The 72,089-nt window shown below is 48.2% G+C and overlaps 1 protein-coding gene across 2 annotated transcripts; it reads left to right on the forward strand.

Moving 5' to 3' along the window:
• Positions 1-3,089: 3,089 nt before the first annotated feature.
• On the forward strand, positions 3,090-47,997 carry MAN1A2 (mannosidase alpha class 1A member 2). Of its 2 annotated transcripts, none has more exons than XM_069944841.1 (13): positions 3,090-4,767; positions 34,087-34,342; positions 37,517-37,613; positions 38,787-38,905; positions 39,015-39,095; positions 39,538-39,632; positions 39,830-39,953; positions 41,453-41,546; positions 42,082-42,197; positions 42,344-42,563; positions 42,702-42,874; positions 42,962-43,077; positions 47,289-47,997. In XM_069944841.1, the coding sequence occupies exons 1-13, from the start codon at positions 4,460-4,462 to the stop codon at positions 47,419-47,421; spliced, it is 1,932 nt and encodes a 643-aa protein (XP_069800942.1). In that variant the 5' UTR covers positions 3,090-4,459; the 3' UTR covers positions 47,422-47,997. The 2 variants fall into 2 exon arrangements, with proteins under 2 accessions (XP_069800942.1, XP_069800943.1); XM_069944842.1 differs by having other exon boundaries at positions 3,091-3,230.
• The last annotated feature ends 24,092 nt before the right edge of the window (positions 47,998-72,089 follow it).

Consider the following 72,089-nt stretch of genomic DNA (forward strand, 5'->3'; position numbering starts at 1 on the left):
AGTAAGTGTGAGCGCTCTACTATGTGTGTGAGAAAGTGCAGTCAGTGTGAGCGCTCCGCTATGTGTGTGACAAAGTGCAGTAAGTGTGAGCGCTCCGCTATGTGTGTGACAAAGTGCAGTAAGTGTGAGCGCTCCGCTATGTGTGTGTGAGAAAGTGCAGTCAGTGTGAGCGCTCCACTATGTGTGTGACAAAGTGCAGTCAGTGCGAGCGCTCTGCTATATGTGTGTGTGACAAAGTGCAGTCAGTGTGAGCGCTCCGCTATTTGTGTGACAAAGTGCAGTAAGTGTGAGCGCTCCGCTATGTGTGTGTGACAAAGTGCAGTCAGTGCAATTGTCCGCTATGTGTGTGTGACAAAGTGCAGTCAGTGTGAGCGCTCCGCTATGTGTGTGACAAAGTGCAGTCAGTGTGAGCGCTCCACTATGTGTGTGACAAAGTGCAGTCAGTGTGAGCGCTCCACTATGTGTGTGACAAAGTGCAGTCAGTGTGAGCGCTCCACTATGTGTGTGTGACAAAGTGCAGTCAGTGTGAGCGCTCTACTATGTGTGTGTGACAAAGTGCAGTCAGTGTGAGCGCTCTACTATATGTGTGACAAAGTGCAGTCAGTGTGAGCGCTCTACTATGTGTGAGAAAGTGCAGTCAGTGTGAGCGCTCTACTATGTGTGTGACAAAGTCAGTCAGTGTGAGCGCTCTACTATGTGTGAAAAAGTGCAGTCAGTGTGAGCGCTCCGCTATGTGTATGACAAAGTGCAGTCAGTGTGAGCGCTCCGCTATGTGTGTGACAAAGTGCAGTCAGTGTGAGCGCTCCACTATGTGTGTGACAAAGTGCAGTCAGTGTGAGCGCTCCACTATGTGTGTGACAAAGTGCAGTCAGTGTGAGCGCTCCACTATGTGTGTGTGTGACAAAGTGCAGTCAGTGTGAGCGCTCCACTATGTGTGTGTGACAAAGTGCAGTCAGTGTGAGCGCTCTACTATGTGTGTGACAAAGTGCAGTCAGTGTGAGCGCTCTACTATGTGTGAGAAAGTGCAGTCAGTGTGAGCGCTCTGCTATGTGTGTGTGACAAAGTGCAGTCAGTGTGAGCGCTCCACTATGTGTGTGACAAAGTGCAGTCAGTGTGAGCGCTCCGCTATGTGTGTGACAAAGTGCAGTCAGTGTGAGCGCTCCGCTATGTGTGTGACAAAGTGCAGTCAGTGTGAGCGCTCCACTATGTGTGTGACAAAGTGCAGTCAGTGTGAGCGCTCTGCTATGTGTGTGTGACAAAGTGCAGTCAGTGTGAGCGCTCCACTATGTGTGTGACAAAGTGCAGTCAGTGCGATTGTCCGCTATGTGTGTGTGACAAAGTGCAGTCAGTGTGAGCGCTCCGCTATGTGTGTGAGAAATTGCAGTCATTGTGAGCGCTCTACTATGTGTGTGACAAAGTGCAGTCAGTGTGAGCGCTCCGCTATGTGTGTGAGAAAGTGCAGTCAGTGTGAGCGCTCCGCTATGTGTGTGACAAAGTGCAGTCAGTGTGAGCGCTCCGCTATGTGTGTGACAAAGTGCAGTCAGTGTGAGCGCTCCACTATGTGTGTGACAAAGTGCAGTCAGTGTGAGCGCTCTGCTATGTGTGTGTGACAAAGTGCAGTCAGTGTGAGCGCTCCACTATGTGTGTGACAAAGTGCAGTCAGTGCGATTGTCCGCTATGTGTGTGTGACAAAGTGCAGTCAGTGTGAGCGCTCCGCTATGTGTGTGAGAAAGTGCAGTCATTGTGAGCGCTCTACTATGTGTGTGAGAAAGTGCAGTCAGTGTGAGCGCTCCGCTATGTGTGTGACAAAGTGCAGTCAGTGTGAGCGCTCCGCTATGTGTGTGTGACAAAGTGCAGTCAGTGTGAGCGCTCCGCTATGTGTGTGACAAAGTGCAGTCAGTGTGAGCGATCTGCTATGTGTGTGACAAAGTGCAGTCAGTGTGAGCGCTCTACTATGTGTGAGAAAGTGCAGTCAGTGTGAGCGCTCCACTATGTGTGTGACAAAGTGCAGTCAGTGTGAGCGCTCCACTATGTGTGTGACAAAGTGCAGTCAGTGTGAGCGCTCCACTATGTGTGTGTGACAAAGTGCAGTCAGTGCGATTGTCCGCTATGTGTGTGTGACAAAGTGCAGTCAGTGTGAGCGCTCCGCTATGTGTGTGAGAAAGTGCAGTCAGTGTGAGCGCTCTACTATGTGTGTGATAAAGTGCAGTCAGTGTGAGCGCTCCGCTATGTGTGTGTGACAAAGTGCAGTCAGTGTGAGCGCTCCGCTATGTGTGTGACACTTCAGGTCACTGTATCTAATCCTATGATATGTGATTTACACTTCTGTTAGTTGTATCTAATCCTATGATATGTGATACACACTTCTGATCACTGTATCTAATCCTATGATATGTGATACACACTTCTGATCACTGTATCTAATCCTATGATATGTGATACACACTTCTGATCACTGTATCTAATCCTATGATATGTGATACACACTTCTGGTCACTGTATCTAATCCTGGTCACTGTATCTAATCCTATCACATGTGATACTGTCTGCTGAGTCGCTGAACGAGATACTATGTGTGATACGGGGACGGGAACGCCTCAAACGGTCTTACCGGATTACTAGCACGGGAACGGGGAGGTGACAGACAGTTGGGGCCCCATAGTGACATAGCAGCCGGGCAGACACGTGTACCCTGCTAATAGATCCTCTAAAAAGCCATTGTATCTAATCCTATTTGGTGTGATACAGTGTGATGAGGTGTTGTATCTAATCCTGCCACGTGTGATACTGTATCTAATCATGTTGCTGAGACACTGTTTCTGAGTTTATTACGTGTGATCCTGTCTGTGAAGCCGCTGGCTTCTGAGCCATTGTATCTAAGCCTGTCATTTGTGTCAAAATATGCTAAGCCCCTGTATCTAATGCTATCGTGTGATACTTCCTACCGGAGTAGCATGACACCGCTACTATCAGATACGAGGTGTGATACAGACCCTGCCCGGGTCAAAGATGGCGGCCGCGGAACACGCAGCACCCCACCTGACCACACACGCCGGATGTGACGTAGCTGTCCACTCTCGTCCACCGCAGGTTTAGGAGGCTGTGATTGGCTGCTCGGGACTCGGCGTCTCCATGGCAGCCCCTCCTCGCTCCGCCTGCCAGGCCAAGATGGCGAAAGGACCGATTAACGTATGAGACAGAGGAGGAGCCGCGGGGAGACGCCGGCCGAGGTCTGAGCCAAGAGCGGGAGACTGACTGACACTCCGGGGCCCTCCGTCCTCGGTGTTTATACAGCCATATCCCGTCCCGCCGGGAACCGACCCTCGTTACCTCAGCCGGGAGCCATTACAGGCCGTGCCCGGGGCACCGGATACCGGGAGGGGCAGCACTGAGGGGCGCTGCTGTACCGGATACCGGGAGGTCCAGCACTGAGGGGCGCTGCTGTACCGGATACCGGGAGGTGCAGCACTGAGGGGCGCTGCTGTACCGGATACCGGGAGGTCCAGCACTGAGGGGCGCTGCTGTACCGGATACCGGGAGGTCCAGCTCTGAGGGGCGCTGCTGGTGCTGGTTATTTGGGGTACCCGGGAGTGAAGGGGCACAGCTGGTATCAGTTACCTGGCACTGTATTGTGGACTTATCTACCAGTGAGGCGGCACAGCTGGCACTGCATACTGGATACAGCTGGCATTGGATACCTGGGACACCTGTAAGAGGGCACAGCTGGCATCAGTTACCTGGGACACCTGTAAGAGGGCACAGCTGGCATCAGTTACCTGGGACACCTGTAAGAAGGCACAGCTGGCATCAGTTACCTGGGACACCTGTAAGAGGGCACAGCTGGCATCAGTTACCTGGGACACCTGTAAGAGGGCACAGCTGGCATCAGTTACCTGGGACACCTGTAAGAAGGCACAGCTGGCATCAGTTACCTGGGACACCTGTAAGAGGGCACAGCTGGCATCAGTTACCTGGGACACCTGTAAGAAGGCACAGCTGGCATCAGTTACCTGGGACACCTGTAAGAGGGCACAGCTGGCATCAGTTACCTGGGACACCTGTAAGAGGGCACAGCTGGCATCAGTTACCTGGGACACCTGTAAGAAGGCACAGCTGGCATCAGTTACCTGGGACACCTGTAAGAGGGCACAGCTGGCATCAGTTACCTGGGACACCTGTATGGGCACAGCTGGCATTGGTTACCTGGGACACCTGTAAGAAGGCACAGCTGGCATCGATTACCTGGGACACCTGTATGGGCACAGCTGGCATTGGATATATACAACACCTGTCACTGAGTGGGCACCTGTCACTGGGCACTGCCAGGTTCGGCGGGCATCACTTGGACTGACTTTCCCATCAGGTGTGACAGGACCTCTGACAGCCCCCGCAGGACTCTCCCTCAATGCATTGTACATTTGGCATCACCTGATACCCGCTGTTGACGGCTGCAACAGACATGACCACCCCGGCTCTACTCCCCCTATCTGGGCGCAGGATACCCCCCCTCAGCCTGGGCACCTCCTCCATCCCTCACCACCGCGCCACCCTGAGGCTGTCTGAGAAGTTCATCCTGCTCCTCATCCTCAGTGCCTTCATCACCCTCTGCTTCGGGGCCTTCTTCTTCCTGCCCGACTCCTCCAAGCACAAGCGCTTCGACCTGGGCCTGGAGGACGTTCTCATCCCTCACATCGACGCTGACAAGGGCGACAAGAACACAGGCGGCTTTCTGATCCATGGCCTGGGCCACGACCAGCACCGCCACAGGTAGGAGCGGCATCTGCCCCCGCACATGGGGTATATCTATTATACATCAGGGAGAGGAGACATAGCTGTGCCACTATACAGCCGGGCACATGGGGTATATCTATTATACATCAGGGAGAGGAGACATAGCTGTGCCACTATACAGCCGGGCACATGGGGTATATCTGTATTATACATCAGGGAGAGGAGACATAGCTGTGCCACTATACAGCCGGGCACATGGGGTATATCTGTATTATACATCAGGGAGAGGAGCCATAGCTGTGCCACTATACAGCCGGGCACATGGGGTATATCTATTATACATCAGGGAGAGGAGCCATAGCTATGCCACTATACAGCCGGGCACATGGGGTATATCTGTATTATACATCAGGGAGAGGAGCCATAGCTGTGCCACTATACAGCCGGGCACATGGGGTATATCTGTATTATACATCAGGGAGAGGAGCCATAGCTGTGCCACTATACAGCCGGGCACATGGGGTATATCTATTATACATCAGGGAGAGGAGACATAGCTGTGCCACTATACAGCCGGGCACATGGGGTATATCTGTATTATACATCAGGGAGAGGAGCCATAGCTGTGCCACTATACAGCCGGGCACATGGGGTATATCTGTATTATACATCAGGGAGAGGAGCCATAGCTGTGCCACTATACAGCCGGGCACATGGGGTATATCTATTATACATCAGGGAGAGGAGACATAGCTGTGCCACTATACAGCCGGGCACATGGGGTATATCTGTATTATACATCAGGGAGAGGAGCCATAGCTGTGCCAATATACAGCCGGGCACATGGGGTATATCTATTATACATCAGGAGAGGATCCATAGCTGTGCCACTATACAGGTGGGCACATGGGGTATATCTATTATACATCAGGGAGAGGAGCCATCGCTGTGCCACTATACAGCTGGGCACATGGGGTATATCTATTATACATCAGGGAGAGGAGCCATAGCTGTGCCACTATACAGCCGGGCACATGGGGTATATCTATTATACATCAGGGAGAGGAGCCATAGCTGTGCCACTATACAGCTGGGCACATGGGGTATATCTGTTATACATCAGGGAGAGGAGCCATAGCTGTGCCACTATACAGCCGGGCACATGGGGTATATCTATTATACATCAGGGAGAGGAGCCATCGCTGTGCCACTATACAGCCGGGCACATGGGGTATATCTATTATACATCAGGGAGAGGAGCCATCGCTGTGCCACTATACAGCCGGGCACATGGGGTATATCTGTTATACATCAGGGAGAGGAGCCATAGCTTTGCCACTATACAGCCGGGCACATGGGGTATATCTATTATACATCAGGGAGAGGAGCCATCGCTGTGCCACTATACAGCCGGGCACATGGGGTATATCTATTATACATCAGGGAGAGGAGCCATAGCTGTGCCACTATACAGCCGGGCACATGGGGTATATCTATTATACATCAGGGAGAGGAGCCATCGCTGTGCCACTATACAGCCGGGCACATGGGGTATATCTATTATACATCAGGGAGAGGAGCCATCGCTGTGCCACTATACAGCCGGGCACATGGGGTATATCTATTATACATCAGGGAGAGGAGCCATCGCTGTGCCACTATACAGCCGGGCACATGGGGTATATCTATTATACATCAGGGAGAGGAGCCATCGCTGTGCCACTATACAGCCGGGCACATGGGGTATATCTATTATACATCAGGGAGAGGAGCCATCGCTGTGCCACTATACAGCCGGGCACATGGGGTATATCTATTATACATCAGGGAGAGGAGCCATCGCTGTGCCACTATACAGCCGGGCACATGGGGTATATATATTATACATCAGGGAGAGGAGCCATAGCTGTGCCACTATACAGCCGGGCACATGGGGTATATCTATATTATACATCAGGGAGAGGAGCCATAGCTGTGCCACTATACAGCCGGGCACATGGGGTATATCTGTTATACATCAGGGAGAGGAGCCATAGCTGTGCCACTATACAGCCGGGCACATGGGGTATATCTATTATACATCAGGGAGAGGAGACATAGCTGTGCCACTATACAGCCAGGCACATGGGGTATATCTATTATACATCAGGGAGAGGAGACATAGCTGTGCCACTATACAGCCGGGCACATGGGGTATATCTATTATACATCAGGGAGAGGAGACATAGCTGTGCCACTATACAGCCGGGCACATGGGGTATATCTGTATTATACATCAGGGAGAGGAGCCATAGCTGTGCCACTATACAGCCGGGCACATGGGGTATATCTATTATACATCAGGGAGAGGAGCCATAGCTGTGCCACTATACAGCCGGGCACATGGGGTATATCTGTATTATACATCAGGGAGAGGAGCCATAGCTGTGCCACTATACAGCCGGGCACATGGGGTATATCTATTATACATCAGGGAGAGGAGCCATCGCTGTGCCACTATACAGCCGGGCACATGGGGTATATCTATTATACATCAGGGAGAGGAGCCATCGCTGTGCCACTATACAGCCGGGCACATGGGGTATATCTATTATACATCAGGGAGAGGAGACATAGCTGTGCCACTATACAGCCGGGCACATGGGGTATATCTATTATACATCAGGGAGAGGAGCCATCGCTGTGCCACTATACAGCCGGGCACATGGGGTATATCTATTATACATCAGGGAGAGGAGCCATAGCTGTGCCACTATACAGCCGGGCACATGGGGTATATCTATTATACACAGTTGTCTGATCCAGCTGTTTTTGGCTTTGGACGTCCTGACATTATGTGAATTTTTGTTTTGCAACATCTGGGGGTCCGCAGGTTTGATACCTGTGATCTAGAATCACAAGAGCAGCCTGACTTCTGTCATATAATCTAGAACCACAAAAGCACAGCAACTGCGGTCATATAATGTAGAACCACATGTCCCTCCGACTGATGTTATATAATCTAGAACTATAGGAACATGCTGACAGATGTCGTCTAATCTAGAACTGCAGGAGCATGCAGACTGTTGGAATGTAATCTAGAACCCCCAGGACATACTAACTGCTACTATATACTCTAGATCAGGGATGGCCCTCCAGCTGTTGCAAAACTACAATTCCCATAATGCCTGGACAACCAAAGCTTTAGCTGTCCCTGATTTAGACCCTGAGCCATACTAACTGTTACCATATTATCTAGACCCTGGGCCATACTAACTGCTACCATATTATCTAGACCCTGGGCCATACTAACTGCTACCATATTATCTAGACCCTGGGCCATACTAACTGCTACCATATTATCTAGACCCTGGGCCATACTACCCACTACCATATTATCTAGTCCTCCAGGGCATACTTCCTACTACCATATTATCTAGACCCTGGGCCATACTACCCACTACCATATTATCTAGTCCTCCAGGGCATACTTCCTACTACCATATTATCTAGACCCTGGGCCATACTACCTACTACCATATTATCTAGACCCTGGGCCATACTACCCACTACCATATTATCTAGACCATGGGCCATACTACCTACTACCATATTATCTAGACCCTGGGCCATACTATCTACTTCCATATTATCTAGAACCCCCAGGGCATACTACCAACTACCATATTATCTAGAACCCCACAGGTTATACCATCTGCTCTCCTATAATCCAGAACCCCCTGGGTATATTAAGTACTATCATGTCATCTAGAACCCCACGGGGCATACTAACTGTTTTGTACAACCCTACGGTCACACAGTTTACCTACATATCACTAACCTATTACTACCATGAGGGGCTCCCTAGCATGTTGTTGGGGGTTTCTGGCTCTAACAAGGAAATCTCTGAGTGAGGGGCCACAGTAAAGTGCTGCAGGGATCCAGTGTCTGCCCCCCTCCATCATTGTATCCAGTGTCTGCCCCCCCCCCCTCCATCATTGTATCCAGTGTCTGCCCCCCCCCACCCCCCATCATTGTATCCAGTGTCTGCCCCCCTCCATCATTGTATCCAGTGTCTGCCCCCCCCTCCATCATTGTATCCAGTGTCTGCCCCCCTCCATCATTGTATCCAGTGTCTGCCCCCCCATCATTGTATCCAGTGTCTGCCCCCCTCCATCATTGTATCCAGTGTCTGCCCCCCCATCATTGTATCCAGTGTCTGCCCCCCCCATCATTGTATCCAGTGTCTGCCCCCCTTCATCATTGTATCCAGTGTCTGCCCCCCCCCTCCATCATTGTATCCAGTGTCTGCCCCCCCCCCCTCCATCATTGTATCCAGTGTCTGCCCCCCCCATCATTGTATCCAGTGTCTGCCCCCCTTCATCATTGTATCCAGTGTCTGCCCCCCCTCCATCATTGTATCCAGTGTCTGCCCCCCCCCTCCATCATTGTATCCAGTGTCTGCCCCCCTCCATCATTGTATCCAGTATCTGCCCCCCCCCTCCATCATTGTATCCAGTGTCTGCCCCCCCCCTCCATCATTGTATCCAGTGTCTGCCCCCCCCCCATCACTGTATCCAGTGTCTGCCCCCCCCCTCCATCATTGTATCCAGTGTCTGCCCCCCCTCCATCATTGTATCCAGTGTCTGCCCCCCCCATCATTGTATCCAGTGTCTGCCCCCCCTCCATCATTGTATCCAGTGTCTGCCCCCCTCCATCATTGTATCCAGTGTCTGCCCCCCCACCCCCCATCATTGTATCCAGTGTCTGCCCCCCCTCCATCATTGTATCCAGTGTCTGCCCCTCCATTATTGTATCCAGTGTCTGCCCCCCCACCCCCCATCATTGTATCCAGTGTCTGCCCCCCTCCATCATTGTATCCAGTGTCTGCCCCCCCACCCCCATCATTGTATCCAGTGTCTGCCCCCCTCCATCATTGTATCCAGTGTCTGCCCCCCCCTCCATCATTGTATCCAGTGTCTGCCCCCCCACCCCCATCATTGTATCCAGTGTCTGCCCCCCTCCATTATTGTATCCAGTGTCTGCCCCCCCTCCATCATTGTATCCAGTGTCTGCCCCTCCATTATTGTATCCAGTGTCTGCCCCCCCACCCCCCATCATTGTATCCAGTGTCTGCCCCCCCACCCCCATCATTGTATCCAGTGTCTGCCCCCCTCCATCATTGTATCCAGTGTCTGCCCCCCCACCCCCATCATTGTATCCAGTGTCTGCCCCCCTCCATCATTGTATCCAGTGTCTGCCCCCCCACCCCCATCATTGTATCCAGTGTCTGCCCCCCTCCATCATTGTATCCAGTGTCTGCCCCCCCACCCCCATCATTGTATCCAGTGTCTGCCCCCCTCCATCATTGTATCCAGTGTCTGCCCCCCCCACCCCCATCATTGTATCCAGTGTCTGCCCCCCTCCATCATTGTATCCAGTGTCTGCCCCCCCCTCCATCATTGTATCCAGTGTCTGCCCCCCCCACCCCCATCATTGTATCCAGTGTCTGCCCCCCCTACCCCCATCATTGTATCCAGTGTCTGCCCCCCCTACCCCCATCATTGTATCCAGTGTCTGCCCCCCCTACCCCCATCATTGTATCCAGTGTCTGCCCCCCCCCTCCATCATTGTATCCAGTGTCTGCCCCCCCTCCATCATTGTATCCAGTGTCTGCCCCCCCCCCATCATTGTATCCAGTGTCTGCCCCCCTCCATCATTGTATCCAGTGTCTGCCCCCCCTCCATCATTGTATCCAGTGTCTGCCCCCCCTCCATCATTGTATCCAGTGTCTGCCCCCCCCTCCATCATTGTATCCAGTGTCTGCCCCCCCCCTCCATCATTGTATCCAGTGTCTGCCCCCCCCCCCCCATCATTGTATCCAGTGTCTGCCCCCCTCCATCATTGTATCCAGTGTCTGCCCCCCCCCCTCCATCATTGTATCCAGTGTCTGCCCCCCTCCATCATTGTATCCAGTGTCTGCCCCCCTCCATCATTGTATCCAGTGTCTGCCCCCCCCCCTCCATCATTGTATCCAGTGTCTGCCCCCCTCCATCATTGTATCCAGTGTCTGCCCCCCCCCTCCATCATTGTATCCAGTGTCTGCCCCCCTTCATCATTGTATCCAGTGTCTGCCCCCCCCCCCCCTCCATCATTGTATCCAGTGTCTGCCCCCCCTCCATCATTGTATCCAGTGTCTGCCCCCCCCCTCCATCATTGTATCCAGTGTCTGCCCCCCTCCATCATTGCTTGTTTTATACTCAGGTTTATGTCTGACTCCTAATATCTAGAGTATTACACCCATCACTGGTTAGGGGGGCTGAAGGCTGAGAGACAATGAGGGTCTTTTGAAGGGTTAATATAGGCCCAAGGGGCTCATATAATACCAGATCAATACACACTAACCGCTGTGTATGTGACCAGAGCATAATGTACCAGGAAAATAGTGAGTGCAGCTCTGGAGGATGAGACAGGATTTAACTCTGGATCAGTAATGTATGTACACAGTGACCCCACCATCAGAATAGTGAGTGCAGCTCTGGAGGATGAGACAGGATATAACTCAGGATCAGTAATGTATGTACACAGTGACCCCACCATCAGAATAGTGAGTGCAGCTCTGGAGGATGAGACAGGATATAACTCAGGATCAGTAATGTATGTACACAGTGACCCCACCATCAGAATAGTGAGTGCAGCTCTGGAGGATGAGACAGGATTTAACTCAGGATCAGTAATGTATGTACACAGTGACCCCACCATCAGAATAGTGAGTGCAGCTCTGGAGGATGAGACAGGATATAACTCAGGATCAGTAATGTATGTACACAGTGACCCCACCAGCAGAATAGTGAGTGCAGCTCTGGAGGATGAGACAGGATATAACTTAGGATCAGTAATGTAATGTATGTACACAGTGACCCCACCAGCAGAATAGTGAGTGCAGCTCTGGAAGATGAGACATGATGGATGTATCGGCAGAATAGTGAGTGCAGCTCTGGAAGATGAGATATAATGGATGTGACAGCAGAATAGTGAGTGTAGCTCTGGAGTATAATCCAGCAGAATGATCCCTGCAGGTGGGGTGTTACATGCGATGTATAATGTACAGGAAGAAGCGTGTCACCCCCCCCCCCCCCCCCTCGGAAGACTCCCCGGACCTGTTGGTCAGGATCAGGATGACTATGGCTCCTTGTGGTTTCTCAGACGTCATGATCTGTGATATACTTGTCCTTACCCTTGTTTTTCAGTCCTAATCCTCATAATCTCACAGTTCACCCCTCCCCCCGTATCGCCACCACAGCAGCAGTATTACAGCACATGGTGTACATATATACTGTATACGCCTCCTGTATTTCCTGGCTCCTCCACTCTCTGAATCTGGAAAGTGAAGTAGAGACTGACACTGAGAGAGACCAGGGCTCAGGGGCCCAGGCTGTTGTGGGCGAGGACGGGGGCCTGGGCTGTCGGGGGCGAGGACGGGGGCCTGGGCTGTCGGGGGCGAGGACGGGGGCCTGGGCTGTCGAGGGCGAGGACGGGGGCCTGGGCTGTCGAGGGTGAGGACGGGGGCCCGGGCTGTCGTGGGCGAGGATGGGGGCCTGGGCTGTCGAGGGTGAGGATGGGGGCCTGGGCTGTCGGGGGCGAGGACGGGGGCCTGGGCTGTCGAGGGTGAGGACGGGGGCCTGGGCTGTCGTGGGCGAGGATGGGGGCCTGGGCTGTCGGGGGCGAGGACGGGGGCCTGGGCTGTCAAGGGTGAGGACGGGGGCCCGGGCTGTTCGGGCGGGGCCTGGGCTGTCGGGGGCGAGGACGGGGGCCTGGGCTGTCGAGGGTAGTGATGTCACGATACCAGAATTTTGAGATCGATACCAATACCAGCTTTTTTTTTTTTCAATGCTCGATACCAATTCGATACTTAATAAATTATATTTAAGAAACAAAAACAAAAAAAACACAAGAATAGAAATGACACCCCCCCACCCCCAGGTTCAGGTCAGTACAAACCAATTTATGTTCTCCTAATTTTATTACTTTAAAAATAAAGTCCCCATTATTTAAAATAAATAAAAACTTGCCCAACTCTGCCTCACTTTTTTTTTTTTTTATCTCCGCCTGTCTGACTGGGGGTGAGGGGCCATTTTTTGCGCCGCGATCTGTAGTTTTATTTTGTACCATGTTTTTATGTGGTACTGAACTGGGTGGTTTCTGCGCTTGCTCGGTTTACCGTGCTTGATCAGGAAGGTGACAGGTAGTATGGACAATAACACTTCAGCTGCCAGGGATGGGGGTTGTAGTCATGTAACACACACTTCAGATATCAGGGGGGGTGATGGAGGAAGTAGTCATGTAACACACAACTGCTATCGGGGGATGGGGGTTGTAGTCATGTAACACACACCTGCTATCGGGGGATGGGGGTTGTAGTCATGTAACACACACCTGCTATCGGGGAGGATGGGGGTTGTAGTCATGTAACACACACCTGCTATCGGGGAGGATGGGGGTTGTAGTCATGTAACACACAACTGCTATCGGGGAGTATGGGGGTTGTAGTCATGTAACACACCTGCTATCAGGGGGGGAGGATGGGGGTTGTAGTCATGTAACACACACACCTGCTATCAGGGGGAGGATGGGGGTTGTAGTCATGTAACACACACCAGCTATCGGGGGAGGATGGGGGTTGTAATCATGTAACACACACCTGCTATCAGGGGGAGGATGGGGGTTGTAGTCATGTAACACACACCTGCTATCAGGGGGGAGGATGGGGGTTGTAGTCATGTAACACACAACCGCTATCAGGGGGGGAGGATGGTGGTTGTAGTAGTCATGTAACACACAACTGCTATCGGGGAGGATGGGGGTTGTAGTCATGTAACACACAACTGCTATCGGGGGATGGGGGTTGTAGTAATGTAACACACACCTGCTATCGGGGAGGATGGGGGTTGTAGTCATGTAACACACAACTGCTATTGGGGAGGATGGGGGTTGTAGTCATGTAACACACCTGCTATCAGGGGGAAGGATGGGGGTTGTAGTCATGTAACACACACCAGCTATCAGGGGGGGAGGATGGGGGTTGTAGTCATGTAACACACACCAGCTATCAGGGGGGAGGATGGGGGTTGTAGTCATGTAACACACAACCGCCAGCAAGGGGGATGATGGGGGTTATAGTCATGTAACACACACCAGCTATCAGGGGGGAGGATGGGGGTTGTAGTCATGTAACACACACCAGCCAGCAGGGGGGATGATGGGGGTTATAGTCATGTAACACACACCAGCCAGCAGGGGGGATGATGGGGGCTGTAGCCATATAACACACCAGCCAGCAGGGGGGATGATGGGGGCTGTAGCCATATAACACACCAGCCAGCAGGGGGGATGATGGGGGCTGTAGCCATATAACACACCAGCCAGCAGGGGGGATGATGGGGGCTGTAGCCATATAACACACCAGCCAGCAGGGGGGGGTGATGGGGGTTGTAGCCATATAACACACACCAGCCAGCAGGGGGGGTGATGGGGGTTGTAGCCATATAACACACACCAGCCAGCAGGGGGGATGATGGGGGCTGTAGTCATATAACACACCAGCCAGCAGGGGGGATGATGGGGGCTGTAGCCATATAACACACCAGCCAGCAGGGGGGGGTGATGGGGGTTGTAGCCATATAACACACACCAGCCAGCAGGGGGGGTGATGGGGGTTGTAGCCATATAACACACACCAGCCAGCAGGGGGGATGATGGGGGCTGTAGCCATATAACACACCAGCCAGCAGGGGGGATGATGGGGGCTGTAGCCATATAACACACACCAGCCAGCAGGGGGGATGATGGGGGCTGTAGCCATATAACACACACCAGCCAGCAGGGGGGATGATGGGGGCTGTAGCCATATAACACACACCAGCCAGCAGGGGGGATGATGGGGGTTGTAGTCATATAACACACACCAGCCAGCAGGGGGGATGATGGGGGCTGTAGCCATATAACACACACCAGCCAGCAGGGGGGATGATGGGGGCTGTAGCCATATAACACACACCAGCCAGCAGGGGGGATGATGGGGCTGTAGCCATATAACACACACCAGCCAGCAGGGGGGATGATGGGGCTGTAGCCATATAACACACACCAGCCAGCAGGGGGGATGATGGGGGCTGTAGCCATATAACACACACCAGCCAGCAGGGGGGATGATGGGGGCTGTAGCCATATAACACACCAGCCAGCAGGGGGGATGATGGGGGTTGTAGCCATATAACACACACCAGCCAGCAGGGGGGATGATGGGGCTGTAGCCATATAACACACACCAGCCAGCAGGGGGGATGATGGGGCTGTAGCCATATAACACACACCAGCCAGCAGGGGGGATGATGGGGGCTGTAGCCATATAACACACACCAGCCAGCAGGGGGGATGATGGGGGCTGTAGCCATATAACACACACCAGCCAGCAGGGGGGATGATGGGGGCTGTAGCCATATAACACACACCAGCCAGCAGGGGGGATGATGGGGGCTGGTGTCAGGGCATGCTGACCACTGACCCAGCAGGGTGACCTGGATTTGTCTGTAATCTGCAGGTTACAGCCCCCCTCCCTAGTCAGAGTCAGGCTGACTGTAACACCCCCCCCCCCCCCCCCCCCCCCCACACACACACACACACACACACACACACATTGTTAATGTCTGCTCCGGAGTCTCCTGCCGGCCCCGGCCTCCCGCCTCCTCACACCACCTCATAGTCCCGTGCAGATGTAGTGGCCGCATCTCCTCCTGCCTCCCCCTCCTCCAGCCTTCTCCTCTCCAGGACGCGCTGCTCTCCCTCTTCAGCCCGTGACCCTGCTCTGCCCGCAGTCATTAGCAGCCGACCCCCGCTGTATATGGAGCGGGCTCAGGAGGGGGGTAATGTCGCTGTCAGTGTGACAGCGGCATCTATATAGTTACATAGCCGGCACAAGCAATAGCTATGTGCCGGCTATTTGAATTTGGCGCCGACGGGGGAAGAGGGTGCGCGCTGAGGAGGTGACAGGTGGGAGCAGGGGGCAGCACACAGAGAACACGGCCGGCGCTCAGATGGCCGCCGGCCGTGCTCTCTGCGCTATACTTTATTCTAAACTGCATAATAGCACAGTTTAACATTAAGTTTCGATACCAGGAAATCCTGGTATCGAACTGTTTTGCCGCCCGCAATATCGATAGTAGTATCGATATTTCGGTGCATCGTGCAACACTAGTCAAGGGTGAGGACGGGGGCCGGGGCTGTCGAGGGTGAGGCCGGGGGCCTGGGCTGTCGGGGGCGAGGCTGGGGGCCCGGGCTGTCGGGGGCGAGGCTGGGGGCCCGGGCGGAGGCCAGGGGCAAGGAGTGGTGTGGCTGGCTGTACTGGGGCTCATATACCTATGGATTGGCCCCCACTATCTCTCTCGGTTGCCGCCATGGTCGGCTCTTGGGATCCATGTTCCTGGCTTGGTGCCAATCCTGCATGAGGCCTGGGCGGCCACCTGTCATTAGTATCGTAATTATCCGTGTAATCAGAGTCCATTAATGATCCAGCCGACAGGGGAGGGGAGCGATGGAGATAATGTACGAGGGGGGGGATCACTGAGCTGTCGTGTATGTGACGTCATGTGACTGATGACCCTTCCTCATCTATCATTTTCTGGGTTATCAGACTGTCTATGTATGGTGACTGTCTATAGAGAGAAAAGGGGGTGGCTGCTATGTGCCAGGCACTGTGCCCCCCCTACGGATGGTGACTGTATATAGAGGACAGGGGGTGACTGCTATGTGCCAGTCACTGTACCCCCCTACAGATGGTGACTGTATATAGAGGACAGGGGGTGACTGCTATGTGCCAGTCACTGTACCCCCCTACAGATGGTGACTGTGTATAGAGGACAGGGGGTGACTGCTATGTGCCAGTCACTGCACCCCATACAGATAGTCACCCCCCACCCTCTCTATAGACAGTCACTATCTGTATGGGGTGCAGTGACTGGCATATAGCAGTCACCCCCTGTCCTCTATATACAGTCACCATCTGTAGGGGGGTACAGTGACTGGCACATAGTCACCCCCACCCTCTCTATAGACAGTCACTACCTGTATGGGGTGCAGTGACTGGCACATAGCAGTCACCCCCCACCCTCTCTATATACAGTCACCATCTGTATGGGGTGCAGTGAATGGCACATGGCAGTCACCCCCCGTTCTCTATAGACAAGTCACCATCTGCAGGGGGTACAGTGACTGGCACATAGTGACTGTCTATAGAGAGGGTGGGGGGTGACTATGTGCCAGTCACTGTACCCCCTGCAGATGGTGACTGTCTATAGAGAACGGGGGGGGGGTGACTGCCTATAGAGAACGGGGGGGGGGGTGACTGCCATGTGCCAGTCACTGTACCCCCTGCAGATGGTGACTGTCTATAGAGAGGGTGGGGGGTAACTGCTATGTGCCAGTCACTGTACCCCATACAGATGGTGACTGTATATGGAGGACAGGGGGTGACTGCTATATGCCAGTCATTGCACCCCATACAGATAGTCACCCCCCACCCTCTCTATAGACAGTCACTATCTGTATGGGGTGCAGTGACTGGCATATAGCAGTCACCCCCTGTCCTCTATATACAGTCACCATCTGTATGGGGTACAGTGACTGGCACATAGCAGTTACTCCCCACCCTCTCTATAGACAGTCACCATCTGCAGGGGTACAGTGACTGGCACATAGTCACCCCCCACCCTCTCTATATACAGTCACCATCTGTATGGGGTGCAGTGACGCGCACATGGCAGTAACCCCCCACATTCTGTATAGACAGTCACCATCTGCAGGGGGTACAGTGACTGGCACATAGTTACCCCCCACCCTCTCTATAGACAGTCACCATCTGCAGGGGGTACAGTGACTGGCACATAGTCACCCCCACCCTCTCTATAGACAGTCACTATGTGCCAGTCACTGTACCCCCTGCAGATGGTGACTGTCTATAGAGAGGGTGGGGGGTGACTATGTGCCAGTCACTGTACCCCCTGCAGATGGTGACTGTCTATAGAGAGGGTGGGGGGTGACTGCCATGTGCCAGTCAGTGCACCCCATACAGATAGTGACTGTCTATAGAGAGGGTGGGGGGTGACTGCCATGTGCCAGTCAGTGCACCCCATACAGATAGTGACTGTATATAGAGAGGGTGGGGGGTGACTGCCATGTGCCAGTCAGTGCACCCCATACAGATAGTGACTGTATATAGAGAGGGTGGGGGTTACTGCCATGTGCCAGTCAGTGCACCCCATACAGATAGTGACTGTCTATAGAGAGGGTGGGGGGTGACTGCCATGTGCCAGTCACTGTACCCCATACAGATAGTGACTGTATATAGAGAGGGTGGGGGTTACTGCCATGTGCCAGTCAGTGCACCCCATACAGATAGTGACTGTCTATAGAGAGGGTGGGGGGTGACTGCCATGTGCCAGTCAGTGCACCCCATACAGATAGTGACTGTCTATAGAGAGGGTGGGGGGTGACTGCCATGTGCCAGTCACTGTACCCCATACAGATAGTGACTGTATATAGAGAGGGTGGGGGTTACTGCCATGTGCCAGTCAGTGCACCCCATACAGATAGTGACTGTCTATAGAGAGGGTGGGGGGTGACTGCCATGTGCCAGTCAGTGCACCCCATACAGATAGTGACTGTCTATAGAGAGGGTGGGGGGTGACTGCCATGTGCCAGTCACTGTACCCCATACAGATAGTGACTGTATATAGAGAGGGTGGGGGGTGACTGCCATGTGCCAGTCACTGTACCCCATACAGATAGTGACTGTCTATAGCAGTGCTTCTCAAACTGTGAGGCGCCCCCTAGTTGTTGGTGAGGCGCAGCTGAGGAGTCAGTATTAACAAAAGTGACTATAAGCTGCACAGTTCTTTCCCTAAATTCAACAATCTCTGTTTAAGGAACATTAGTGACTCATTTTGTGCTTATTTAATGTTATACAAAGGTTAGGAGACAAATGAAGGGTAGACTGAGCAATAGCTTTTTTTATCTTTGCATGGACTTCTATCACAGATGGTGAGGCCCAGCATCTTCTTGGTCAGTCTGGTGAGGCCCAGGCACTATTTAGTCTATTAGGTGAGGCTCCAATAGAAAAAGTTTGAGAAGCACTGGTCTATAGAGAGGGTGGGGGGTGACTGGTATGTGCCAGTCACTGTACCCCCCTACAGATGGTGACTGTCTATAGACAATGGGGGGTGACTGCCATGTGCCAGTCACTGTACCCCCTACAGATGGTGCTGCAGGGGGCTGTTACCTATACGCTGTGCTCTGTGGGGTTGGAGGCTTCTTTAAGCAGTGTTCACACACAGCAGATTTGTTGCAGACTGTTCTGTATATCTGGATTCCTGCCCCCATTGTATAGATATATGGGGCTGAGGTATATAGAGATCTCCCCAGAGCAGTAATAGCTCAAAAAGGGTTAATACCATCACATGGGAGGGGGAGATGTCATGTGCCCACACATCTGTCACCTGCTGGGTGCCCCCGCTGTCCTCCTGCACAGGCGATAGAGCCCGCTGGCACCAGAGCAGCTGGCACACTGCCTCCTCCTGTGCCCCTCTATATGCCCTCTGTTGGGTCAGGGATAGAATTGTGTTGGGGGGGGGGCTCTGCCCTTCTTGCCCCGGTGGTCCTGATTCTGTGTTCAGTGAGTGGCGGCTGACACCAGTGTACCCCTCTGTATATACGCTCTGCGGTGGTCCTGATCCTGGGCTCAGTTAGGGGCAGCTGGCGGTACATTAGCGGCTCTGTGCTCTCCTCCTCATCCTCTATGGACGTTGTCTTCAAGCTGTCAGGAGAGAAGCGGCTGCTCATCCCTCACTGTCCGCACTTCTCCTCCTGCTGTGATTTATGGCCTCCGGGGCCCTGGATAAACAATCCCTCCTCTGGGATGTCAGCCCATACCTTACCTGAACGGTCCGGATACACTCGTGTACGAAGTGTATCATAGAGATTAGATACCTAGTGTCTGTGATCTCCAGTATACAGTATAGTATTGTTGTACCGTGTTAGCCATCAAAATCAGTAGAATAGAGAAGAAATCAGGCGATACCTTTTTAGAGGCCAACTGAGTATATGTGAGTGTAAGCTTTTGCGAGTCAGACATGATGTTGTATAAAACTGACAAAAATCACAGACTTGTATACAGTCATGGCCAGAAGTTTTGAGAATAATACAAATATTAATTTTTACAAAGTCTACTGCTCCAATTTTTAAAATGACAATTTGCATATACTCCAGAATGTTATAAAGAGTTATCAGCTTAACAGCAATTACTTGCAAAGCCGATTTTTGCCTAGAAAATGAACTTTATCCCCCAAAACACATTTCAACATCATTGCAGCCCTGCCTTACCAGGGACCAGCTAACATCGTTTCAGTGATTGCTCCATTAACACAGGTGTGGGTGTTGATGAGGACAGGGCTGGAGATCAATCTGTCATGATTAAGTAAGAATGACACCACTGGACACTTTAAAAAGGAGGCTGGAATAAAGAATGGGACCAGAATGTCCTCCAAGAGCAACGTCTCCCAACCGTCCAAGAGCAGTTTGGCGATCAACAATGCCTTTTCCAGCATGATGGAGCACCTTGCCATAAAGCAAAGGTGATAACTAAATGGCTCAGGGAACAAAACATAGAGATTTTGGGTCCATGGCCTGGAAACTCCCCAGATCTTAAAGTGACTTCACCACCAGGCCTAGGCTGAAGCACTGGAGGCGGGCCGACCCACCCTCAGTGGGAGGAAACCCCTGCCCCTCTATGATAGGGTTCCATTGATTCTAATGGAGTCACGTCATGGAGGGGCTGGGGTTTCTTCCCACTGGGGGAGGGTCGGCCGCCTCCAGTGCTTCAGCCTAGGCCTGGTGGTGCAGTCACTTTAATCCCGATGAGAACTTGTGGTCAATCATTAAGAGACGGGTGGACAAACAAAAACCAACAAACCAATATAGACCTGTATTATACCGGTAGTTATGGATATAGAGCTGTATTATACCGGTAGTTATGGATATAGAGCTGTATTATACTGGTAGTTATGGATATAGACCTGTATTATACCGGTAGTTTTGGATATAGACCTGTATTATATCGGTAGTTATGGATATAGAGCTGTATTATACCGGTAGTTATGGATATAGAGCAGAATTATACCGGTAGTTATGGATATAAACCTGTATTATACCGGTAGTTATGGATATAGACCTGTATTATATCGGTAGTTATAGACCTGTGTTATACCGGTAGTTATGGATATAGACCTGTATTATACCGGTAGTTATAGACCTGTGTTATACCGGTAGTTATGGATATAGACCTGTATTATACTGGTAGTTATGGATATAGACCTGTATTATACCGGTAGTTATAGACCTGTGTTATACCGGTAGTTATGGATATAGACCTGTATTATACCGGTAGTTATGGATATAGACCTGTATTATACCGGTAGTTATAGACCTGTATTATACCGGTAGTTATGGATATAGACCTGTATTATACTGGTAGTTATGGATATAGACCTGTATTATACTGGTAGTTATGGATATAGACCTGTATTATACTGGTAGTTATGGATATAGACCTGTATTATACCGGTAGTTATGGATATAGACCTGTATTATACCGGTAGTTATGGATATAGACCTGTATTATACTGGTAGTTATGGATATAGAGCTGTATTATACCGGTAGTTATGGATATAGAGCTGTATTATACCGGTAGTTCATCCACAGCTTCTCCCTAAACGGCTGCCGGTTATTTTTTTTTTTTTTTTTTTTTTTTTTTTTTTTTTTGGGAATCAATATATTTTTAATAGCTGAAATCTTTTATAGAGTAAGTAAATAAACGTAAGGCATTTGCTACATGGAAACAGATATCCTTGTACATACATACTTTCAAAAGGTCCTTTGGTAAGACAGTCCTCCAAACAGACCACAGAAGGGGCAGGGTTTATATGAACCTCACCTTAAGGCTACTGTATGTTCACACAATATATTTTTTATGACATGAACGACCATTGTTTGCAATTAAAACAACATCCGTTCTCGTCAATGCAAACATCGGCCGTTGTTCACACAGTGTACTTAACAATAGTCGTTGTCAAGGTATGGCCGTGGAAATAATCAACATGTCAATTTCTAGCCATTGTGCATTGAAATTAATGCAATTTTCAGCCCAACAGCAGCCGTTGTTTTTGAGTGCCAAACAACGGCCGTTGTTGCGGCATTGTGTGAACATAGACAAAGAGTGTAAATATTTGAGGTGTCCCTAGCAGGACTTAAAGGAATCTTGTCATCACCGTCATTCTTCCTCATAACTCATAACTTCATCAGGGCAGTTCTTGGTGGGTTCACTCTGGGATCGGCCTTGATTGATAGTTCTTTTCCTTTTGCGTTTAGGGGTAGATCTATCAATCAAGGCTAAGGAGCAGGCACAAACCACCAGGAATTTCCAATGACTCATGGGTCAGTCAGCATGAAATTCAGGACTGTTTTTTTTTTTTGTTTATATTTTTTTATATTTTTGAAATTTAATAACCAGCTTATAGCCAGGCTGCAGGACCTTTTTTTTTTTTTTTTATTTCTTTATTTAAGATTTTTTTTTTCCTTAAAAAACAAATCCAAGCAAATTAAGTACATAATTTAGTAGAACCTGTTGGTAGGATAGGCTTAACTTGGCAAAAAAAACATATACCCAAGCTAGTCACAAACAATAGAATTCTTGCATAAAATGGGTCAAGGGCACAGGCCAGTAATATCATATTAACTTTTAGGTTAAACAAAACGTTATTCTATGTCTATGTCAGATATCTTTTCCTCTATTACAAATCAGCACACTGCAGGCCGCTCTGGTAGGACCCCCCTTATTTTTTTTTTTTTTTTTTATATTATTGTTCATACTAGCATGAATTTAGAGGCCAAGATATAAGCTGGCCATTGGCCCCAGGATGGCGTCCACAACCGAACCACCAGTGGAGCGCCCCCCTCGTCGAAAATGGAGGACCCCCACTACTCAGTAACACAATAAAACAAAAAAATAGAAATAAGTAAATTAATAAATAAACAAAAAAAAAAAAAAACACAACACTAATATCCCTACTAACCTTAGAGCACTAAAAATAGCGGTTTTTTAGGTTTTGCGGAGGATTACAACTCACTTCAAGTAAGCTCCATATCCTACCGCTACTTCCCAACCTTTACTATTGTGCATGTTTAGTCACATCACAGAGAGGCAAGGTTTCACATAGCCTTTGGGTACATATATAATGACACCCTCAGCCCTATTACTACTCCCCCGATCTCTCTATTCCGATACAAAATAATAATTAGTGCTCACTTATTAAGTCTTAGGGCATCTCATACGGCTTACATCTCGTTTTCCACAAGACTTCATGCCCTTTTAGAGTATTCCTCACCCTAAAAAAGAACAAAAACTGCAACAGCCCAAACAGCTAAAACAGACAAAAAAAAAAAAAAAAACACAAGACGAACACAGAGGGGGTTCCCCTTCCCAACTCCGGACAGGCCCTCCAATGCCGACCCGGCCGGGTAACACCAATCCCCGGTACCAACGGTCAACTCACGCTCTCTTTTCCCCTTTTCTAAATCTATTTTTGCATTAGGTTCTAACCATTCCCCACCTGACAAGAACAGCAAACTCAAATACTTTAAGAGCGAGGGTCCTCCAGAACGGTCCACAGATCACAAAATGCCAGCCTAATCCCATCATTATGCAGTAAAAAAACAATAAACATACCCTACCATAATCTATTCAGTGTACAACTGTTATCTCCCCCCCCGATATCCCACCCTCCCCCTCTTCCAAAAAAATAAATAAATAAATAAATAAATAAAAAATAATAATAATTTCTCTCATCTCCTCTTCCCCCCCCCCTCCCTCCCTCTCCCCCCCACCATCCACCCACCACATAGAGCTTGAGTCCTGAATTATCAATCCAGCCACTTCCCCCATACTTCCCTAAACGTCTCCATCCTCCCTATTCTCTTTGCCTCAATCTGTTCCATCAAAGTAACTCCATGCATTTCTCTTTTCCAATCACTAAAAGTTGGTTCTTTGGACGTTACCCATCTCTTCAGGATACAATTTCTAGCTGCAAACAGGGCCTTGTATAGAACTCTTTTTTTTTTCCGGTGTATACATTAAATCAGACAGATCACCCAATAAGTATTGCTTAGGATTTTCATTTAAATTAATCCCCATTATATTATTTAAATATTGAGTAATTTCTCCCCAATAGCGGTGGAGTTTAGGACAACGCCACAAGAGATGAATTAAATCCCCCCCCTCTCTCATACATCTATTACATTTATTCGTTTGACGTAACTTCATTCTAAATAATTTCACCGGTGTATAGTGTACTCTATAAATAATAAATAATTGGGATATCTTATGATTAAGTCTCAGGCTAACCTGATCAACTGCATCGAAAGCACTATCCCAATCAACTGAATCGGCCCCTAAATCATATTCCCACTTATCCTTATATGACATATCATTTTTACCTTGATTATATTGCATTAATTTTTTATATATTTTACTTATAAGCCCTTTCTTAGCCCTAGTGATTCCCTCATCAAATAATTCATGAGATACAACCATAAACTTGTTATAGTCCTCCGTACTTTTTACTGCGTGTGTCACTTGCCAATATCTAAACTGTGCATTATTGGGAATATCAAATTCCGTGACCAAAACATCAAATGACTTCAGAACTCCCAAATCATCAAAAAGGTGCCTAACTTTAGTGATTCCATATCTACCCCAAAAACTATAATCAGAGATTTTGTAAAACTGTATGAGAGAGGGGTTCCCCCATAAAGGGGTAAATTCATTACTATGTACCATGTTCATTTTTCTTTTTACTGTTTGCCATACTTGACTAAGCATGTACCAAATGGGTTCAGTCAGTCTATCGAACCTCTCGTTCATATCCAAAATAGTAGGAAGATCAGGGCAATATTTATCGATCTTACACTCCCATCTGTTAGCAAAATCAAAATCTCTCCATCTAATAATGTAGGACATCTGCGCCGCCAGAAAATATCTCTCAAAATCGGGCAATCTTAGACCACCCTCCTTTCTCCCACTAATTAGAGTATCATATTTTATTCTAACTACTTTGTTCTTCCATATCAAGGCATTGCACATTCTCACAATTAGTTTGAAATAGTGCTTATTTATCCATATTGGGGAATTATATAACACATAGAGGATCTTTGGGAGAATTACCATCTTAACTATTCCTATCCTGGATGCCATCCCTAATGGAAGTCTATTCCATATTTTTATTTTTTTATATAAATTATCAATTACGGGTAGCAGATTGATTTCCAGGTATCTATTTATATCAGACGCTATTTCGATACCAAGATATTTGAAGGTCCCTCCAACTGGTACAACCCTCAGCTTCCCACAGTCATCTCTATCGTCATCACAAAGAAACATAATGGAGGACTTGGACCAATTGATAGAGAACCCTGAGTAGAGACCAAATTTATCAATATATTCCATAAGCATGCCTAAAGAGAATTGGGTGTTGGAGAGGAAAAGCATCATATCATCAGCGAACATGGATGTCTTCTCCTCTACATCACCATATTTAAATCCCTCCACGCCGGCACAATTTCTCAAGCCCGTGGCTAATGGCTCCAAAGCAATATTAAATAATAAGGGCGATAGAGGGCACCCCTGACGGGTTCCCCTTGTTAACAAAAACGGGGGTGACAAACAAGAATTCACCAATACCCTAGCCAACGGTTTATTATACAGTAACTGTATCCAGCGGATAAATATATCACCAAAACCCATTCTCCTGAGTACTACCCACAAGAAACTCCACTCGATTCTATCGAATGCTTTGGTGGCATCCAATGAGATAATCGCCTTATCATTCAGTGAATTGCGACTTTCTTGTATATTAGTAAAAGTTCTCCGGATATTGTGATAGACCCCTCGGGAATAGATAAAGCCCGACTGATCTTTATGAATAAGTTTATCTATGACCGTGACTAACCGGTTAGCCAGTAATTTCGCCAATATTTTAACATCAGTATTGATTAAGGAGATGGGACGGTAGGACTCAGGGCTCAACACATCCTTCCCTTCTTTATGAATCAAGGTGATGATCGCTTCCCGCATAGTTATTCCCGCTGCCGGTTATTGACAGGAGGTGTATCTGAGCCCCAGGAGGCCATGAAGTATTGATGTCTCGTGTAGTTGGGTTAATTGAGAAATGCTAAGTGAATTTCGCAGAACAGGGACCATGAGGACGTGTGCTCACAGATCTATAATAGTGCCGCCACTCCCATGTAATAGTGTCAAACTACTCCATTGATTGGCTTCCAGGGTTGTAGTGTGTTAGCATTACTGGGCAGCAGGGTCAGGTAATAGGGTCCTAAATCTGGAGGGTATTACATGTTAGTACAGAGCTATAATACAGAGGAGTGTATGTATACAGCACTGTATGGCGGGAGTATTATACCCCAGGATAGTACAGAGCTATAATACAGAGGAGTGTATGTATACAGCACTGTATGGCGGGAGTATTATACCCCAGGATAGTACAGAGCTATAATACAGAGGAGTGTATGTATACAGCACTGTATGGCGGGAGTATTATACCCCAGGATAGTACAGAGCTATAATACAGAGGAGTGTATGTATACAGCACTATATGGCGGGAGTATTATACCCCAGGATAGTACAGAGCTATATTACAGAGGAGTGTATGTATACAGCACTGTATGGTGGAGGTATTATACCCCAGGATAGTACAGAGCTATAATACAGAGGAGTGTATGTATACAGCACTATATGGCGGGAGTATTATACCCCAGGATTGTACAGAGCTATAATACAGAGGAGTGTATGTATACAGCACTGTATGATGGAGGTATTATACCCCAGGATAGTACAGAGCTATAATACAGAGGAGTGTATGTATACAGCACTATATGGCGGGAGTATTATACCCCAGGATAGTACAGAGCTATAATACAGAGGAGTGTATGTATACAGCACTGTATGGCGGGAGTATTATACCCCAGGATAGTACAGAGCTACAATACAGAGGAGTGTATGTATACAGCACTATATGGTGGAGGTATTATACCCCAGGATAGTACAGAGCTATAATACAGAGGAGTGTATGTGTACAGCACTGTATGGTGGAGGTATTATACCCCAGGATAGTACAGAGCTATAATACAGAGGAGTGTATGTATACAGCACTATATGGCGGGAGTATTATACCCCAGGATTGTACAGAGCTATAATACAGAGGAGTGTATGTATACAGCACTGTATGGTGGAGGTATTATACCCCAGGATAGTACAGAGCTATAATACAGAGGAGTGTATGTGTACAGCACTGTATGATGGGGGTATTATACCCCAGGATAGTACAGAGCTATAATACAGAGGAGTGTATGTATACAGCACTGTATGGCGGGAGTATTATACCCCAGGATAGTACAGAGCTATAATACAGAGGAGTGTATGTGTACAGCACTGTATGATGGGGGTATTATACCCCAGGATAGTACAGAGCTATAATACAGAGGAGTGTATGTATACAGCACTATATGGCGGGAGTATTATACCCCAGGATTGTACAGAGCTATAATACAGAGGAGTGTATGTATACAGCACTGTATGGCGGGAGTATTATACCCCAGGATAGTACAGAGCTATAATACAGTGGAGTGTATGTATACAGCACTGTATGGCGGGAGTATTATACCCCAGGATAGTACAGAGCTATAATACAGAGGAGTGTATGTATACAGCACTGTATGGCGGGAGTATTATACCCCAGGATAGTACAGAGCTATAATACAGAGGAGTGTATGTGTACAGCACTGTATGATGGGGGTATTATACCCCAGGATAGTACAGAGCTACAATACAGAGGAGTGTATGTATACAGCACTGTATGATGGAGGTATTATACCCCAGGATAGTACAGAGCTATAATACAGAGGAGTGTATGTATACAGCACTGTATGGTGGAGGTATTATACCCCAGGATAGTACAGAGCTATAATACAGAGGAGTGTATGTATACAGCACTATATGGCAGGAGTATTATACCCCAGGATAGTACAGAGTTATAATACAGAGGAGTGTATGTATACAGCACTGTATGGCGGGAGTATTATACCCCAGGATAGTACAGAGCTATAATACAGAGGAGTGTATGTATACAGCACTATATGGCGGGAGTATTATACCCCAGGATAGTACAGAGCTATAATACAGAGGAGTGTATGTATACAGCACTGTATGGCGGGAGTATTATACCCCAGGATAGTACAGAGTTATAATACAGAGGAGTGTATGTATTAGGGCTGGGCGATATGGCCTAAAATTTATATCACAATATAATTTGATGCATGTGCGATATAACGATATATCACGATATATCAATTTTTTTGTGTGTATACAAATTACAACACTTTAAGATTTTATTAAGATGTGTATTGTATAACAGATCTTTTTCCAAACAATGCAAAGATTAAGTGTTAGTAAAACACAAAATTGTTTAAAATAAAGTGCAAATTAAATGTGAAAAATAAACATAAAATTTCGTCCTGTTGTCCTGTGCCATCAGCCCCCCTTGCCAGTCATCAGCCCCCCTTGCCAGTCATCAGCCCCCCTTGCCAGTCATCAGCCCCCCTTGCCAGTCATCAGCCCTCCCCTGTGCCAGTCATCAGCCCCCCCTTGTGCCAGTTATCAGCCCCCCCTTGTGCCAGTTATCACCCCCCCTTGCCAGTCATCAGCCCTCCCCTATGCCTTCAGCCCCCTTTGTGCCAGTCATCAGCCTTCCCCTGTGCCATCAGCCCACCCTGTGCCAGTCATCAGCCTTCCCCTGTGCCAGTCATCAGCCTTCCCCTGTGCCATCAGCCCACCCTGTGCCAGTCATCAGCCCTCCCCTTTGCCATCAGCCCCCCTTGTGCCAGTCATCAGCCCTCCTTGCCAGACATCAGCCCCCCTTGCCAGTCATCAGCCTTCCCCTGTGCCATCAGCCCTCCCTTGTGCCAGTCATCAGCCCTCCCTTGTGCCAGTCATCAGCCCTCCCTTGTGCCAGTCATCAGCCCTCCCTTGTGCCAGTCATCAGCCCTCCCTTGTGCCAGTCATCAGCCCTCCCTTGTGCCAGTTATCACCCCCCTTGCCAGACATCAGCCCCCCTTGCCAGTCATCAGCCTTCCCCTGTGCCATCAGCCCTCCCTTGTGCCAGTCATCAGCCCTCCCTTGTGCCAGTCATCAGCCCCCCTTGCCAGTCATCAGCCCCCCTTGCCAGTCATCAGCCTTCCCCTTTGCCAGTTATCAGCCCCCCGTTGCCAGTCATCAGCCCCCCCCCCCCCCCAGTGCCAGTCATCTCCCCCTCTCAGTTTTCCCTATGTGCCAGCCATCATGTCCCCCCAGCCAGGGCCATCATCAGCCCCATGCCAAGCCATCTGCCGCCCCCGACCCCTCTGCTACTTACCTTTCCTGCAGGGCTGGCTGATGGAGTCCGCGAGGCGAGACGGGCCGAGTCTTCTTCCCAGCATGCACTGGGAGAGACCTGACGTCACACGCATCGTCAGCTAGCGTGCTGACGATGCGTGAACGGAAGGCCCTGCAGCGCGGTACCACGGAGCGGTAAGTGAGAAGCTTATTCACTACCCCTCCGTGGGCATGTATTGCGATATGACGATATGCCAAAAATCTATATCGTCAACCGAATTGATGACGATATTTTGGCATATCGTTTATATCGCCCAGCCCTAGTATGTATACAGCACCATATGGCGGAGGTATTATACTTGTTCATACCGATCCCATACTTATAGGTGATCCGGTGCTGAGACCAGGAGTCCTGAGTATAACCCACAATATGGCGGTACATGTGCAGCTCTGCCTATTCACACACTCCTGAAGCGTCTTGTTCTGGCAGACATGAGTGATGATGAGGCGGGTGATAGATGGCGGGCACAGCCTCGGCTCTGCATTTCCATACAATTAGTCTCTGGCTGGGTGCTATAATAGATGTGTCCCCAGAGGCACCATCACTGTGGGCGGCACATCAGAGTGCAACACGACCATGATGATTGTCACCGGTAATGACCCCCATGACTCCCTGTAGTTACCAGCTGCATTCTGTCACTGATCCACGGGGTCCTAGAGCTCACTGCCTTCTCTGCCTCCTGGCAATAGAAGGAAAGATAGTGAGCACTGACACTGGGGGAGTAGTGGGGGGAAGGGTCTGTGTGGGCTGTGGTTGTGTAACCGGTGGTCGCTTATATGATCCTTTTTCTCTGTGTCGGGGCACTAGACCGGGATGCCCTCTCTTCCCCATTTTTGTTTGCACTAGAGATAGAGCCTTTAGTGCAGCAAGTGAGACTATCGGACTTGGTGGTATTGAAGACTTTATGCAGATGATATGCTTCTCTTCCACCTGTCATGAACCTGATATCTGTCTTTGGAGGATATTCTGGACTCCTCATAAATTGGGATAAGTCCGCGCTGCTCCCATTGGACCCATTTCTGATAGACGCACGGTTGTAGCTTTAGGTAACCCAATTGTCTCGCAGTTCCGCTATCTGGGAATTCAGATGACCCTGAAAATCTCCACATATTTAGACTTAAATCTAATGCCGCTTTTGGTAAAGGCTAGGGACAAAATTAAAACCTGGTGTAAACTACCCTTATCCTTAGTTGGCAGAGCTAATCTGATTAGGATGGTCCTGATGCCTCAATCTCTCTACATTTTGCACAATGCACCTGTGTGGATACCGGCCAAACTGTTTAAAAAGATAAACTCCTTGTATAGAGATTTGATCTGGGCTGGGAAGGTCCCGAGAATAAAACTGGATACCTTGCAGAGAGGGAAAGATAATGGTGGATTGGCGATTCCTAACCTTTATTTATATTATCTGGCTCTGGGGTTGGGGGGGTTCGGACACTTTGACTCCCACAGAGGCGTTGTTTAACCCCTTAGTGACCCATAACATACCTGGTACGTCATGGTGCCGCGAGGGGTGTTCAGAGAGGGGTCCCGGGTCTATTAGCCGGCGCAGGTCCCGTTGCCGCGCCGGCTAATTAAGCACCCCCCCCCCACACACGCGATGCGATCACAGGGGGGAGATCCGTTGATCCCAGCTTGGCAATAGATTGCTGTGGCCTGCAGCATGCCAAAGCAATCTATGACCGATGTAGTCGATCTTTGCTGTGTATATACACAGCATTGATGTCTATGAGATATCAATGCTGTATGTACAAGTCCCCCAGGGGGGCTTGTAGTTTATGTAAAAAAAAAAAGTAAAAAAGTGTTTTTATTAATAAAAAAATCCCCTCCCCTAATAAAAGTCCGAATCACCCACCTTTTCCCATTTTATAAATATAAATTAATAAATAAACAAATAAATAAACATATTTAGTATCGCTGCGCACGTAATCGCCCGAACTATTAATTAATCACATTCCTGATCTCGCACGGTACACGGCGTCAGCGCAGAAAAATCCACAGTGCAAAATTGTGCATTTTTGGTCGCATCAAATCCAGAAAAAAATGTAATAAAAAGTGATCAAAAAGTCGTATATGCGCAATCAAGGTACCGATAGAAAGAACACATCATGGCGCAAACAATGAGACCTAACACAGCCCCATAAGCCGGGGAATGGAGCGATTTTAATGAACATATATTTGTTAACAATGGTTTGAATTTTTTACAGGCCATCAGATAATATAAAAGTTATACATGTTACATATCATTGTAATCGTAACGACTTGAGGAACATGCATAACAAGTCAGTTTTACCATAGGGCGAATGGCGTAAATGCAAAACTCCCCGAAATCAAAACAAATTCGTTTTGTTTGTTTTTTTCAATTTGACAGCGCAAATGATTTTTTTCCGGTTTCGCAGCATATTTTATGGAAAAATAATGCCTGTCATTGCAAAGTACAATTGGTTTAGCAAAAAATAAGCACTTATATAAGTCTCTAGGTGAAAAAATGCAAGCGCTGTGGACTTTTAAACATAAAATGGAAAAAGCAAAAGCGCAAAAACAAAAATTGGCTTTCACCTTAAGGGGTTAAGAGTGCTTCTGCAGATGTCTCTCTGGATGTTTGTTGACATAGTATGCAAAGAAAGAATAGATCTAGAAAAACAAGGTCTGCACCTCCACAATATAGTAAATATTCTTTATTTAAATCCAATCCAAAAAAGACACAAGATTAAAAACCTTTAAACACACACATGATCCTACCACTGGCCCCAATAAGGCACGGTGAGAGACTGGTCCACCCCACATAATAATACAGAGACAGCAAAAATTAATAAACAAATATGATTATAATATAGTGCAAAAAATTATATGTAAACTATCTGAGCCTATTATTAAGTGCCACAAAGTGCAAGTGCATGTAAAAAAGTGTGAAACATAACAATATCCTGAAAAAGAGGAAATGAATATACAATAAAGTGAAAAAACACAAATAAAAAATAGATAATATATACAGTCACAATTGCTGTCTCACGGATGGATACAAACTGAAGGCCCTATTCCACGAACCGATATTCGGCCGATATCGGCCATTACTGCCAATAATCATCCTTCGGCTGCCCAGGCACGATGGAAATTGTAGTTTTGCAACAGCTGGAGGGCCGAAGGTTCCCCGTCTCTGCTCTATGGGCTGCCCGGACAATCTAGCAATCACCCGGGCAGCCCGCGGCCCCTCCCGCACTCACCCGCCACGTGTACTATCGATGGCAGCGAGCGGGGGACAGCGCTTGTTTGCTCCTCTGCATCACCCCGTGGAATAGGGGCTTAAGCGATCCCTAAATTGTAAGTCTTATACACATTATACTCTGCTTTGGGGACACTCTGAATTCCAACATCTGCAGGGTTTGGAGGGAGCGGCCTACTGGGAGGAGAAGGGCCTTTGTACTATCTCACAACTGTAGGCACAAGGGTCATTGAAGTCATTTGCCCAGCTGAGACATGCAGTGGAAGCCCCCCCTGTTCTATCAGCCCACCCATAACTGGACACTGTCCTGCAGGGCACAGATCCCAAGGGGCTGATTTCTATGGTGTAAAGTGAATTGCTGCATGCTTATCTGGAAGATAGGCCTTTGACGTAGAAAGAGAGATAGGAGGAGGACATAGGACCAATTACGGCAGAGCAGTGGTCTGAGATATTGGCACTTACTCCAGAATTAGCGGTGTCGGAGGCCCACAGGCTCTCAGCTCTGTCTGCTTCACAGGGTGTACAGAACCCCACACTTCCTACTGAAAATAGGAGCTTGTGCTGATGCTGTTTGTCCGCGTTGCTGAGCAGATGAGGCATACTTAGTGCACCTGATGTGGAGTTGCAGCGAACTAGAACCGTAATGGAGAGATGTTCTCTCTTATACACACTGTCTATGGTATTACCATAGCTCCTGAACCATTGAAATGCTTGTTGGGATTGGTGACCTCTGATGAGGAAATAGCTATCCGTCACATACTGTATCAGGCGAGAAAACTTATTGTCAGATATTGGATGCGACCTGAAGCACCCACCATAGCGGAATTGAAGGTCAGACTAAATAATATAATCCGACTTGAAAGGGGGGTATATGACAAGCGAAAAGCTAAGATTAATATGGGGCCCTTGGGTGGATAACCCCAGTGTTACCAGGTCACTTTGTAGATCTCCTATGGATTTTATTTTTCCCTTTTTTTATTGGGCCTCATTGTTCCCTCCATCTGCTGCCTGTACTGAGTGATCGTATTCTTGTTATACCAAATATACATTTTGAGAATTATTGTTCCAAAGGTTTGGGTGGGGAGGGGGGTTGTTGGAGGAAGGGGGAGTGGGTGAAAACTCTGTTTGTTATGGCAAAAACTTTAATAAAAATTATCTGATTAAAAAAAAACTAAAAAAAAAAAAACAGTGGTCGCGGTGCGGTGACCTTGCAGTGATGTAACCGGTGGGTGCGGTGACCCGGCTGTGATATAACCGGTGGGTGCGGTGACCCCGCTGTGATATAACCGGTGGGTGCGGTGACCCGGCTGTGATATGACCAGGAGGGCATCGTGGATATCACTGATCGGGGGCGGCTGGGGGTGATGACATCATGTGGATATTACTGATAGGGCATGCTGGGAGTTGTAGTGGTGGGCACACTGCTCTGGAGGTTAGTGATAATACATGGGATGTGGTCGCTCTCCAGGGCTGGGTCTTGCGTGACGCCTCTTACTTCCATGTTGCCGTCTTCCTCCCGGGGTCTCTAATGTCTCTTCTCTCCACAGGGAGGAGGAGGAGCAGCTAAGGAATAAGATCCGCGCAGACCATGAGCGAGCTCTGCAGGAAGCCAAGGAGAAGCTTAAGAAGTCCCGAGATGAGATCCGGGCCGAGATCCAGACCGAAAAGAGTAAACTGCTGGAGGAGATGAAGAAGAAGGACAACCAGCCTGTGCCGTTGGCCCCGGTGCCCAACCTGCCTGAGCTAAAGAGTGGGGACCCCGGGGACCCTGAGACTCGGGAGAAGAGAGAGAAGATCAAAGAGGTGAGAGGCGGGAGACAGACTGGGTGGGGAGTCTGATTAGGAGGGGAGACAGACGGGGCGGGGTCTGAGGAGGAGGGGAGACAGACCAGGGGGGGGGGGTTCTGAGGAGGAGGGGAGACAGACGGGGGGGGGGGGTCTGAGGGGGGGGGTCTGAGGAGGAGGAGAAACAGACTGGGGGGGGGTTGAGGAGGAGGGGAGACAGATGGGGCGGGGACTGAGGAGGAGCAGAGACAGAAGGGGCGTGGTCTGAGGAGGAGCAGAGACAGACGGGGGTCTGAGGAGGAGCGGAGACAGACGGGGAGACGGACCGGGAGGGAGACTGACCGGGAGGGGGAGGGTCTGGGGAGACGGACCGGGAGGGGGAGGGTCTGGGGAGACGGACCGGGAGGGGGAGGGTCTGGGGAGACGGACTGGGAGGGGGAGGGTCTGGGGAGATGGACCGGGAGGGGGAGGGTCTGGGGAGGAGGGGAGACAGGCTGGGGAGTAGATTAGACAAATGGGGGGGAATGAGGAGGAGAGGGGGGTCTGAGGTGGAGGAGAGACAGACGGGGAGGTCTGAGGAGGCGGGGAGACAGGTGGGGTGTGGGGGTCTGAGAAAGGAGCGGAGACAGATGGGGAGGGGGGATCTGAGGATGAGGTATTCTGCAACGGTCGCTTGGGAGGTGTTGGTGGGGGAGGGGGACACATGAGGGGACATCCCAGCAAGAGATGAGTGAATTTACAGTAGGGACAAAGTAAAGGGCTTCCTTCTAAGGTTTCCCATGACTGGATCCACCTTTTTCCCAGCACCCAGGAGGAGCAGCACGTAAATTCCTTCATCTCTAATCTCAGGAAACATTATATAATATTACAGCCCAGGAGACATTATATGATATTACAGCCCAGGAGACATTATATGATATTACATTATACTGTATAATATTACAGCCCAGGAGACATTATATAATATTACAGCCCAGGAGACGACATATGATATTACATTATATATTATTACAGCCCAGGAGACAGTATATGATATTACAGCCCAGGAGACATTATATAATATTACAGCCCAGGAGACGACATATGATATTACATTATATATTATTGCAGCCCAGGAGACGGTATATGATATTACATTATATGATATTACAGCCCAGGAAACAGTATATGATATTACAGCCCAGGAGACATTATATGATATTACATTATACTGTATAATATTACAGCCCAGGAGACATTATATAATATTACAGCCCAGGAGACATTATATAATATTACAGCCCAGGAGACGACATATGATATTACATTATATATTATTACAGCCCAGGAAACAGTATATGATATTACATTATATGATATTACAGCCCAGGAGACAGTATATGATATTACATTATATGATATTAAAGCCCAGGAGACAGTATATGATATTACATTATATGATATTACAGCCCAGGAGACAGTATATGATATTACAGCCCAGGAGACAGTATATGATATTACAGCCCAGGAGACAGTATATGATATTACAGCCCAGGAGACATTATATGATATTACAGCCCAGGAGACATTATATGATATTACATTATATGATATTACAGCCCAGGAGACATTAAATGATATTACAGCCCAGGAGACATTATATGATATTACAGCCCAGGAGACAGTATATGATATTACATTATATGATATTACAGCCCAGGAGACATTATATGATATTACAGCCCAGGAGACATTATATGATATTACAGCCCAGGAGACAGTATATGATATTACAGCCCAGGAGACAGTATATGATATTACAGCCCAGGAGACGTTATATAAAATTACAGCCCAGGAGACAGTATATGATATTACATTATATGATATTACAGCCCAGGAGACATTATATGATATTACAGCCCAGGAGACATTATATAATATTACAGCCCAGGAGACAGTATATAATATTACATTATATGATATTACAGCCCAGGAGACAGTATATGATATTACATTATATGATGTTACAGCCCAGGAGACATTATATGATATTACAGCCCAGGAGACATTATATGATATTACAGCCCAGGAGACATTATATGATATTACAGCCCAGGAGACAGTATATGATATTACATTATATGATATTACAGCCCAGGAGCCATTATATGATATTACATTATATGATATTACAGCCCAAGAGACATTATATGATATTACAGCCCAGGAGACATTATATGATATTACAGCCCAGGAGACATTATATGATATTACATTATATGATATTACAGCCCAAGAGACATTATATGATATTACAGCCCAGGAGACATTATATGATATTACAGCCCAGGAGACATTATATGATGTTACAGCCCAGGAGACATTATATGATATTGCAGCCCAGGAGACAGTATATGATATTACAGCCCAGGAGACGTTATATAATATTACATCCCAGGAGACAGTATATGATATTACATTATATGATATTACAGCCCAGGAGACATTATATAATATTACAGCCCAGGAGACAACATATGATATTACATTATATATTATAACAGCCTAGGAGACAGTATATGATATTACATTATATGATATTACAGCCCAGGAGACAGTATATGATATTACATTATATGATATTACAGCCCAGGAGACATTATATGATATTACATTATACTGTATAATATTACAGCCCAGGAGACATTATATAATATTACAGCCCAGGAGACATTATATAATATTACAGCTTAGGAGACGACATATGATATTACATTGAATATTATTACAGCCCAGGAGACAGTATATGATATTACAGCCCAGGAGACGTTATATAATATTACAGCCCAGGAGACATTATATAATATTACAGCTTAGGAGACGACATATGATATTACATTGAATATTATTACAGCCCAGGAGACAGTATATGATATTACATTATATGATATTACAGCCCAGGAGACGTTATATGATATTACAGCCCAGGAGACGTTATATAATATTACAGCCCAGGAGACGTTATATAATATTACAGCCCAGGAGACATTATATGATATTACAGCCCAGGAGACATTATATGATATTACATTATATGATATTGCAGCCCAGGAGACAGTATATGATATTACAGCCCAGGAGACGTTATATAATATTACAGCCCAGGAGTCATTATATAATATAATGTGACGCCCTGTTCTCCTATTGCTACAGATGATGAAGCATGCCTGGGATAACTATCGGCAGTACGGCTGGGGCCACAATGAGCTGAAGCCCATCGCCCGTAAGGGCCACTCCACCAATATTTTCGGTGAGTAGTGCTGATGGTTTGTTCTATATTACACAGTGCCAGGAATTCTGGGTATTATATACATTGCATTATGTGACATTATAGAGATGGCCGACACTGGGGAGGAGTCCGCACATTTATGGTATATAGAAACATAGAAGATGTTTCCTTCCTGTAACATACATAGAGGTTTCCATCATGTCCTCCCTTTCCCTTCTTCCTCCTGTAACATATATAAAGGTTTCCATCATGTCCTCCCTTTCCCTTCTTCCTCCGGTAACATATATAAAGGTTTCCATCATGTCCTCCCTTTCCCTTCTTCCTCCTGTAACATATATAAAGGTTTCCATCATGTCCTTCCTTTCCCTTCTTCCTCCTGTAACATATATAAAGGTTTCCATCATGTCTCCCCTTTCCCTTCTTCCTCCTGTAACATATATAAAGGTTTCCATCATGTCCTCCCTTTCCCTTCTTCCTCCGGTAACATATATAAAGGTTTCCATCATGTCCTCCCTTTCCCTTCTTCCTCCTGTAACATATATAAAGGTTTCCATCATGTTCCCCCTTTCCCTTCTTCCTCCTGTAACATATATAAAGGTTTCCATCATGGTTCCCCTTTCCCTTCTTCCTCTTGTAACATATACAAAGATTTCCATCATGTCCTCCCTTTCCCTTCTTCCTCCTGTAACATATATAAAGGTTTCCATCATGTCCTCCCTTTCCCTTCTTCCTCCTGTAACATATATAAAGGTTTCCATCATGTCCTCCCTTTCCCTTCTTCCTCCTGTAACATATGTAAAGGTTTCCATCATGTCCTTCCTTTCCCTTCTTCCTCCTGTAACATATTATACTTCATTTCCTCCCTCCTGGGCTAGACACAGCGGAGGGTTTGTTACACTGTGTCGGTGAGCTGTACACACTGGCGGCACACACCTCTCCTTGTAGTTTGTTACAGTGTATCGGTCTGGTCAGTACCTGGTGATACATCAGACAGCTGGTGATGTCATGCAGGCTGTGCTGCCCCCTGTGGCTCCATCAGGTATTACAGCTCTGCAGGCAGAGGATTCCATCAGATCCGGTTACATTAAGCGGATTGTCAGCTCCAGGGTTAAGCTGGTTATGTGGCTGGCATCACTGGGCATCTGCCTCACCACATTGTTAACCCTTCGATATGTCATCTCTGATCTGTCACAGGGAACTCACAGATGGGGGCCACCATTGTGGATGCTCTGGACACCCTGTACATCATGGGGCTCCTTGATGAATTCCGTGATGGACAGGACTGGGTGACCAACAATCTGGACTTCGGGGTGGTGAGTGTCTGGATACCCCTGGAGGATGGCCCCCTGTGTAGACTGCAGCGCCCCCTGCTGGTGGTTGAGCAGAGAACACTCTTATCGCTCTCTTTCCATTGTTTTCCAGAACTCTGAGGTGTCTGTTTTCGAGGTGAATATCCGCTTCATCGGGGGTCTGCTGGCAGCGTACTACCTGTCTGGACAAGAGGTAAGGACCAGGCTTTGCCGTCAGGTGACCGGTGCTTCTCCTGCTGGGACTCCATTGTGTTCTAGACCCTTCCATCATCCACAGGGAACAGTAGTATCATCCTGCATATGGATGTCCTGCAAAAAAGCAGCAAAGGGTTAAATCTATGGCGGCTTTTCCATTGTTTCTCCCATTACTCCATCCTCATGTAAGTAATGGCGGTCTGGGCGCTTGCAGATATTAAAAGGCTTTTATTACCTCGTGGCCCTGCAGGCGGCAGCCATACTCCTCCTCAGTGAGTGGTTTAGTCCTTCTCACTAAGAGCGAGCACAGCGATGACGACATCATCATGTTTGCCGCAGATTAACCCTTCATGTGTCTAGCAGGGAAATCATCATTGTTATATTGCATTGTATTGTATTCCCTTATGCATGTGCATGAACCCTTTCTGCATTTGTTCCAGGTCTTTAAGAACAAGGCTGTGCTGCTGGCGGAGAAGCTGCTCCCCGCATTCAACACCCCGACGGGCATCCCCTGGGCGATGGTCAACCTGAAGAGGTGAGTGCCCTCCGCCCTTCTCCTGCCCCAGTAAGTTTAATACCTACTTCCAGGCATACAGCTGGGAGTCTGTGACACTGTGTCAGTGTAGGTGATCAGCGGGAGACCTGGACAGGAGCCTTGTGCTGCTGATAGGCGCCCTCTTCATGCCTAGGCCTATACTGCTGTCTCTTATACTCATTTCTCTCGCCCTCTAGTGGTGTTGGCAGGAACTGGGGCTGGGCGTCCGCTGGCAGCAGTATTCTGGCAGAATTTGGAACCCTTCACCTGGAGTTTGTGCACTTGACCTACCTGACAGGGAACCCTGTGTATTATAATAAGGTGAGCAGTTCTCCTCCTGCCCTATATGCCCATATAGACCGATGCAGTCCGGTGGGCACAGGGGCCACGACACCACCTATATCAGATCCATTACTGCCGTACACTGACCCCTCCTATATCGGTTATACAGCTGCCGTACACTGACCCCCTTTTATATCGGGTATACAGCTGCCGTACACTGACCCCTCCGATATCGTGTATACAGCTGCCGTACACTAACCCCTCCTATATCGGGTATACAGCTGCCGTACGCTTACCCCTCCTATATCAGGTATACAGCTGCCGTACACTGACCCCTCCTATATGGGGTGTACAGCTGCCATACACTGACCCTTCCTATATCAGGTATACAGCTGCCATACACTGACCCTTCCTATATCGGGTATACAGCTGCCGTACACTGACCCCCTTTTATATCGGGTATACAGCTGCCGTACACTGACCCCTCCTATATCGGGTATACAGCTGCCATACACTGACCCCTCCTATATCGGGTATACAGCTGCCGTACACTGACCCCTCCGATATCGGCTGTACAGCTGCTGTACACTGACCCTTCCTATATCGGGTATACAGCTGCCGTACACTGGCCCTTCCTATATCGGGTATACAGCTGCCGTACGCTTACCCCTCCTATATCAGGTATACAGCTGCCGTACACTGACCCCTCCTATATAGGGTGTACAGCTGCCATACACTGACCCTTCTTATATCGGGTATACAGCTGCCATACACTGACCCTTCCTATATCGGGTATACAGCTGCCATACACTGACCCTTCCTATATCGGGTATACAGCTGCCGTATACTGACCCCTTTTATATCGGGTATACAGCTGCCTTACAATGACCCCTCCGATATCGGCTGTACAGCTGCCGTACACTGACCCTTCCTATATCTGGTATACAGCTGCCGTACACTGGCCCTTCCTATATAGGGTATACAGCTGCCGTACACTAACCCCTCCTATATCGGGTATACAGCTGCCGTACGCTTACCCCTCCTATATCAGGTATACAGCTGCCGTACACTGACCCCTCCTATATCGGGTATACAGCTGCCGTACACTGACCCTTCCTATATCGGGTATACAGCTGCCATACACTGACCCTTCCTATATCGGGTATACAGCTGCCATACACTGACCCTTCCTATATCGGGTATACAGCTGCCGTATACTGACCCCTTTTATATCGGGTATACAGCTGCCATACACTGACCCCTCCTATATCGGGTATACAGCTGCCGTACACTAACCCCTCCTATATCGGGTATACAGCTGCCGTACACTGACCCCTCCTATATCGGGTATACAGCTGCCGTACGCTAACCCCTCCTATATCAGGTATACAGCTGCCGTACACTAACCCCTCCTATATCGGGTATACAGCTGCCGTATACTGACCCCTCCTATATCGGGTATACAGCTGCCGTACACTGACCCCTCCTATATCGGGTATACAGCTGCCATACATCATCCATCTTCCTCTGTTTTTCAGGTCATGCACATCAGAAAACTCCTGCAGAAAATGGATCGTCCCAATGGGCTTTACCCAAATTACCTTAATCCCAGGACTGGACGCTGGGGGCAACGTAAGTGATAGCAGAACACCCCCTCTAATGCCTGATACCCCATACAGAATCTAAGAGTGGATATGTATATCAGTGTACAGGAAAGGGGGTGTGGGGCGTGGATGACCCGTGTACAGGAGGGGGAGTGAGGATGACCAGTGTGGGGGGGGGGGGGGGGGGGGTGAGAGGATGTCCAGTGGGGGGGGGTGAGAGGATGTCCAGTGGGGGGGGGGGGGGAGAGGATGACCTGTGTACAGGAGGGGGGGGGGGGGGAGAGGATGACCAGTGGGGGGGGGGGGTGAGAGGATGTCCAGTGTGTGTGTGTGTGGGGGGGGGAGAAGATGACCTGTGCACAGGGGGGGGGGGGGGGGGGTGAGAGGATGTCCAGTGGGGGGGGGGGGGGCCAGAGGATGACCCGTGTACAGGGAGGGGGGGTTGAGAATGACCTGTGTACAGGGGAGACGGGGGTGTGTGTGAGGATGACCCATGTATTTGGGGGGTTGACCGGTGTACCAGAGCATTACCATCTTTTATTTAACCCTTTTTGTTCCCTCAGACCACACGTCAGTGGGAGGATTGGGAGACAGCTTTTACGAGTATCTCCTGAAGGCCTGGCTTGTGTCAGACCGGACTGATACTGAGGCCCGTAACATGTATGACAATGCTATAGAGGTGAGTGCATTATACCGCACACCCAGGTTTCCTATAGCTGTTGTCCTCTGGCGCCATCTGCTGGTGAACCTTGGTAGTAATTGACCTTTATACATTGTGTATCATCAGCATGATGAATCCTGTCGTCTTATTCTCATTCCTTCCAGGCCATCGAGAAGCATCTCATCCGCAAGTCTAATGGCGGTCTTACCTTTATTGGAGAGTGGAAGAACGGTCACCTGGAGAGGAAGATGGGGCACTTGACCTGTTTTGCAGGGGGCATGTTTGCCTTAGGAGCAGATGGGTCCCCAGACGACAAAGCCGGACACTACCTTCAGCTTGGTGCCGAGATTGCGCACACGTGTCACGAGTCCTACGACCGGACAGGTGAATATGGGTCACATGACAGAACGTGAGGTGATGTCATAACCGGGGGTATAATGTTTGCCGCCTGTACACTCGACATCGGTCAATATTCTCCCCATCTAGAGGCCCCTTAGACTTTTTGTGGTCTTGCTGTTTCAGTGCTGAAGTTGGGTCCTGAAGCATTCAAGTTTGATGGAGGAGCAGAAGCCGTAGCCGTGCGGCAGAACGAGAAGTATTACATTCTGAGACCTGAGGTGATAGAGACCTACTGGTATATGTGGCGCTTCACCCACGACCCCAAGTACCGGGACTGGGGCTGGGAAGCTGCTCAGGTACGTCCTGTGCTGACCCAGCTATGTCATGTGACCTCTGATTCTCCATCCCATATTGGATAACTATGGCTTTGTCTCCCTCTACAGGCCATTGAAAAGTACTGCAGAGTGAGTGGTGGCTTCTCAGGTCTGAAAGATGTGTATTCATCTGCTCCAGCGTACGATGATGTCCAGCAGAGCTTCTTCCTAGCCGAGACCCTGAAGTGAGTGAATGGTCTGGAGGGGACTGTTACAATATCTATATGTAATTCAGCATGTGTACAGACATCTATATCCAGACACTATACGCTGGTGTAAGTAACAGGTGGAGAGAGATACAGATACATGTATATCCAGACACTATACATTGCATGTCGCCATTATTAGAGCTAACGTCCCTCACCTCTTTGGATCTCCCCTGTATGAATATTAGACCTGTGACCTCAAAATGCAGCATAAATCCCAGGGATCCATTTTTTGTGGATCGGTGTGAATTTACATTAGATGGCAAAATCCAATGAACAGAAACTGTAGCTGAATACAACGCTGGTGTCCAACTAACATGTCCGATCCACAACGCCAGCACAGGTGTCTGAGGGGAATAGAGAGGTAAGACCAGGGGCCAAATGAGCACATACTGTACAGTGCGCAGTGGAGAAACATGGCCGGTCAGATGGGTTCAGATCTCTATATAGAAACATGGCCGGTCAGATGGATCCAGATCTCTATAGGGAAACATGGCCGGTCACATGGGTCCAGATCTCTATAGAGAAACATGGCCGGTCAGATGGGTCCAGATCTCTATAGAGAAACATGGCCGGTCAGATGGATCCAGATCTCTATAGGGAAACATGGCCGGTCACATGGGTCCAGATCTCTATAGAGAAACATGGCCGGTCAGATGGGTCCAGATCTCTATAGAGAAACATGGCCGGTCAGATGGGTTCAGATCTCTATAGAGAAACATGGCCGGTCAGATGGGTCCAGATCTCTATAGAGAAACATGACGGGTCACATGGGTCCAGATCTCTATAGAGAAACATGGCCGGTCACATGGGTCCAGATCTCTATAGAGAAACATGGCCGGTCACATGGGTCCAGATCTCTATAGAGAAACATGGCCGGTCAGATGGATCCAGATCTCTATAGGGAAACATGGCCGGTCAGATGGATCCAGATCTCTATAGAAAAACATGGCCGGTCAGATGGGTCCAGATCTCTATAGGGAAACATGGCCGGTCAGATGGATCCAGATCTCTATAGAAAAACCTGGCTGGTCAGATGGATCTAGATATCTATAGAGAAACATGGAGAAATAGAAAACCGCAGCACTCCGAATACACTCAAAAGGTATGGTATTTATTTTCACCCCAAAAACTTGCAATGTTTCGCTCTCAACTGAGAGCTTTTTCAAGCAGCTCTCAGTTGAGAGCGAAACGTCGCAAGTTTTTTGGGTGAAAATAAACACCATATCTTTTTGAGTGTATTCGGAGTGCTGCGGTTTTCTATCTCTCTATATACTTGGCACGATTGGTCCCCTGTGCTAACCGCCTGGCACCAACCTGTTTCTCAATTGAGGAGTGCTGCAGGACTTGCTATATTCTATATAGAGAAACATGGCCGGTCAGATGGGTCCAGATCTCTGTGGGGAAACATGGCCGGTCAGATGGATCCAGATCTCTATACAGAAACATGGCCGGTCAGATGGATCCAGATCTCTATACAGAAACATGGCCGGTCAGATGGATCCAGATCTCTATAGAGAAACATGGCCGGTCAGATGGATCCAGATCTCTATAGAGAAACATGGCCGGTCACATGGGTCCAGATATCTATACAGAAACATGGCTGGTCAGATGGATCCAGATCTCTGTGGAGAAACATGGCCGGTGAGATGGATCCAGATCTCTATAGGGAAACATGGCCGGTCAGATGGATCCAGATCTCTATAGGGAAACATGCCCGGTCAGATGGATCCAGATCTCTGTGGAGAAACATGGCCGGTCAGATGGATCCAGATCTCTATTGAGAAACATGGCCGGTGAGATGGATCCAGATCTCTATAGGGAAACATGGCCGGTCAGATGGATCCAGATCTCTATACAGAAACATGGCCGGTCAGATGGATCCAGATCTCTATAGGGAAACATGGCCGGTCAGATGGGTCCAGATCTCTGTGGAGAAACATGGCCGGTCACATGGGTCCAGATCTCTGGCACCATGCTGATGGTATTTGGCATAAGCACCATGAATAGCTGGCCCTTGTGAACAGTTGGGCTGGTGGAGAATGTTTTCTTGGTGCACCCCGGCTCCTCTGATAACTGTGGATGGACATTTAGACGTGGATCCTCTATGGCAGCTGTTTCCCTATGACAGAAGGAGACCGTCAGCAGGACAGTGCACCATCCACAAGGACTGTATAGTTATTGGCTCCAGAAGTTTTCCCTCATTCCTCTGCCTTCACTGATCCCAGGATCTTAATCCCATAAACATCTCTGGGCTGAACAGGTCAGATGCGAACCTGTACACCATACTCTTATATACAATAGCTCTCTATATACAGGGGGCATTGTGTGTATATACCAGGCCACACCATACATGTATATACAGGGGGCATTGTGTGTATATACCAGGCCACACCATACATGTATATACAGGAGGCATTGTGTGTATATACCAGGCCACACCATACATGTATATACAGGGGGCATTGTGTGTATATACCAGGCCACACCATACATGTATATACAGGGGGCATTGTGTGTATATACCAGGCCACACCATGTGTGTATATACCAGGCCACACCATACATGTATATACAGGGGGCATTGTGTGTATATACCAGGCCACACCATACATGTATATACAGGGGGCATTGTGTGTATATACCAGGCCACACCATACATGTATATACAGGGGGCATTGTGTGTATATACCAGGCCACACCATACATGTATATACAGGGGGCATTGTGTGTATATACCAGGCCACACCATACATGTATATACAGGGGGCATTGTGTGTATATACCAGGCCACACCATACATGTATATACAGGGGGCATTGTGTGTATATACCAGGCCACACCATACATGTATATACAGGGGGCATTGTGTGTATATACCAGGCCACACCATTCATGTATATACAGGGGGCATTGTGTGTATATACCAGGCCACACCATACATGTATATACAGGGGGCATTGTGTGTATATACCAGGCCACACCATACATGTATATACAGGGGGCATTGTGTGTATATACCAGGCCACACCATACATGTATATACAGGGGGCATTGTGTGTATATACCAGGTCACACCATACATGTATATACAGGGGGCATTGTGTGTATGTACCAGGTCACACCATACATGTATATACAGGGGGCATTGTGTGTATGTACCAGGCCACACCATACATGTATATACAGGGGGCATTGTGTGTATGTACCAGGCCACACCTTATATCTATATACAGGGCACAGTCAGTGTATATACCAGGCAACACTTTATATCTAAATCCAGAGCACGGACAGTGTATATACCAGGCCACACCTCCTATCTATGTACAGGGTACATTCTGTGTATATACCAGGCCGCACCATACACCTATATACAGTAGAGCTCTAAATACAGGAGATGTTCAGTGTATATACCAGGCCACACTTTATATCTATATCCAGGGCACAGTCAGTGTATATACCAGGCCACACTTTATATCTATATCCAGGGCACAGTCAGTGTATATACCAGGCCACACTTTATATCTATATCCAGGGCACAGTCAGTGTATATACCAGGCCACACTTTATATCTATATCTAGAGCATGGACAGTGTATATACCAGGCCACACCTCCTATCTATGTGCAGAGGACAGTCAGTGTATATACCAGGCCACACTTTATATCTATATCTAGAGCATGGACAGTGTATATACCAGGCCACACCTCCTATCTATGTGCAGAGGACAGTCAGTGTATATACCAGTCCACGCCTTATATCTATATCTAGAGCATGGACAGTGTATATACCAGGCCACACCTCCTATCTATGTGCAGAGGACAGTCAGTGTATATACCAGGCCACACTTTATATCTATATCTAGAGCATGGACAGTGTATATACCAGGCCACACCTCCTATCTATATCCAGGGGGCATTGTGTGTATATACCAGGCCACACTTTATATCCAGGGGACATTCTTTGTATATACCAGGCTAGACCATATACCTATATACAGGGAACATTCAGTATATACCAGACCACACCTTATATGTATATACAGGGGACAGTCTGTGTATATACCAGGCCACAGCAGTGGAGCTGTATATCCAGGTGAGGCTGTGGCACTAGTCTCTTGTGGGGTCTCCCACAGTCAGTACTTGTCTCCCTCTGCCACCCCATTAACCCTCTCTTCTCTGCTCCCCCCAGGTACCTGTATCTGCTCTTCTCCAGTGACGATCTTCTACCATTCGACAACTGGGTGTTCAACACGGAGGCGCACGCCTTACCAGTCATCCGCATGGCCAATAGCACGCTGCCCGGGAACCACGTGGCACGATAGGACCATTATCCTGGGACCACTTCTTCAGACTTGTGGGGGACCCCCTTGTTACAGGACTTGGGGTGATTCCTCGTTCCCGGGCACAATTCCATTTACCTTCATTTATTTTATTTTCTTTGTTGCCTCCATTTGCCGCCAGCTTTGGAAGGAGGCGATCACCGACCAAACTGCTCTGCTTGACAAGGCTGCTACTGCAGGGGATCACCACGGGGCCAAAATCCAGGGACGGGCTTTTAGGGGGGATCTGAGCGTTTCAGAACAAGACGTTTTAGCTGCACTTTGCAGCAGATTTGCACTGTCTGGTTTTTATCCTGCGCCATTGCCAAAGTTTACGTCTATCAAGGTGGCCTCGGAGAAAAGCACGCCACGGCGCCCCCCTCTGGAAGTGACTGGCACGGCTTGAGAAAACAAAGGACAGGTCATGTCAGGAACATTACCAGGGGGTCTGTGTGAACCTGTCCCCTTCTCTTACCCTGCACCCCAGGGGCTCCCACCTCCCCCTTTTAATTTCACTTTTTTGGGGTTTTAGCGGCATGAGCAACACAACAAGCAGGAGATTAAAGACAATGTACATACCCCGCTTGGTGGCTCATTTCTACAGGGAGTCCATCACCTCATCCTGCTACCACAATGAAGGAGACTTGGTAGTACGTGCCGCATTGTCATACTTGTGGTTATATGGTGTCAGTGAGTCGTCTTAAAGGGATTGTTCACCCCCCAAAAATTTCTTTCAAATCAGCTTGTGCTTGAGATTTTTAATTTACTCCTATTAAAAAAAAATCTCCAGTCTTCCAGTACTTATCAGCTGTTGTATGCCCTGCAGGAAGTGTTGTATTCTCTCCAGCCTGACACAGTGCTCTCTGCTGCCACCTCTGTCCATGTCAGGAACTGTCCAGAGCAGCAGCAAATCCCCATAGAAAACCTCTCCTGCTCTCTAGACTGGAAAAAAATACATCATTTTCTGCAGGACATACAGTAGCTGATAAGTACTGGAAGACTGGAGATTTGTTTTAATAGAAGTAAATTTTAAAATCTCTGGCACCAGTTGAATTTGAAAGAAAAACAATTTTGGTGAATTACCCCTTTTAAGGTTTATTCACAACCGTGTAACGCCTGAAGGGAGCAATAACAAGGCAGGGGTCGGACTAGTGTATAAGGGGCATAGTCATAGCTGACCTGATGGATCAGGGGTTATTATATGGTTAAAAGGTGTGGACACTTTTATCCATTTTTATTATTGCTCTGATGCTGGGGCAAGAAAAAACATCTCCTGTGTCCATGGTAACAAAAAACATCTGTGTCCATGGTAACAAAAACATCTCCTGTGTCCATGGTAACAAAAAACACCTGTGTCCATGGTAACAAAAACATCTCCTGTGTCCATGGTAACAAAAAACATCTGTGTCCATGGTAACAAAATCATCTCCTGTGTCCATGGTAACAGACTACAGTGATACCCTGTGTAGTCATATTCTACAGTCTCGGGGCCCTGGTAGTCAGCTGCACATACTGTAGATGTCAGAATGGGCTGCTGGCCACCAAACTAGCAAACGTCGACTGATTGCTAGCTGTAATGGTGCGTTTACACAGACAGATTTATCTGACAGATTTTTGAAGCCAAAACCAGGAACAGACTATAAACAGAGAATAGGTCAAAAAAGGAAACACTAAGATTTCTCCCCTTTCCTAATCCATTCCAGGCTTTGGCTTAAAAAATCTGTCAGATAAATCTCTCTGTATAAACGCACCCTAATTCTGGCCTATTCGGCTGATAATTACCCATAGGTCTGACTGCAGGATCAGACTACACATGCTTTGTAGTCTCTTAGGCTGTGTTCACACTAAAGGTTTTTTTTTTATCAGTTTTTTTGTTAAATTCTTTTCCTTCCAAAATCTGTTGCATTTGTGCACATTAGATCCGTTTTTCTATGACTTCCATTATAAAAATAAAAGATCAAAACGCTTTTTTTTTTTTTTTTTTACATAGACAGAAACATGGTTGACCACGTTTTTGTGTACACTAAAATAACCTGATGCGTCTTGATCCCATATATATATATAAAATATAATATAAATAAAATGAAAGGCGATAGAAAAACAGATCAAAACAGAGGTACACAAATCAGTTTTTGCATTTTTATTTTATTTTTTTTGTAAAAACAGCGTGAACCCAGCCTTACTATGGAGACACAAAGGAGCGGTAGACTTTGAAGTTAGGCTAAAAAAAAATAGTGTAAAAAAAAAAAAACAGATACAATTGTGTGCATCCATTTTTCTATTACAAAAGAAGGATCAAAATGGATATTTTTTGCATACACAAAAATTTGGTTGACCACGTCTTTGTGTAAGCTTAAAAAAAATCTCTTTTTTATAATGTAAAAACCAATGCACACAATTTCATCCATTTTTCTATGTTTTTTTTTTTTTTTTTTAATAGATGAAAAAAAAAACGGACTGCAAAACAGTGTGGCCCTAGCCTAACAGGTTGTGTGGTTATGTCACATGATCAGGAGCGGCTATGGCCTCTGTAGTGCTGGTGAGGGTCCTGGAGCTGTATACACACTGGTGGTCCCTATATGATGTGCAGTGGGTTCTGTACCCGGCCCACGCCTGTTATTTGCCACCGCTCAGCCATCCTGCCCCGGCCAGACAGATCGTCTATATCCGGTGAGGATCAGTGTTTTCATCCAAAGATCTTTCAGCCAGAAATGAACGGCAGCTTTCGGAGAAGCTAGAGGTGGGTGATGCAGGTGGCTGCAGCGGACGCCCTGGATTAGGGGGCGGTGAAGGCGACATTTGTAAAGCAATAAGTAGGGAACGTTCTGCTTCATCTTTACAATATACAGCCACCACCACCACCCCCAAATAGCCATGACCTCATCACTTTAGGTAAGTCGGCGAGGAACTACAGGGGCTTATATACAAAGAAAGGACGGTAGTCCTTAAAGCGGATATGTCTGCTCCCCTGTACATGAGAGCTTTCTGGGTAGGAGGAAGATTTGTGTAGCTAAATGTGATCCACAATGTTCCCACTTCACTGAGAGCAAGAAAAAGAAAAGAGGAACAATACAAGAGTATTCCTGTAACATCCAGGAGCCATCCTGTGCTCCTCTGTCCCTTCCTCTCGTCTCTGGGCCCCTCCGCACTCCTCCTCTTCTCTCTTGGCTTCTCTGTACCCTCCTCTCCTCTGCACTCCTCCTCTCTGGGCTCCTCTATCCCCTCCTTTACTCCACGTTCCTCCCCTCCAGGCTCCATCCCCTCCTCTTCTCTGCCCCCATCTCTGGGCTCCTCAATCCTCTCCTCTCTAGGATCCTCCCTCCTCTCCGGGCTCCTCCATCCCCTCCTCTCCTCTCTCGGCTCCTCCCTCCCCTCCGGGCTCCTCCATCCCCTCCTCTCCTCTCTGGGCTCCTCTGTTCCCTCCTCTCCTCTCTGGGCTTCTACTCTCCTCCGCACTCCTCTGTGGGCTCCTCAGTCTCCTCCTCCACGCTCCTCCATCCCCTGCTCCTCCATCCCCTCCTTTCCTCTCTGGGCTCCTCAATCCCCTCCTTTCCTCTCTGGTCTCCTCTCCTCTCTAGGCTCCTCCGCACTCCTCTGTGGGCTCCTCAGTCCCGTCCCCTCCTCTCTTCCATGCTCCTCCATCCCTTCCTCTTTTCTGCCCCCCTCTCTGGGCTCCTCAATCCCCTCCTTTCCTCTCTGGGCTCCTCAATCCCCTCCTTTCCTCTCTGGGCTCCTCAATCCCCTCCTTTCCTCTCTGGGCTCCTCAATCCCCTCCTCTCCGGGCTTCCTGTTCTCTCCTCTCCTCTCTGGGCTCCTACTCTCCTCCGCACTCCTCTGTGGGCTCCTCAGTCTCCTCCACGCTCCTCCATCCCCTACTCTTCTCTGGGCTCCTCCATCCCCTCTTCTTCTCTGCCCCCCTCTCTGGGCTCCTCCATCCCTTCCTCTTCTCTGCCCCCCTCTCTGGGCTCCTCAATCCCCTCCTTTCCTCTCTGGGTTCCTCCCTCCTCTCCTCTCTGGGCTTCCTCTTCCCTCCTCTCCTCTCTAGACTCCTCCGCACTCCTCTGTGGGCTCCTCAGTCCCCTCCTCTCCTCCACGCTCCTCCATCCCCTACTCTTCTCTGCCCCCCTCTCTGGGCTCCTCAATCCCCTCCTTTCCTCTCTGGGCTCCTCAATCCCTTCCTCTCTGGGCTCCTCCCTCCTCTCCTCTCTGGGCTTCTCTTCCCTCCTCTCCTCTCTGGGCTCCTCCATCCCCTCCTCTCCTCTCTGGGCTCCTCAATCCCCTCCTCTCTGGGCTCCTCCCTCCTCTCCGTGTTTCCTCTTCCCTCCTCTCCTCTCTAGGCTCCTCCGCACTCCTCTGTGGGCTCCTCAGTCCCCTCCCCTCCTCTCCTCCGTCTCCTCCTCTCTTCCACGCTCCTCCATCCCTTCCTCTTTTCTGCCCCCCTCTCTGGGCTCCTCCATCCCCTCCTCTCCTCTCTGGGCCCCTCAGTCCCCTCCTCTCTACTCTAGATCAGGGATGTTAAACTCAGTCCCTCCAGCTGTTGTGTAACTATATGTCCCATCATGCCTTAACAGACAAAGCTTTGGCAGTCCAGGCATGATGGGAATTGTAGTTTTAAAACAGCTGGAGGGATTGAATTTGACATTCCTGATCTAGATCTTTCCGCCACCCAAAATCTTCCATTATTGAGAACAATTCCCAACAACATGTGTTGAACACTCGGTATTTGACTCCCAGCGGCTGGAGCAGTGTGATGCTGCCCAAGGGAGTCCTGAAAAACATGAATACTGTCCCAAGATCAGGGATAGAAGGGGGAGCACGGAGTCTTTACAAAGTCTGGAAGCGCAGACAGATATATTTAAAGGGTTATCAGCTTAGGAAAAACAAGGCCACATTCTTCCAGAGACAGCACCGCTCTTGTCTCCAGTTTGGATACAGGTTTTGAAACTCTGTTCCATTAATATAAATGGAGCTTAAAGGAGTACTCCAATATAAGAAAATTGTATTTAAATAAAACTATGCCCCCAAGATATATAACTTTCTAATATAAAGTTTTTACCAGTAGTCTGTGCTTCAGCGGTTTTTCTGGCTTTTCACCAGTGACAGAAAATAGGAGGACTACAAAATTTGCACTAATCCCCAGCTGCTCCCCCCCCAGTGTCATTGCATCATCTCTGATGTCACAGGAGGCGTGGCCGGATCTCCCGCCACCCCCTGAGGGAAATAACCAATTCCCCATCTCTTATCAGCCTCCAGCCTACCCCTGAGCAGACAAGGAGGGAAAGAAGCAGCTGCTGCAACTTCACTAATGCAATACTCTGCAGGGAAATTAGGGCTATGTTCACATACGTTGGAGTTTCATTGCAGTACTGCAGGGTATTCACCAAAATATTGCACTACTGCAAGTAAATGATGCTAAACGGCACATAGGGTCAGAGCCGCTCTGTGTGGTGTTACAGGTAGAGAATACAGCGGGCTGTGTGGTGTTACAGGTAGAGAATACAGCGTGTTGTGTGGTGTTACAGGTAGAGAATACAGCGTGCTGTGTGGTGTTACAGGTAGAGAATACAGTGTGCTGTGTGGTGTTACAGGTAGAGAATACAGTGTGGTGTGTGGTGTTACAGGTAGAGAATACAGTGCTGTGTGGTGTTACAGGTAGAGAATACAGTGCTGTGTGGTGTTACAGGTAGAGAATAGTGCTGTGTGGTGTTACAGGTAGAGAATACAGTGTGCTGTGTGGTGTTACAGGTAGAGAATACAGCGTGCTGTGTGGTGTTACAGGTAGAGAATAGAGCGTGCTGTGTGGCGTTACAGGTAGAGAATACAGTGCTCTGTGTGGTGTTACAGGTAGAGAATACAGTGCTCTGTGTGGTGTTACAGGTAGAGAATACAGTGCTCTGTGTGGTGTTACAGGTAGAGAATACAGTGCTCTGTGTGGTGTTACAGGTAGAGAATACAGTGTGCTGTAAGGTGTTACAGGTAGAGAATACAGCGTGCTGTGTGGTATTACAGGTAGAGAATACAGCGTGCTGTGTGGTGTTACAGGTAGAGAATAGAGTGTGCTGTGTGGTGTTACAGGTAGAGAATACAGCGTGCTGTGTGGTGTTACAGGGAGAGAATACAGCGTGCTGTGTGGTGTTACAGGTAGAGAATACAGCGTGCTGTGTGGTGTTACAGGGAGAGAATACAGTGTGCTGTGTGGTGTTACAGGTAGAGAATACAGCGTGCTGTGTGGTGTTACAGGTAGAGAATGCAGTGTGGTGTTACAGGTAGAGAATACAGCGTCCTGTGTGGTGTTACAGGTAGAGAATACAGCGTGCTGTGTGGTGTTACAGGTAGAGAATACAGTGTGCTGTGTGGTGTTACAGGTAGAGAATACAGCGTGCTGTGTGGTGTTACAGGTAGAGAATACAGCGTGCTGTGCGGTGTTACAGGTAGAGAATAGAGTGTGCTGTGTGGTGTTACAGGTAGAAGATACAGTGCTGTGTGGTGTTACAGGTAGAGAATACAGCGTGCTGTGTGGTGTTACAGGTAGAGAATACAGTGCTGTGTGGTGTTACAGGTAGAGAATAGAGTGTGCTGTGTGGTGTTACAGGTAGAGAATACAGCGTGCTGTGTGGTATTACAGGTAAAGAATACAGCGCTGTGTGGTGTTACAGGTAGAGAATACAGTGCTCTGTGTGGTGTTACAGGTAGAGAATACAGTGCTGTGTGCTGTTACAGGTAGAGAATATAGCTCACTGTGTGGTGTTACAGGTAGAGTATACAGTGCTGTGTGGTGTTACAGGTAGAGAATACAGTGTGCTGTGTGGTGTTACAGGTAGAGAATACAGTGTGCTGTGTGGTGTTACAGGTAGAGAATACACCGTGCTGTGTGGTGTTACAGGTAGAGAATACAGTGTGCTGTGTGGTGTTACAGGTAGAGAATACAGTGTGCTGTGTGGTGTTACAGGTAGAGAATACAGTGTGCTGTGTGGTGTTACAGGTAGAGAATACAGCGTGCTGTGTGGTGTTACAGGTAGAGAATACAGTGTGCTGTGTGGTGTTACAGGTAGAGAATACAGTGTGCTGTGTGGTGTTACAGGTAGAGAATACAGTGTGCTGTGTGGTGTTACAGGTAGAGAATACAGCGTGCTGTGTGGTGTTACAGGTAGAGAATACAGTGTGCTGTGTGGTGTTACAGGTAGAGAATACAGTGTGCTGTGTGGTGTTACAGGTAGAGAATACAGCGTGCTGTGCGGGTGAGAACACAATGAAATGATAAAGTACTGCAATCCAGTAACACAAAGAAACAACAATGTGTGCATACAGCCTAGCCTCTAGGACAGCCCATTCTGATGATGCTTTGGGGGGGGGGGGGGGGGGGGTGCTGATGTGGGCAGAGATATGGGGTACAACTGCCATTAAGCCCCACCCCTACGACACTGGCCACCATTTTCTGGATGAAATATCCAGAAAATATATTAAGAAGGTGCTGAGAACTCCTGATACGGATGGGGGGGGGGTATCACTATCACTTTAACTTTTAAATGACAGCTGCAGTTAAATACAACTATATTATTGTTTTGCTTTGGACTGCAGCACACTACAGGTCAGCGGTGTCATCACTGAGAATACAGCCTATCAGTCACTAGAGATTAGTGACATCACTGAGAATACAGCCTATCCATCACTAGAGATCAGTGACATCACTGAGAATAAAGCCTATCCATCACTAGAGATCAGCGGTGACATCACTGAGAATACAGCCTATCAGTCACTAGAGATTAGTGACATCACTGAGAATACAGCCTATCCATCATTAGAGATCAGCAGTGACATCACTGAGAATACAGCCTATCCATCACTAGAGATCAGCGGTGACATCACTGAGAATACAGTCTATCCATCAGTAGAGATCAGCGGTGACATCACTGAGAATACAGCCTATCCATCACTAGAGATTAGCAGTGACATCACTGAGAATACAGCCTATCCATCACTAGAGATCAGTGACATCACTGAGAATACAGCCTATCCATCACTAGAGATCAGCAGTGACATCACTGATAATACAGTCTATTCATCACTAGAGATCAGTGACATCACTGAGAATACAGTCTATCCATCACTAGGGATCAGCAGTGATATTACTGAGAATACAGCCTATCCATCACTAGAGATCAGTGACATCACTGAGAATACAGCCTATCCATCACTAGAGATCAGTGACATCACTGAGAATACAGCCTATCCATCACTAGAGATCAGCAGTGACATCACTGAGAATACAGCCTATCCATCACTAGAGATCAGTGACATCACTGAGAATACAGCCTATCCATCACTAGAGATCAGTGACATTACTGAGAATACAGCCTATCCATCACTAGAGATCAGTGACATCACTGAGAATACAGCCTATCCATCAATAGAGATCAGTGACATCACTGAGAATACAGCCTATCCATCACTAGAGATCAGCGGTGACATCACTGAGAATACAACCTATCCATCACTAGAGATCAGCGGTGACATCACTGAGAATACAGCCTATCCATCACTAGAGATCAGCGGTGACATCACTGAGAATACAGCCTATCCATCACTAGAGATCAGCGGTGACATCACTGAGAATACAGCCTATCCATCACTAGAGATCAGCGGTGACATCACTGAGAATACAGCCTATCCATCACTAGAGATCAGCAGTGACATCACTGAGAATACAGCCTATCCATCACTAGAGATCAGCGGTGACATCACTGAGAATACAGCCTATCCATCACTAGAGATTAGCAGTGACATCACTGAGAATACAGCCTATCCATCACTAGAGATCAGTGATATCACTGAGAATACAGCCTATCCATCACTAGAGATCAGCAGTGACATCACTGAGAATACAGCCTATCCATCACTAGAGATCAGCAGTGACATCACTGAGAATACAGCCTATCCATCACTAGAGATCAGCGCTGACATCACTGAGAATACAGGCTATCCATCACTAGAGATCAGTGACATTACTGAGAATACAGCCTATCCATCACTAGAGATCAGGTGTGACATCACTGAGAATACAGCTTATCCACCACTAGAGATCAGGTGTGACATCACTGAGAATACAGCCTATCTATCACTAGATATCAGCGGTGACATCACTGAGAATACAGCCTATCCATCACTAGAGATCAGTGACATCACTGAGAATACAGCCTATCCATCACTAGAGATCAGCGGTGACATCACTGAGAATACAGCCTATCCATCACTAGAGATCAGCGGTGACATCACTGAGAATACAGCCTATCCATCACTAGAGATCAGTGATATCACTGAGAATACAGCCTATCCATCACTAGAGATCAGTGACATCACTGAGAATACAGCCTATCCATCACTAGAGATCAGTGACATCACTGAGAATACAGCCTATCCATCACTAGAGATCAGTGACATCACTGAGAATACAGCCTATCCATCACTAGAGATCAGCAGGGACATCACTGAGAATACAGCCTATCCATCACTACAGATCAGTGACATCACTGAGAATACAGCCTATCCATCACTGGAGATCAGTGACATCACTGAGAATACAGCCTATCCATCACTAGAGATCAGCAGTGACATCACTGAGAATACAGCCTATCCATCACTAGAGATCAGCAGTGACATCACTGAGAATACAGCATATTAAATACTGTGTTAGACAGACCGTTATTCCTATTATTTAAAGATTCTATTACGACAGGGATTCTTCCACAGGACTGGCGCATAGCTAATGTGGTACCAATATTCAAGAAGGGGTCAAGGAGTGATCCTGGAAACTACAGGCCCGTAAGTCTAACATCTATAGTAGGTAAAGTATTTGAGGGGTTTGTAAGAGATGCTATACTGGAGTATCCTATGTAAGAGATTCTATACTGGAGTATCCTATGTAAGAGACGTATACTGGAGTATCCTATGTAAGAGATGCTATGCTGGAGTATCTTAATGAAAATAATCTTATGACGCAGCACCAGCATGGATTTATGAGGGATCGGTCCTGTCAGACTAATCTGATCGGCTTCTATGAAGAGGTAAGTTATAGACTGGACCTGGGGGAGGCTGTGGATGTTGTGTATCTGGACTTTTCAAAGGCATTTGATACTGTGCCGCATGAAAGGTTGGTCTACAAAATGAGGATGCTGGGACTCGGGGAAAACGTATGCAAATGGGTAAGTAACTGGTTGTGTGATAGAAAACAGAGGGTGGTCATTGATGGAACATATTCAGATTGGGTCACGGTTACTAGTGGGGTACCACAGGGGTCAGTGTTGGGTCCACTTCTTTTTAATATTTTTATTAATGATCTTGTAGAGGGGCTACAGAGCAGAATCTCCATTTTTGCAGATGATACTAAACTGGGTAAAGTAATCAGTACAGAGGAGGATAATATCATATTACAGAGGGATTTGGAGAAGCTAGAGGCTTGGGCGGAGAAATGGCAAATGAAGTTTAATGTGGATAAATGTAAGGTTATGCATTTGGGCCATAGAAATAATAAGTACAGTTATGTCCTAAATAATAAAACACTGGGTAAAACTACTTCCGAAAAGGACCTGGGGGTATTGGTGGACAGTAAACTCAACTTTAGTGATCAGTGCCAGGCAGCAGCTGCCAAGGCTAATAAAATAATGGGATGCATCAAAAGAGGTATAGATGCTAAAGATGAGAACATAGTTTTGCCTCTTTATAAATCACTGGTCAGACCACACATGGAGTACTGTGTACAGTTTTGGGCACCGGTATATAAGAAGGACATAGGTGAACTAGAGCGGGTGCAGAGGAGGGCAACAAAGGTCATTAAGGGAATGGGTGGGTTACAGTACCAGGACAGGTTATCACGCTTGGGGTTATTTACGCTAGAAAAAAGACGTCTTAGGGGCGATCTGATCACAATGTACAAATATATGAATGGACAGTACAGAGGTCTTTGTAGTGGTCTTTTTACTCCTAGGTCTGTAACAATGACAAGGGGGCATCCTCTACGTCTAGAGGAAAGAAGATTTCATCATCAGCATCGACGCGGGTTCTTTACTGTACGAGCGGTAAGACTGTGGAACTCTCTGCCACATGAGGTTGTCATGGCTGATTCAGTAAATAAGTTCAAGGGAGGCCTGGATGCTTTTCTTGAAAAATATAATATTACAAGTTATGGGCATTAGATTTCTGGTGATACGTTGATCCGGGGATTGTTCTGGTTGCCATTGCAGTCGGGGGAGGGGGGGGGGGGGGGGAGTTTCTCCCTGTGGTGGGGCGTTTGTCTTCTGCCCCATAGGGGTTTTTCGCCTTCCTGGATCAACACAGTAGGATTTTCCTAGGTTGAACCTGATGGACTCTTGTCTTCTTTCAACCTTATTTACTATGTTACTATGTTACTATGTTACTATATCCATCCCTAGAGATCAACGGTGACATCACTGAGAATACAGCCTATCCATCACTAGAGATCAGTGACATCACTGAGAATACAGCCTATCCATCACTAGAGATCAGTGACATCACTGAGAATACAGCCTATCCATCACTAGAGATCAGCAGTGACATTACTGAGAATACAGCATATCCATCACTAGAGATCAGCGGTGACATCACTGAGAATACAGCCTATCCATCACTAGAGATCAGTGACATCACTGAGAATACAGCCTATCCATCACTAGAGATCAGCAGTGACATCACTGAGAATACAGCCTATCCATCACTAGAGATCAGTGACATCACTGAGAATACAGCCTATCCATCACTAGAGATCAGTGACATCACTGAGAATACAGCCTATCCATCACTAGAGATCAGTGACATCACTGAGAATACAGCCTATCCATCACTAGAGATCAGCGGTGACATCACTGAGAATACAGCCTATCCATCACTAGCGATCAGCGGTGACATCACTGAGAATACAGCCTATCTATTACTAGAGATCAGCGGTGACATCACTGAGAATACAGCCTATCCATCACTAGAGATCAGCGGTGACATCACTGAGAATACAGCCTATCCATCACTAGAGATCAGTGACATCACTGAGAATACAGCCTATCCATCACTAGAGATTAGTGACATCACTGAGAATACAGCCTATCCATCACTAGAGATCAGTGACATCACTGAGAATACAGCCTATCCATCCCTAGAGATCAGTGACATCACTGAGAATACAGCCTATCCATCACTAGAGATCAGCAGTGACATCACTGAGAATACTGCCTATCCATCACTAGAGATCAGCAGTGACATCACTGAGAATACAGCCTATCCATCACTAGAGATCAGCGGTGACATCACTGAGAATACAGCCTATCCATCAGTAGAGATCAGAGGTGACATCACTGAGAATACAGCCTATCCATCACTAGAGATCAGCGGTGACATCACTGAGAATACAGCCTATCCATCACTAGAGATCAGTGACATCACTGAGAATACAGCCTATCCATCACTAGAGATCAGTGACATCACTGAGAATACAGCCTATCCATCACTAGAGATTAGTGACATCACTGAGAATACAGCCTATCCATCACTAGAGATCAGTGACATCACTGAGAATACAGCCTATCCACCACTAGAGATCAGCGGTGACATCACTGAGAATACAGCCTATCCATCACTAGAGATCAGTGACATCACTGAGAATACAGCCTATCCATCACTAGAGATTAGTGACATCACTGAGAATACAGCCTATCCATCACTAGAGATCTGCGGTGACAGCACAGAATACTTGGTGACATACAGTACATGAGGCCTGTAACGTGTTTCACAGCTTTTGGTTATCGGAAATGCAATGGGTTAGCAGTCACTTCCTGATGATGTCATGCGGTGGGTTAGCAGTCACTTCCTGATGATGTCATGCGGTGGGTTAGCAGTCACTTCCTGATGATGTCATGCGGTGGGTTAGCAGTCACTTCCTGATGATGTCATGCGGTGGGTTAGCAGTCACTTCCTGATGATGTCATGCGGTGGGTTAGCAGTCATTTCCTGATGATGTCATGCGGTGGGTTAGCAGTCACTTTCTGATGATATCATGCGGTGGATTAGCAGTCACTTCCTGATGATGTCATTGGCACGGCCTGTATCGCTGCACCTGGGAAGTGTTATGTAAACCCGACACATGGAAATCTGCGCTTACTCCTCCCCCGCTGTCCACCCACCGGAACCCACCACCATATGGGACACTGAACCCTCATCTCACCAGCCACATAGTCATTTCCCGGGTATAGGGGCATGTGGGGGGAGATTATGGGATTTGCCCCCATCAGGAATGACTCCCAATAGCCCCCCAAGCCCAGTGACTGATTTATCAGGGTCCTGTGTATCATGTCAGTTATATATAACTATCCTGACCAGTAGGGGGAGACAGCTCTGCTACGCGTGTAATATCGGGCACTTGTCTCTAGGCATTTATACAGATTTTATTGGCCCCTCTGGCTCCTGTGCCCAGGTGCCCCCCCCCCCTGCAGCGATGGCAGGAGTTAGGACCCTGCGGAGAGGCTTCCCCCTGGATGGTGTATTATTCGGTGGCTTCCTCCTCTATAATGTGCACGGTGAAGCAGCAGAGATGTGGGTCAGTGTCGGTTGAATGGACAGGAAATCCTCCTGTGTGTAATGTGATAGGGCTGGAGATAAGCGGCGGCTCAGTGCACAGAGAATAAGCCGCCTGTTGTGTCCTTGTATCTCACACCAGACATCTAGATGGAGAACTCACATTATTACCCCTCACTATATACCCTCAGTCTATGTCCTGTCCATATAATTACCCCCCGACCCCCTCCTCATATACCCTCAGTCTATGCCCTATCCATATAATTACCCCCCCAAACCCCCTCATCATATACCCTCAGTCTATGTCCTGTCCATATAATTACCCCCCCAGACCCCCTCACCATATACCCTCAGTCTATGCCCTGTTCATATAATTACCCCCCAGACCCCATCACCATATACCCTCAGTCTATGCCCTGTCCATATAATTACCCCCCAGACCCCATCACCATATACCCTCAGTCTAAGCCCTGTCCATATAATTACCCCCCGACCCCCTCACCATATACCCTCAGTCTATGTCCTGTTCACATAATTACCCCCCGACCCCCTCACCATATACCCTCAGTCTATGCCCTGTCCATATAATTACCCCACAGACCACCTCACCATATACCCTCAGTCTATGCCCTGTCCATATAATTACCCCACAGACCACCTCACCATATACCCTCAGTCTATGCCCTGTCCATATAATTACCCCCCAAACCCCCTCCTCATATACCCTCAGTCTATGCCCTGTCCATATAATTACCCCCCCAAACCCCCTCCTCATATACCCTCAGTCTATGCCCTGTCCATATAATTACGCCCCGACCCCCTCACCATATACCCTCAGTCTATGCCCTGTCCATATAATTACCCCCAGACCCCCTCACCATATACCCTCAGTCTATGCCCTGTCCATATAATTACCCCCCCGACCCCCTCACCATATACCCTCAGTCTATGCCCTGTCCATATAATTACCCCCAAACCCCCTCCTCATATACCCTCAGTCTATGCCCTGTCCATATAATTACCCCCAAACCCCCTCCTCATATACCCTCAGTCTATGCCCTGTCCATATAATTACCCCCCGACCCCCTCACCATATACCCTCAGTCTATGTCCTGTCCATATAATTACCCCCCCAGACCCCCTCACCATATACCCTCAGTCTATGCCCTGTCCATATAATTACCCCCCCAAACCCCCTCCTCATATACCCTCAGTCTATGCCCTGTTCCGTGTGCAGCATTACTACTACTATGGAAACCTCAGACAACCATAAAGACACAGGCGGCCATAGTGCACTGTGAGGATCTGGCACCGTCTAGCAGTATGTCAGCCAACTCCTGTGCTGCCTCCACCAGATGTTCTCCAGGCCACTCATCCATGTAGAGGCGCTGTCAGCTGACTATAAATCAATGCTTGGAGATCACGTACACCCCTACATGCTGATTGTCTTCTCTGGGGCGGATGGATTCATCCAGCAAGATAGAGACGTCACACAGCTAGAAATGTCCAACCCGGTGTAGCAGGCCAGATTAACCCCCGTCCAGATTATACCCGGGTATAAAATGGCTTAGGCCCAGACCCGCTTCTGCCATGAGGCGGAATGAGTATTCTGCCTGAGGCGGCAGATTTTGCAGTCCTGCAGGGGGCGGCATAATCATGCCCGGACTGATTATCTGGCGGACCGGGCAAATGCCCGCTGGGCCGCCCGGATTATCAGTTGTAGGGCCGCCTGCCGGCCCCACTGGAACATACACTACCGGCCCCACCTCCCTGGAACACCCAGGGGCCGCGGCCGCTGGAGCTTTTTAAGGCTGATCTGCCCCTTTAAAGCAGGGGCCTCCGCTACCACTAGCTGTTCTAACAAGTCCACTGAGCTTCCGGGACAGGTCACCTGATGACGCGCGCGGGGCTGGAGCTGTGAGCTTACGGAGCTGGCGTGCATCAGGTGACCTGTCCCGGAAGCTCAGTGGACTTGTTAGAACAGCTAGTGGTAGCGGAGGCCCCTGCTTTTAAAGGGGCAGATCGGCCTTGAAGAGCTCCGGCGGCCGCGGCCCCTGGGTGTTCCAGGGAGGTGGGGGCGCGAGTGGGGTTGGCAGTGTATGTTGGTGTTGGGCTTGCTGCGGGCCCGCGCAGGGGGGGGTTGTGGGTGGTGGTTCGGGTGCCAGTGAGGGGGGCGGCGGCCTGAGGTTTGCCTCAGGCGGCACAGACCCCAGAATCGGCCCTGCCTAGGCCAGAATATACCCCGGGGTATAAAATAGCCTAGGCCAAACTATACCCCTCCAGGCCAGAATATACCGGGTAAAAAATGGCCAAGGCCAGAGTATATCCCGGAGTAATAAATAGCCTAGGCCAAACTATACCCCGCTGTATAAAATAGCCTAGGCCAGAGTATACCCCGCTGTATAAAATAGCCTAGGCCAGAGTATACCCCGCTGTATAAAATAGCCTAGGCCAGAGTATACCCCGCTGTATAAAATAGCCTAGGCCAGAATATACCCCGCTGTATAAAATAGCCTAGGCCAGAGGGGGGTGTAAAATAGCTTAAATAGACTATATCTCTCCAGGTCACAATGTTATCACTTCCCTGGTTTTCTCACACTGTCTCTACTTTGTTAAAAAGTGCGCTGTCTCCTATCTCTGCAGGGCTTCCAGGCAGGGCCGCTTTAACCAGAGGGCACATGGTGCACGTGCACCGGGCCCACTGGTTAAAGGGGCCCCCCCGAGCAGGCCGGCCGTTGCTATGTGCGACCAGTGCGGTCGCACAGGGCTCCGGCCACCAGCCTGTCAGAGTGGAGCGCCATGGATGGGTAATCTACTTACCCCTCCATGGCGCCCCCTGCAGGGCCCCCCCGTCCGCCGCTGCCCCCGTCCGCTGCTGCTGCGGCGCTTCAGCGCTGCAGCAGCAGCGACACTGACAGAGAGAGAGCCATTGGCTCCCTCCCTGTCAGTCACTCTTGTGGCCGCACTTCCTGCGGTCACAAGAGGCCGCACTCTCCCTCTAGCGCCCGACGTCACTGGAGCGTCGGCGCGAGGGTAAGGGGAGTGCAGCCTCTTGTGACCGCAGGAAGTGCGGCCACAGGAGGGAAGAGAAGAGGAACGCGTGGACCCAGGTGAGTAACAGTGTTTGTTTTTTTCAATGTTATATGGGAGGGGGAGCTATATACTATTCGGGAGCACAGGGGGCTATATACTATTGGGGAGCACAGGGGGGCTATATACTATGGGGGAGAACGGGGGCTATATACTATTGGGGAGCACAGGGGGCTATATACTATTGGGGAGCACAGGGGGGCTATATACTATGGGGGAGAACGGGGGCTATATACTATTGGGGAGCACAGGGGGGCTATATACTATGGGGGAGAACGGGGGCTATATACTATTGGGGAGCACAGGGGGCTATATACTATGGGGGAGAACGGGGGCTATATACTATTGGGGAGCACAGGGGGCTATATACTATGGGGGAGCACAGGGGGCTATATACTATGGGGGAGCACAGGGGAGCTATATACTATCGGGGAGCACAGGGGAGCTATATACTATCGGGGAGCACAGGGGAGCTATATACTATGGGGGAGCACAGGGGAGCTATATACTATGGGGGAGCACAGGGGGCTATACACTATGGGGGAGCACAGGGGAGCTATATACTATTGGGGAGCACAGGGGAGCTATATACTATTGGGAAGCACAGGGGGCTATATACTATTGGGGAGCACAGGGGAGTTATATACTATGGGGGAGCACAGGGGAGCTATATACTTTGGGGGAGCACAGGGGGCTATATACTATGGGGGAGCACAGGGGGCTATATACTATGGGGGAGCACAGGGGGCTATATACTATGGGGGAGCACAGGGGAGCTATATACTATGGGGGAGCACAGGGGGCTATACACTATGGGGGAGAACGGGGGCTATATACTATTGGGGAGCACAGGGGGCTATATACTATGGGGGAGCACAGGGGGCTATATACTATGGGGGAGCACAGGGGAGCTATATACTATGGGGGAGCACAGGGGGCTATACACTATGGGGGAGCACAGGGGAGCTATATACTATTGGGGAGCACAGGGGAGCTATATACTATTGGGAAGCACAGGGGGCTATATACTATTGGGGAGCACAGGGGAGCTATATACTATGGGGGAGCACAGGGGAGCTATATACTTTGGGGGAGCACAGGGGGCTATATACTATGGGGGAGCACAGGGGAGCTATATACTATTGTGGGAGAGCACAGGGGGGCTATATACTATTGTGGGAGAGCACAGGGGGGCTATATACTATTGTGGGAGAGCATAGGGGGGCTATATACTATTGGGGGAGAGCACAGGGGGGCTATATACTATTGTGGGTGAGCACAGGGGGCTATATACTACTGGGGAGAGTGCACAGGGGGGCTATATACTAATGGGGGAGCGCACAGGAGGGCTGTATATAACTGGAGGAGCACATGAGGGTCTATATACTACAGGGACACCTTAAAACTATGGAGGCACAGAGGGGTGTAACTATGTAGGGGTACAGAGGGGTGTAACTACTGTATAGGGGTACAAGGGACCTAACTACTGGATGTGTTGGAGCCTAAAATATTTGTCTGGCAGATTCTGGAGAGAAGATTCACAGCCAGGAGAAGACTTCAAGGTGGCCCAGGCTGGATGGAGAGAAAAAGAAAAAGTGACAGATTCTGATCGGAGAAGACGCCCCCGGTGAGTCACTGGATGTAACTGCACTCTGTTATAGGCTTGTACTGATAGGGGTCATGGTATGGCGGTATTATGTAATGGTATCAATGGTGATATCTTTCTGTTTTGTTTAGTGCAGTTTTTATGTAATATGTAATCACTGTATGGTGGAAATAGTGTTATAAGGTAACTACTGTATGTATTGGGGCTCCTGATACAGTGTGGGGGCAAATTCAGTACATTATACAATGTGCCAAAAGGGAAGGGGGGGGCCCACTCTTGAGGGCTGTGCACTGGGCCCACCAATGTATTAAAACGGCCCTGCTTCCAGGTAATATCATATGCTGATCCATGTATTACACGCCATGTGCTGATCGGTGTATTACATGTGCTGATCGGTGTAGGACACGTCATGTATTGATCAGTGTATTACACGTCATGTGCTGATCGGTGTATTACACGTCATGTGCTGATCGGTGTATTACACGCCATGTGCTGATCGGTGTATTACACGTCATATGCTGATCGGTGTATTACACGTCATATGCTGATCGGTGTATTACACGTCATGTGCTGATTGGCGTATTAGACGTCATGTGCTGATCGGTGTATTACACGTCGTGTGCTGATCGGTGTATTACACGTCATGTGCTGATCGGTGTATTACACGTCACGTGCTGATCGGTGTATTAGACGTCACGTGCTGATCGGTGTATTACACGTCACGTGCTGATCGGCGTATTAGACGTCATGTGCTGATCGGTGTATTACACGTCACGTGCTGATCGGTGTAGGACACGTCATGTACTGATTAGTGTATTACACGCCATGTGCTGATCGGTGTATTACACGTCATGTGCTGATCGGTGTATTACACGCCATGTGCTGATCGGTGTATTACATGTGCTGATCTGTGTATTACACGTCATGTGCTGATCGGTGTAGGACACGTCATGTGCTGATCGGTGTATTAGACGTCATGTGCTGATCGGTGTATTACACGTCATGTGCTGATCGGTGTATTACACGTCATGTGCTGATCGGTGTATTACACGTCATGTGCTGATCGGTGTATTACACGTCATGTGCTGATCGGTGTATTACACGTCATGTGCTGATCGGCGTATTAGACGTCATGTGCTGATCGGTGTATTACACGTCATGTGCTGATCGGTGTATTACACGTCATGTGCTGATCGGTGTATTACACGTCATGTGCTGATCGGTGTATTACACGTCACGTGCTGATCGGTGTATTACACGTCATGTGCTGATCGGTGTATTACACGTCATGTGCTGATCGGTGTATTACACGTCATGTGCTGATCGGTGTATTACACGTCATGTGCTGATCGGCGTATTAGACGTCATGTGCTGATCGGTGTAGGACACGTCATGTGCTGATCGGTGTATTACACGCCATGTGCTGATCGGTGTATTACATGTGCTGATCGGTGTATTACATGTCATGTGCTGATCGGTGTATTACATGTGCTGATCGGTGTATTACACGTCATGTGCTGATCGGTGTATTACATGTGCTGATCGGTGTATTACACATCATGTGCTGATCGGTGTATTACACGTCATGTGCTGATCGGTGTATTACACATCATGTGCTGATCGGTGTATTACACGTCATGTGCTGATCGGTGTATTACATGTGCTGATCGGTATGTTACACGTCATGTGCTGATTGGTGTATTACACGTCATGTGCTGATCGGTATGTTACACGTCATGTGCTGATCGGTGTATTACACGTCACGTGCTGATCGGTGTATTACACGTTATGTGCTGATCGGTGTATTACACGTCATGTGCTGATCGGTGTGTTACACGTCATGTGCTGATCGGTGTATTACACGTCATGTGCTGATCGGTGTGTTACACGTCATGTGCTGATCGGTGTATTACATGTCACGTGCTGATCGGTGTATTACACGTCATGTGCTGATCGGTGTAGGACACGTCATGTGCTGATCGGTGTATTACACGCCATGTGCTGATCGGTGTATTACATGTGCTGATCGGTGTAGGACACGTCATGTGCTGATCGGTGTATTACATGTGCTGATCGGTGTATTACATGTGCTGATCGGTATGTTACACGTCATGTGCTGATTGGTGTATTACACGTCATGTGCTGATCGGTGTATTACACGTCATGTGCTGATCGGTATGTTACACGTCATGTGCTGATCGGTGTATTACACGTCATGTGCTGATTGGTGTATTACACGTTATGTGCTGATCGGCGTATTAGACGTCATGTGCTGATCGGTGTATTACATGTCATGTGCTGATCGGTGTATTACACCCCATGTGCTGATCGGTGTATTACACGTCATGTGCTGATCGGTGTATTACACCCCATGTGCTGATCGGTGTATTACACCCCATGTGCTGATCGGTGTATTACACCCCATGTGCTGATCGGTGTATTACACCCCATGTGCTGATCGGTGTATTACACGTCATGTGCTGATCGGTGTATTACACGTCATGTGCTGATCGGTGTATTACACGTCATGTGCTGATCGGTGTGTTACACGTCATGTGCTGATCGGTGTAGGACACGTCATGTGCTGATCGGTGTATTACACGTCATGTGCTGATCGGTGTATTACACGTCATGTGCTGATCGGTGTATTACACGTCATGTGCTGATCGGCGTATTAGACGTCATGTGCTGATCGGTGTAGGACACGTCATGTGCTGATTGGTGTATTACATGTGCTGATCGGTGTATTACATGTGCTGATCGGTGTATTACACGTTATGTGCTGATCGGCGTATTAGACGTCATGTGCTGATCGGTGTAGGACACGTCATGTGCTGATCGGTGTAGGACACGTCATGTGCTGATCGGTGTATTACACGTCATGTGTTGATACGTCATGTGCTGATTAGGTGAATGATTCATATTCACCCGATAATTGGCCAATGTTATGCTGGGTTTACACGGAACGATTATCATTCGAATTTGCACGATAACGATCAAATTAGAACGCTAATCGTACGTGTAAATGCAGCGAACGATAAAACGACGAGCGAGAAATCATTCATTTTGATCTTACAACATGTTCTTAAATCGTCGTTAGCAAAAAATTCGCAGATCGTTCCGTGTAAACAGTCGATCACCGATTTTACTTATGTGCGAGATAGGCTTAAGCGATCGCATACCGATTTTTCCGTATGATATATCGTTCCGTCTAAACGCTGATCGTTCTAAAAACGTCCTTTCGATATCTTTAATCGTACGATCGGGCGAATTATCGCTCTGTGTAAACGCAGCATAAAGTTAAAGTTTCAGGATGTTCCGATTTCCTTATATTATGAACGGCCAAGTTTTTCTGGCTGCAGTAATAAAAGTCTATGGCGGCATTTATCATCGACACATTTTTTTTTGAGCAGGCGGTGCTTTGTATGGGCTGCGCAAAATTTTACGGTTGTTGCGCAAAAATCATTATTAGACGCAAGTGCCTTGATACATCTTTTATGTCTAAGGTTGGATTCACACAGCATTTTTTGCTGTCGGTTTTTATTTCATCCCAAAAAAAAAAAACTATTTAAAATGAATCAAAAAGTATCTTTTTTTTTAGCGTACATAAAAACGTGCTGGACCATATTTTTGTGTACACTAAAAAAACTGATGCATTTTGATCCCTTTTTTATCCTTTTTTTATTATGAAAGTCAATGGAAAAAACGGATCAAAACGGAGGCACACAAATGCATCCGTATTCTTCATCCATTTTTCATCCGTTTTTTGCAAAAGTGGATGGAAAAAAACACACTGCAAAAATGCAGTGTGAACCCGGCCTAACACAGCTTTGCTAAAAAACTACGCTAGGGGAGGATTTTGCGCAAAAACTGACAATTTGCACATGATAAATCTAATGATAAAAGTAGTTACTAGAAAACCCCGCCCCCTCCCAGTGCAAACATTAAAGAAAGGTGCAAGTGGCGGAAACTGATGGAAAATAGCGCAAAACCCTTAATAAGTCTTGCACAGATTTTGCACAAATCTCCTTATTAGCAAAAACTAAAAGTGAAACAATAGTGCAAACACAATGATAAATCTGCCCCAATGTATTTAGATTTTTCAGATTTCCATCAGCAGCTTCTCTCTTCTATCTCAGCAGACAAAGCCGAATCCCCAATAAAATGGTGAATAAGTAAGTTATTCTTGTGTCTATCACTCAGTGCTGCTGATTTCATGGGGGTATAAAATGGCCTGGGGGGGTATAAATTGACCTAGGCCAAAATATACCCGGGGTATAATCTAGCCTAGGCCAAAATATACCCGGGGTATAATCTAGCCTAGGCCATTTTAACCCTAGGTATAGTCTGGGCTGGGGGTATATACTCTGGCCTGTTACACCGGTACTATCCTGCCCCCTAATTCCTCAGGGGTGAACCCAAATGGGCACCTTTGGGACCCCCGGGATGGTGCTATTGACTCTATAGACTTGTGGAATAGGATTGTGGAATTGGCTCTATGGACCCTCCAGCAAATGTGGGACTACATGGGATGGTAGTGTTTACTCTATGGACCCTCTGGCAGCTGTGGGGCCCCTGGATAGTAGTGTTGACTCTATGGGCCCTCCAGCAGGTGTGGGACTACATGGATGGTGGTGTTGGCTCTATGAACCATATGGCAACTGTTGGACGACTTGGATGGTGGTGTTGGCTCTATGGACCCTCTGGCAGCAGTTGTGGGATCCCCTAGATAGTGGTGTTGGCTCTATGGACCCTCCAGAACCTGTGGAACCCCCTGGATGATGGTGTTAGCTCTATTGATTCTCTGGCAGCTATGGGACACCCTGGATTTTGGTATTGGCTCTATGGACCTCCTGGATAATGGTGTTAGCTCTATTGATACACCAGCAGCTGTGGGACCCCCTGGGTGGTGGTGTTAGGACTATGGACCCTCCAGTAGCTGTTGGACCCCCCTGGATGGTGGTGTTGGGACTATGGACCCTCCAGTAGCTGTTGGACCCCCCTGGATGGTGGTGTTGGGACTATGGACCATCCAGCAGCTGTAGGACCCCCTGGGTGGTGGTGTTGGGACCATGGACCCTCCAGTAGCTGTTGGACCCCCCTGGTTGGTGGTGTTGGGACTATGGACCCTCCAGTAGCTGTTGGACTCTCTGGGTGGTGGTGTTGGGACTATGGACCCTTCAGTAGCTGTTGGACCCCCCTGGATGGTGGTGTTGGGACTATGGACCCTCCAGTAGCTGTTGGACTCTCTGGGTGGTGGTGTTGGGATTATGGACCCTTCAGTAGCTGTTGGACCCCCTGGGTGGTGGTATTGGCTTCATGGACCCTCCGGCAGCAGTGGGAACTCCGGGGTGGTGCTGTTGGGACTATGGACCCTCCAGCAGCTATGGGATGCAGTCAGCATGGCTCCAGATACCTGTGACACCTTCCAGGACCATATGGAGTTACAACACCCCCGTCTACTTGCTGCCCGTACGGCACATGGTGGTTACACGAATAATAACAATAACAGGACTTCTCATTCACTTCTCCATAGTCTATGCCCATCAGGTCCAGTTCTGTGCCCGCCAATCTTAAGTTGACTGGTACACTGGGGCGTCTCTAGTCTGCTGGAGGCAGTGCTGGGTCTCCGGACAGTCGCTGGTTAACTTCATAGATGGGATTTATGTGGTTGATATAAAGAGATTAGGTTGCACGTCTCTTACGTAACACTGGAATAACCGCTGAGAGAACAACCCATGTGTGTGCGGGGGATTGTCCTGCTCGGTCGTTCTTCAATACTGGGACCCCTAGTGGTAACATATGGGGTGACCCCACTGAAGGTGGCCATGATGAAACTGCCAAAAGTATGTACACCCCCCTGGTTATTAAGGTGCATACAATACATGGGAAACACTGGTAATAGTAAGGATGATAGTGAGGAGCTACAGGCGGCACTGGCACAGGATGCCACCTTTACCACAAATAATAACAATCACTGCAGTCACATATAATAATAATAATAATAATAATAATAATAATAATAATAATAATAATAATAACTAGATTTGCATTTCCAGGGAAATACATAGTGCTTGAAAAGAGCGCCCCTTTACCAGTGACTTCCAGAGCGCCCCTTTACCAGTGACTTCATGAGCGCCCCTTTACCAGTGACTTCCAGAGCGCCCCTTTACCAGTGACTTCATGAGCGCCCCTTTACCAGTGACTTCCAGAGCGCCCCTTTACCAGTGACTTCCAGAGCGCCCCTTTACCAGTGACTTCCAGAGCGCCCCTTTACCAGTGACTTCCTTTTAAGAGAAACTTTAATCCTGGGTGCCATCCCTTTAAGAGCGACTTGGGTCCCATCCCTTTAAGAGCAACTTGGCTTCCGTCCCTTTAAGAGCGACATGGGTCCCTTTAG

Source organism: Dendropsophus ebraccatus, chromosome 11 (genome assembly GCF_027789765.1).
Source record: "Dendropsophus ebraccatus isolate aDenEbr1 chromosome 11, aDenEbr1.pat, whole genome shotgun sequence".
NCBI lineage: Eukaryota > Metazoa > Chordata > Amphibia > Anura > Hylidae > Dendropsophus > Dendropsophus ebraccatus.

Excerpts from the sequence above, each read along its gene's own strand:
- MAN1A2 (XM_069944841.1), top strand. The coding sequence starts at position 4,460 with ATGACCACCCCGGCTCTACTCCCCCTATCTGGGCGCAGGATACCCCCC. Across the intron at positions 39,633-39,829 it reads GCGATGGTCAACCTGAAGAG|TGGTGTTGGCAGGAACTGGG; the intron begins GTGAGTGCCCTC and ends CTCGCCCTCTAG. Across the intron at positions 43,078-47,288 it reads TTCCTAGCCGAGACCCTGAA|GTACCTGTATCTGCTCTTCT; the intron begins GTGAGTGAATGG and ends TGCTCCCCCCAG.